General features: G+C 37.9%; 1 protein-coding gene across 2 annotated transcripts; it reads right to left on the minus strand.

Annotated features, from left to right (window-relative positions):
• Positions 1-9,866: 9,866 nt before the first annotated feature.
• Positions 9,867-57,008, minus strand: brinp3a.1 (bone morphogenetic protein/retinoic acid inducible neural-specific 3a, tandem duplicate 1). 2 transcript variants are annotated; one of them, XM_072388965.1, is made up of 8 exons: positions 56,488-57,008; positions 55,864-56,171; positions 39,533-39,723; positions 36,136-36,320; positions 20,817-20,922; positions 20,152-20,388; positions 16,463-16,685; positions 9,867-11,766 (listed from the first exon to the last, which is right to left on the minus strand). In XM_072388965.1, exons 2-8 carry the CDS (start codon positions 56,115-56,117, stop codon positions 10,650-10,652), a joined length of 2,313 nt encoding a protein of 770 aa, XP_072245066.1. In that variant the 5' UTR covers positions 56,118-56,171; positions 56,488-57,008; the 3' UTR covers positions 9,867-10,649. The 2 variants fall into 2 exon arrangements, with proteins under 2 accessions (XP_072245066.1, XP_072245065.1); XM_072388964.1 differs by having other exon boundaries at positions 55,864-56,174.
• Positions 57,009-72,089: the final 15,081 nt, after the last annotated feature.

Raw genomic sequence — 72,089 nt, forward strand, 5'->3', positions numbered from 1 at the left:
CCTTTGCAGCTTAAGACTGCTCAGTGAGGTTTGGTAGTGATTTCTAACAGTCAATTCTGGATATGTGAGAGGGTGTTGAGGTCGGAGAGCAAGCAGGAAACAAATGATAGTGGCTTTGCTAAACAGGTAAGTATTCCTTGGTTCTATCTTAAAACGTCCTGATTTGCTTTCACATTGAAATTATGGAGTCCAGAATAGAACTTTATTGTACAAAATACCAGAATAGCATCTGTCCCGGATGATATCAAACTGAAGTTACTTTTAAATGACAGCTACAAAGTAAGGTCATCCCATTTTGTTAAATGCTGTCACCTTGACATCTCTCTTCTTATGTCTAGCTCTGATTCCTCTGCTCGGATCTGTGTTGGGAGGGACAAGGACCTGAGGAGATGAGTCAAGGAAGAATCTGGGAAATGGAATAAGGGAAAAGAATTGGAAAAATAAAGCAGGAAATAACAACCGGGAAGCACTTCACTTCCTGGGCAGGTGATAGCATCTGTTTAAATGAGCCACTTTTAATAAAGTTTCTAACTTTTAGTAAAAGGAAATATATTTACAGGATTAAACTCGCATATATCATCAATTTGAGTTTAAAACTACATTTGAAAAAGCTAAAATGTTAATTTTGGGTATCTGCTCTTAAAAGCCAAAAACGTCTCACTCTACTCATGTATACTATTTTTTCTCATCCATAAAAGATCTATTTTGTATCTCATTTTCACTTTCTACTTCTAATCTTACATATAGGAAAATTGATTCATTAAAATCCTTTTTTTTCCCAGGATCTCAGAGTTAAACTGTGACCAGGCATCAGCTTTGATTGCTCTTTGGCCTGCAGTGGAACCGCAGAGCCACACACTGGGCAGCAGTGGGCAGGTGCAGGAGAAGGCCTTTTTAATTGGCAGGCTACCGTAGCCAGGCCTCTGGTGGGGCTCGGCTGTGACTCCTGAGGAAAACACGCAAAATGAGCTACTGCATCAAAAATTGAGGTTGGCAACCTCCATGCACGTCTGGGCGATTTTTCAAATGAGCATTTGCAGGCCCAAGAGAAAACGACTGCGCTCACTGCTATCATAAGCAACTGGAATAGAAATGGACAGAAAATTCTTTTTTCCTGGCATGCATAACTAGGTTGGGCAACAGGGCAAACTGTGATGTTCAAAGGGTGGTGGAAAAGAGAACAGGAACAAAAGGAGACATGCAATTTATTTCCTAATAAAATGAGGTGAACTTTTTTTTGCATCTGTTGTTTTCCTTTTAAGGCTCTTTTCCTGTACTTAAAAGAAAAAGAAAAAGATCTGAGAATTCAGCTTTGAGCTCTAACAAGAACTATAAGGGCTGCATAGCACGTTTTTCTGCCATGAACTTGGAAAGCCCAGAGCAGAAATAGCTCAGTTTTCACATCAGAGGTTCTAAACCTCTTTTTAAAGTTTGATTTGATGCTACTCTAGACATCTGTTATTGGCTTTCTTTAATCCAAGGCAGCTGTAACACTACAGTTTGCATTATTTTTCAGTTGCGTATCTAAAAACTGATGACAGTTTAGATTGTATAACATGACACATTTTGGGGATGGAAATCTACATAGATTTCAGTTGGGCTGTCATTAAAGTGTTAAGGGAATTGATATACTCAAAAGTGGGTTAAGTTTGATTATCAAGTCGTCACTTTTACTTAGCATTGAGTCTCTGGAGAGACATAATTTCTCTCTCAACCCACTGACATCTGATGTTCAAATGCCCAATGTAAGAGGATATTTTTGTATATTTCTCTTGTTTTCCTTTTTTTGTGGGGTTGTTTGAAGTATCTGTGAGTAGTCAGTGTCTTACCTGCATAGGACAGCGGTCAGAGAGCTCTCAGCTTGAGGAGTCAGAGGGTTTCTTTATAGGCAAGTTTAGCTAAAAGCTACCCAGGGATGGATCTATGGGAGAGTACATTTTGGTGCTTTTTTGCCACATCTCACAGTGGTTCAAAATAATGCTATAATTTAGATTTTTACACTGGGCCATTGTTGCATGAGACAATGACACAGTTGGTCTACATAACATGCCATGGTTGAGGTAAGGTATTGCAACTCTGAATATCAGAGTTTTTAGTGCTTAATTATAGCAGTGTTCAACAGTCATATCTTTGCACCTAATTTTGTGGAAAGATCATCATCATTAATTAAAAAATGTATCAATAACACAAAAACAAAATAAAATAACAAAACACCCCTATATCTGAAAATGTGACATTCAGTGAGTCTTTCAGATTTTCAGGATGAAGTCATGTCTCTTTAGGAGGTTATTCAGCCTCCGTCGTTCTGCATATCCTGCATATTCTGCGAACCTTGGAAGTGGGAAGTTGGATCTCCTTTTCTATTGTTTTCTTTACTCTTAAAGGGAACTCTAGTATTTTTAAACCTAGACCTTATTTCTGGCATTTGTTATTCTGGCATTATTTCCCATTTGTTATCGAATACGCTCATGAACACAACACTAGCAACAGCTTTATAAAAAACAACCATCAGTTAATTATTGCCCATTCAAGCAACTGTTTTTAATGTTAGCTGCACACGGCGGAGGAATTACAACACAAGCAGCAGTTGCATTCTGTGGTAAGATGGATAACAACTTTGGGCCAGAACAACACATGACATGCAATGAGTTTGTCTCAAAGAAGGATTCAGTAGCCTACTAGCTGTTCATGGTTCAGCTGCAGAGGAGGAGAAATAAGTCATTAAGAGTAACATTTCCTATCAAGAATTCAGATTTAATTTCAGTTTTGTTGTATGGTCTGAGCTCTCATGATATTTACTGTATGCTCCCTCATAACATTGTAACATTCTCCATGAGTTAATAAGTACTATAGATATTGAAAGAGGCAGACCCTCAGGAAGAGAGGGACAAAAGTTTTAGTGCTCTCTGAGTCTTGTGGGTTACTCCAATTATTTGCTTAAATAGAGGTGAAATTCAATGTTTGGAAAATTAGCCACTGTTCTGTATCTATGTTATTTTGACCAAATTATGTCAGACATTTAATTATGATATAAGAAAACTGTGAGGCATAATATGACCCCTTTCAAGCATGGTAAGCATTTACACAAAAACTTCCACTTCTGCCATGGTGAGGCAAAGGGGACCTCTTTAATGCTTATCATTTTATACTTCTGGTGAGCATGACAGAGTAAGAGTAACCAACAAAAACCTGGAGAGTCTCTTAGAGGCATCTATCACTAAAACTTTTGCCCTTGGCATGGCTACTAGCCTGCAGCTTTTTCAAATGGATGGTCTTTGAAGACAGAGTCGCATCAGTGCAAAGGGAAGGACACAAACATAGTTTTACTGGCTCAAACATTAAAGCTAAGTTTGTCTTTTCAGCGTTACTAAGTTCTGCTTAAAAAATAGAGAAAACAGTTAACAATATATATTATGCTTTGTTTAATCTCATTTCATGGTAGTGCATAATATCTGTCATGAATTTATCAGAGTGATAATAGACAAGAGCTTGTGAATTGTAAAGCAAACTGAAAAAAAACAAGAAAACATTCCAGCAAAGGGCCAAAGAAGTTCAACGGAGCTGATAACTAATTGAAAGCTCTAAAGCTTCCACATGGGTGCAGTTGCAAAGGCAAATAATGGGACAGGGTAAACACAAATATTTTCGATCATTTCTCTAAGCTCATGTTTTAAACTTTATATTCTAGTATTTGTTCACTTTTGCAAGACTCTCTCATCTGATGATTTGGGTAAAAGTGTTTGCTTCAAGTCCAGGTTTCACGTCATGCCTGAACAGAACTTGGCAGAGCTGACTGAGCAGCACATTTGCATTTGGCCGACCAAATCAGAATTTTTATAGACCTTTTTTCGCAATTACATATTCTCCGTGTTAATGTAACTTTCAGATAGAATTAGTTCTTTATGTGCTCCGTTGCTTGTAGTCCATTAATTTAGTTTTATTGCTGCTAAATTAGATTCACTTACACCCTCTGGCAAGGAGGCACAATGGGCATAAAAAGTAACTTAAACCGCAAAATATTTGTTCTTAAAATGTTCAGTTATGTAATGTCACATGGATGTTAATAACCTTCAAAACTCCTTCAGCTACCTGACAGTTAAAATGGTATAAACAAATAGAAACACATTTTCTTATTTGACTTTCTCTGAGACGAAGGGGCAGCCTCCACTAGGTTAAGGCATCATGTCTCACCGCCTACATCAACTCTCTGAGGGAATGTTTTCTCTGTGAACCTGGCATTGAGATAATGATAATAACGTCACCTTCACTCACCACATTCAGTGCAGATGGTGCTTTTTTTCTCGTATTCTTTGACCATCATGTTTGAGTGCCACAGTTACAGCATTATAAGGATTGTTTTCCATTTGCAGGAGAAGTTCCCCTAACTCCTGCGGTCACTTTGAGAACGATACCCAATTGCAACCCGTGCACTGAACTATGAGGAACATTTTGCCACACAGATTGCTCTTTAGCTTTAACTAAACTAAGGAGAAATAACATTATGCTGAATAATAAAAGCAAAGCAGCACATACTTATTCCAAAAATAAATTGTGAAGCTATTGGTTGAAGAATCAGAATTTATTTGTTATTTGTTTTTGCTGTGAATAACTTATAATGACTAATAATGTCTGAAATATAATGTTCATCAGGCTTGAATTCTGTGGGATGGATGACTGTAAACCAGAATAACTAACTTTAGTTTTCATGAACTCATAAAGAATAAGGGAAGTAAATCTGGACAACTAGATTATTGAGGATCTTTGGCAGGATGAAGAACACAAATCTTCTTAGGAAATAAGACCTGATCCAACACAAAACGGTACACCTTACAAAGCTCGACCTCTCAGTATCTATAAAAATCTGAACCAAACGTATCATAAGTGTTACCAATCACTAAAGACCTTTGTACTTACGGTCTTATCCTTTTATAATTTTACTGGAGGGAAATCTTTGCTTCACTGTCAAAGGTTGATGGAAAACTTATTGAACTTAATGTTTTGATTGCGTTGTTGGGGGTAACTCCATCCACCTCCCACTTTCATCCGAAAATGGCTTTTAACGCCTTTGTTAGCCTACAAATCAGCAAAAACCTGCAATTTTTCAAGTGAAAATCTCCAGTACCTCCTTGAAATACCCCTATGATTAATGCAAGTCCTTGATTTTGCTCCAATGGAAGCAATTGGGTGCACAAAGAAGGCCCCCCTGAAATATCTGATGTAGTCAGGTAGTGGAGATGGACTTTCCTTATATCCATGATAGACTGATCATGTACACGAGCAACAGGTTGCAAACTAAGTGACGCTTATGTCCATATGTTTTATCTAGTTCTAATGTTGTTTATTTGTGTGTTCTGATATATATTTTTTATAAGTTGCATGCAGTACACATCACACAGATGAATGCTATATGAAAAATGTATTGACATATTATTGCTGACTTAATCAACATTAGATCTGAGTGAAAAGTTATGCCTTCTGACTAAATGGATGTAATTTGTGCGTTCAACTCTTCTGTCTGTTTAGCATAGAAAAAAGAATATATATAAATTAGTCTTCACAGGACTCTTAAAAGTAAGTTCTTGTCTGGATGTCTGAGGGTTTCTTTAGGCTGTTTTCCATACTTTGAAGCCCAGACTGATGCACCTTTGTTGGCATCGGTCACATATATAAGTCTATTCACACACTGGTGCAACTCATGTGTGCAAAAAATACATTTCACATCACTCAGCTGATTCTGTGACTCTTCCTTGATGTGGGAAGGCACACACAGATGCGGTGCTGACCTGCTTCTGTTGTATCTACGAATAATTTTTTTGCATCACAAGGTGCAACAGATATGGAAAAAGCGTTTTTACGACAGGTCAGGCACAATGTTTATAACTAAAACAAAGGCTTAGCCAAACTTTACAGGAAACCATCAACTGGAAGAACTGATAACTATTTCACTTCTCAGCCACTTCGATTCTAAATTAAAAGATCTCCAACATTTGCTAGACACACATTTACTCCTATCCTATGACCCCCTGCCAACAATCAGGATCTGTGAAAAAGATGTGAGGCATGTCTTTCACAGACAGAAGATATGGAAAGCACCTGTCCCAGATGGTGTGTCTGCCTCCTGACTAAAAGCCTGAGATCAACCAACCCCCATCTTTAAAATACGGCATCGGACATGTCAGACAGCTTTTGTTATGAAATCCTTTCAAAGAATTGTGTTGATGCACCTGAAGGCTATCACAGACCCCCTGTTGGATCCCCTGCAGTTTGCCTACTGGCAAAACAGGGTTATGGATGATGCAGTCAACATAAGATTACACTACAACCTCCTTTACCCCAGGCACATGTGCTCAGATCCTGTTTGTGGACTTCACCATTTCACCAAGAACATTACACAACAATTTCACTTAACTCACCCACCCGGCCTCCATCTGTCAGTAGATTACCAACTTTCTGACAGACCAGATGCAGTAGCTGAGGCTTGAAAATATGTATATCTGGCATTTGGACAATCAGCATTGAATCTACAGTCACAAATACCCCTAAAACGAACCTCAACATTGACACTATAACTAAATAGGTTCCTCAGAGGATCTACTACTGCACCAGATGAGGACGTTCCACCTGCTTCATGACCTGCTGATCCTTTTCTATATAGTAATAACACAGTATGTTCTCATGACATCCATCACCATCCTGTTTGGATCGGCCAAAAATTGGGACAGGAACACACTTCAACACACAGTCAGGTCTGTGGAGAAAATCACTGGTGCCTACCTGCCCTCCATTGTGGACACATTTAGAGCCACGATACAAGCAGAGTAAATCTGTGCAGATCCTTCAAACCCTGGGAACCTCTTGTCCCAACTTCTGCCCTCCAGTAGGCGGCACCTAACACTGTATACCAAAACCTCAAAATGAATAAAACAGTCATCACCATGATTAACAATTAATATCAATACATCGTCATACCTTTTATTGACCATTTCTAGAATTTTGATAACCACAGTACACACTGTACATAAACTACAAAATATACTCTTACTGTACATACTATATACTTACTGTAAAAAATATTAATATTGTTTGTATATATTTTGAGAATTTGCCACTTAAATAGCCATTGAATCAATACATTTATTTCTATTTTTCATTTCTATTTAACCTCCACCTCCTACTCTGCTGTCCATGTCCTTATAAACACAATAAGAGAACGTTTGTGCGAGCATATGCGACCAATAAAGTTGATTATGATTCTAAAACGGGAAGAAAGAAAAAGGCTTCACTTCACAGCCATTTTAATGCCAATTTCTTTGCTTTTGTTACCACCTCAATTAAAACCAGACGTATAACATGTTCCATTCATTCAATGAGTTGTGACATTTGCCTGGGCATGAAGAATTTGGATTCATGGTTGCTTCCTTCTTCCCGGCTGGATCTGTGGTTCAGGGAATATTTCACATCTCGACGATAAGCCAAATAAAAGAGTTTGTTTGCTCTGTCTAACAGGGAATAATAGAGCAAAACATCTCACATAGATGCTACTTTTGATTGTTGTAAATGCATGGATAATTTCTGACCAAATCTCCATGAAGAAAAGTAATGACAACAGCACCGAGCCAGACACTCTGGTGCATGATGGTTCATGTGTTGTGTCCTATTAAATGTTGGAAGGGGGGTATTCCATGCTGGTATGGTGTAATTGCAGTATTATGATGTTACTCAGGGTGTCTCAGATAAGAGAAAATAAATAAATGAACCATTCGTGCTTGTGAGACTTGATTTAGCCAGGAAAAAGGTAAGAATTTAATGTTAAAGTATTTTAGTCTTAGCAGAATGAAGCAGTGTTTTTCTACAGTGTCCATCTGTAGGTCGATCACAGCACGCACAACAGTCTGTAACTAAATTAATGTTGTGTTTTTATTACCACTAACTTATCTTTATCTTTTAAGATACCAAACTTGTTAAGAGTATTTCTTTGAGAGTTTTCTCTTTTGGCTGTTGCTGTGTGATCTCTGTTGTTTAACACTGTTGCATAGCTTGTGGTTGAAAATTCTTTCACATTCTACTTGCAATTTCCACTTGATCCTTTCACCATTCTAGCATGAAGAAGTGATTTTCATTTTTTGACAACTCTGACAGGAAAACATCGCTGTCGTATACGTGTGATCAGGCAAACTTTGGGCGATTTCAGTCTCTGAACCTGCATTTCCACACTGACTGCTTTTATCATATGAAATGGTTAAACATCAGAGAGCTTCCAGAGAATGGTTGTGTGAGCTGCATACTACTTGTAGCACAAAGGACCTGGAGGACACAAAGTGCTATGCTTTTATTTCACGGCTTGGAGTAAGACATAAACCCCTGTAAATTACAGCAGACTACAAACCAGTGTGAGAGGCACCTGAGATAAGGGTCTTTGATGCCGTGTCTTCCACGCTGCCCTCAAGCAGCCATCCATCAACAAAAATCTAAAGCTTTGAAGAGATCTAAACCCCAGAAATTATTTTCCCGTTACTACACAGTACTGAGTGCATTGCTTTTATATTCTGTATTGTGCACCAGTTGCAGCTATTAGTAGATCGGACACAAAAGCACATTAAGCATCATATTCTTTGTAAACTGCTATTTCATATAATTAATTGTTCAAAATATATGACAATTTAATATGGCCTTACTTCCTAAAATAATGATGTGCATTAAAAAAACAAGTCTATTGTCTAACTCTATTGACTCCAATGTTTTCCTACCAGTGGATTGAATTAAAACGGGATTCATCAGATTTTTGAACTTTGAATTATGATATCTCCAATATCATAATTCATGATTTGAAGTTGCTGGGCTGCACGGTGGTTAGCACCATCACCTCATAGCAAGAGGGTTCCAGGATCGATATCCACCCAGGGCCTTTCTGTGTGGAGTTTGCATGTTCTCCCCATGTATGCATGGGTTCTCTCCGGGTACTCCAGCTTCCTCCCACCATTTAAAAACATGCATGTTAGGTTAATTAGTGTTAAAAGATCCCTGGGAGTAAGTGTGAGCATACATGGTTGTGTGTCTTTTTGTGGTCATGTGATGGACTGGCGGCCTGTCCAGTGTGTACCCCACCTCTCGACCAGTGACTGCTGAGATAGGCTGCAGCTGATCAGCTATCAGTGCTGAGGATAATGATTTCTACTTTGAATCTGCAGAGCACCAACAACAACAACAGCCTAAGCAAGGTGATGTCAGGAAGCCTGTATGTTACACCTTTAACATTGGAGGAACTAATCCTGACAACTTGCTGGATGTGACTGTACAGGTAATTTGCATACTAATTCCCTGGAAACTAACAAGCTTTGAGGTAAAGTCAGGTGGAGAAACAGAAGCCAAAGAAGAAAGCCGGAGTATTTATGTGTGTTTAATTAACTTGTTTTTATCTGTTAGTAGGATTCTTCTAAAAAAAAAAAAAGGGATATGAATATAACTTTTATATTTAGCTCAAAGATATTCTTTTTCATTTTATTGTTTAATTATCTTCTATTTTTTTTATCCTTGTATTTTGATGATTTAATCTACCTGCATTATTTTCTTAATGTTTTAATTTGTCTTGTTTTTGTCATGTGTATTGTCTAAGCACTGTGAATAATTCTTGTTCTATGTAAATAACATTGAGTAACTGATTCCATTGCTGCTTGAAATGCGTTCATTTGCAGCATTCTTTGCTGTTGTGCTATATTCTTAAATTACATAGAACTAGTAAGAGACTAATGTGAGTGAAGGGGGTGGGGGAGGGGGGTGGGGGGGGGGGGGGGGGGGCAGTCCAGCTGTGAAGCACTTTAAGATCCTGGCTTTCATACACTTTACATGGATATAGACCACACATAAAAATTTATTTTATTTAGTGTAATAACAAATTGTATTATACATTTTATAGACATTATGTTTTTTGTACCATTTGTTTCACAAACTACAGCATTATAAAAATAAAAGGACATGTAACATATATCATGATCATGGTACATTGATTTCCTCAGCAAATTTGCATCATACAGCATTTATTTGTTCACTTTGTTTATGTCACTTTGTCCTTTCTTACAAAAATGTGTTGTACATTTAAAAATTGAGTGAATATCTATGTATGGAGAAAAAAAAGGATGCCCATTATATACCCCCAGGTTCAAAGGGAGGGACATACAATCAAAGCAAGCACTTTTGTTTAATTTTGCACATGAAAATAAATGTGAGGAGAAAAAAAACCCAAACATGCTGGTGTTGACATGTTTGTATTTGTGAGATGATTACATTGCGCAGATTACACTTTCTCAGCAAAAGCTTTTGTTTACGTATGTGAGTGATTTTAATTTGTGCAGTCTACAAACGTTAGCACGTTTTAAATTTATATCATGAACTGTCAAAATTATTCATTTTCTTAGTCAGGAGAGAAAAGCTGTGAGGCAAATATGGTGACGTCCTCCTTAACTCTAAGATGTTGTAAAAATATAAAGAAAAAGCTGACATTGGAATCTCAACCATACTGATGAGACTTATAAACTATTAAAATGTTCCCAAATTGTCCATTGCTCAGCTTCAGAATTGCTCTTAACCATCATCAGGCTTGTGCTGTAGCTGCTCCATTTGTGCATCTGTGCACCTGGCCTCCTGCCCATTTATTAACTACATAATTTGGTTGTTTCATATTCCATGGAGTTGGGCTGTTTGGCACTGAAAGTCTGCAGTGCTGCCTGGATCCTGGCAACGTCTGTGGTGGACAGTTTGAGCCGGTGCCGCAGCAGACAGGAGAAGAGATCCAGAGGCTGAGCTCCAGGTGGGGAAAGTCTGTTGACCCGATCCCGGATCTCCAGCAACTGCAGCAGGGCTGAGTCCTGCGATCCCTGAGTATATGGGTAGTCCAGTTGTAAAATCAAGTCCTGGATCGCTTCCGGGTCAAAGTGCATACTATAGCCATACACCTGGATGCTGTTTATCTTCATGTAGCCTAGATTCTGCCCTGGTTCCAGGTACTCCAAGGGCTCATGATATACAGTTCCATTTCCGTTACTCGAAGGGCCTCTGATTCGGCTCCGTAGGTAAAAGTGGACTGTCTCAAAAAACGTTTTCCACTTGTTGCCTAAAGTCAAAGTCCAGTTATAACAGTCATAGGGAAGGTCTAATTTAGTCCTCTCCCAGTCTGGATAGTTGTTCTGGTCAATGGGCATGATCCAACTCTCTGAATGACTCCCCCCGAATGGATTGATATAGACAGAAAGCATGGGGTCAAGTGTGCTGTTCTTGGTAAGGCAGATCTGTAGAGACATCCCAAGGAGCATGTGGACATGGTTTGATTTGTATTTATTACTTTTCAGTGTCAGCAGCATCCTCTTCCTCCACGATGGGTCAAACCAGTTATTCAGCCTCACATCGTTGCTAACAAAGATCCCATGGATGCTGATGCGGTTGTCACGTCTTTGCAGGAGGTAGCGCAGCTCCACATCCTGCAGGTCAGTCTCAAAGCCGATGTAGTGGTCAGTGGAGTCTGGCACTTCGTTGCGGCACACACCCTGACTTAGCATGTAACCTTGGTTGCAGGTGGCACAGCGGGAGCGGTTCTCATAGGAGCAGGATGCGCATGAGGTGCCCTCCCCCACAGTGCAGGGGATCACACCCTGGCAGGGGGGATGCTCATAGGGGCAGGAACAGCTCCGGGTCTCCTCCAGATAAGAGCCAATGTGATTGTTTTCACTACAGTACATGATGGAAAGGATGTAGTTCAGCCAGTAGCTAAAAGGCCTACAACAGAGAGAGCAGCGGGTGAGATTTATAACACAAATATTCATACTTGTGTTCTTCCATTTTGGACAGAAACAAAATACATTATATAACTTTTTAAATGGCATAGTTAGAGGTAGAACATGTAGAATGAAGATGAACTAATATAGAAGGAGCTATGGAGCTATGGACCAAATTCAAAGTCAGAGAGCCACACTGACAAGGACATTTCAGAGATGAGATATGTGCCTCACCCATTAAGCTACCATGTTGCCCTTATTAAAATTAAAAAAAAGAAAAAGAACCTCTCTTCCTGTAAAATGTGAGCATACTTCCTGCACTCAGAGGCACATGCATAAATCTATCCATCTATCAATCTATCTATGCCTCTCCTCCCCTCCCTTCCACTCCCCGGAGGGTGCTTCTAAAGCTCTGTATCAACTCATATTCTCCACGTCTGCTCATCAAGACTAATTTTAAAAAAAAAAGTACATTTGAGTCCCTGAACAATTCAATCAAATCCATGTAAAAAATGTTTTTTTTTCATTTTTTAATTTTTTTTTATTATCGACGTTAAAAATGATTCAGCTAATATTTACTACCTTAAATATAGTTAGATGTTTCAAAAAAATCTTTTCAGGCATTGTTTCAATCACATTCATGCTTTTTTGGTATTGCTATCCTATATATGTTGAAATGTGTGAGGAACGTTTATATGATAATGCAAAACATTGACAAAATATGGCTTTTCATCTGAAATGTGATTATCCTTAATGAGTAGTTGACGAAGTGGTGCACATTGTTTAATGTCAACTTTTCAGTCTTTTTCCGAAACATCACTCAGTCCAAAGATACAGAATCAATGGCTTGAACCACAGATAAAAGAAACAACTGCAAAATATTTTATGTATTCGAGGCCACGCATTGTAATAGACCCAAATTCCAGAGACTGTGAAGAAAGGAGCAGATGGACTGCATGACAAGAATCTAATGTCCTGAATCAGTCTCTCACTTGCTTTGTTCCATATCTGTCACATTTCTGAATCCACCTTTTATTGTCTTACTAAATAAACTGCTTCCTCTGTTGTCAGAGTTGTGTGCTGCTTCTATGTCTACATGTGCAAAGTTTTACAATTAAAAGCACTAAAAATTTTCATTACATTTTTTTAAAAGTGGACGGTGCATCATGTCAGCATCAAATGAACTATTATTTTTGTCTTTTGATAGAAAGTATCTTTTTTCCTTCACCCGGCTGCCGTAGAGTTTAAACCTTGAGTTGGCTCAGAGGTGCTGAAGATACTCAGATATTGTGCTGTTCTCTGACATGTAAAGTTACATTCTTAGAGCAGCGGCACATTTCACCCCAAATCATGACTTTTAATTGTCCGGCTCGATATTAATAGGGAATTTGACAACATAAATGAGGAGTCCATTTTCATTCCTTTGTTACAAAATGTCTGAAACACTTTATTCCATTCATTATACACTTCATTATACACGCCTAATCAGACTCTGTGATGTGTGGAAGGGAAAAAATATAGCGTATTACCATGGCAACCAGCTTTCTTTTCTTCTTAATGAGAAGCATTTAGATTTTTTTCTCCTCCCTGTTACAAAATATGAAACTCCACCATGAACAAAAAGCTTTAGCTACGGTGGTTGTCAATTTCCAATCTGTTATTTTTCCACAACCACTTTAAACCAGAGAGCCATCTGAGGTTCCATAATCACTCTGAGTAAAGTCAGCACGATGAAGAAAAAAAATCAACGGTGATTTAAATGATCACATTTAAAATCTGGTGACATTTTGTCAGTAGACAGTCAGTGTAACAAGTTAACAGCCTATACAGCATGCTACTTCCCAGAAACTCATCAGTTAGAGTCAGTTGTGCATATCTCACCCTCAGAGTGCAGAATGTGCACAGCAAGAGAGAGGAAGCTGTCTCACTATCATATAGCGCATTGTGTCAGCAGGACATGTAAAGTGTCATGGAGACGCAGCGTGCAGTATGGGCCAAAGAGAAGCTGCGTGTTCACTCTGCAATCTGTTCATTGTCTGTCAGTTCATTTCACACCGATCAATGTCATGCACCAACTTTCTCCTGCCTCAGATTAAATTTACAGCAGCGAACAAAACTTTTTTTTTGTCTGTGTGAAATTCTTTTTATTTTTTTCCCATTAAAAAGCCATATTCATTTACTTGGTGAACCACATAAAAAACAGCACATGTTTTTTTTGTACAGCTCCATCAGGACTGTTCTGAAACCTCCTCCCAGAATGTGCTGTCAAAAACACTGTATTTATCACTAATGCATACAGTGTTTTTCTCTTTGCTTTGTATTCATCTGACAAAGACCATGAAACCTCAGTATGTTGATAATGGAAAAATGCATGCATGAATATGAATATGAATATAAAAAGGGAGAAACAAATCTGCCATAAACTAGGTCATTGTATATAATTTGTCCAATGAAATTTACAGCAGCATGTTGCTAATCTTTTTAAGATAGGATACACATTTTTTCCCATTTTCTTAACTCCTAAAAGTATACTGTACTAATTAAAGATTTAGATTTAGAGAAAAATGTATGAAATGCATTGACTTTGATTGCAATGACTCTTCCTGTTGCACAACATTTGAGAGAGCCAGGTTATATCACAGCAGTCTCCACATATCCAGCTAACATTCACTTTCATCACTCCCGCTTCATCTCATCACTGCAGTTACTGCTCTCCCAAAATTTGCCCTGAATGTGTCCAGCGTAAGAGTTGAGAAATGTTGCACATTGAATTAAATGCCCCCCATGCTACACCTGTAACTTTTATCCTGATAACCTGCAAGTCACTCATGACTTCAGTTTTGTAGAATAGTTTTTAGAGCTAGATGGCTTACATACAGAAAAGAACATTCACTAACCTTGTCATATTTTGCATCTGCGCTTTATTAAAACTATGGCAAAGATCCTCTACAGTGAAGATCTTAGTTTTTATACGACGAAGATCTTCATGCATTGTCATAGTAATAGATCATAGATGATAAATTACAAGCTGCTTCCAGTCTTCTCAGTCCGTGTGGTTTACGTTTTAGTATAAAGCTGGATTGTATGATTTTATCTACGAAGTCTGTGAGCTAATGAGCGAACGTCACAATTTACATACATCTAGATTATATTTGATACATGCAGTCATATTTTTCTTTACTGAAACACATCCACAGCAAGTCGGTAAGACACAGTAAGACATTGTACGAAGTCAATTTTCGACTGATTTGTTCACTTAGGAAAAAATCTAAAGATACAAGGCTTGTGCCAAATGGTGCCAATATTTCCTTTTGAGACTGTGGGGTGAAGGAACTTGTCAGAATATTTGTTCACATTTATTCCTTCCTTCAAGATAAATACACTCAGCACCAGCTACCAGTTTTTTAAAAGGACACATTTTCTGAACAGTCAAATGAACTCACTCCATGTAACTAATATGCAACAAATGGAAGATAAAATCTGATGCTACATTTCAGACACTCAAGTCCAGTGCCATATTATATGATACCCATATCATATTATACATATCACATGAATAATAATAATGATAACAATATTAATAATAATAAATATATATATAAAATGGTAGGCTTATAAAAACAGAAAAGGGAAATTCTGTTGGATTGTTTCTCATTTGATCTAGGTGATGAACTGAGACACCAGCTGAAGCAGATCTGTTGCATCTTTTGCATTTTTCTCTATCACACTGCACCGTATACTTTAGAATTTCAGGTTTTCCCACAACAACGATCAGCTCGCAAATATGAATATCATATACCAGCTACTGGTATTTCAGATCCCTAAAAATGTATTTCAGAAATCACAAATCTAAACATGAATATAGGTCTGACTGAGACCAAACTTGCAGCTCAAACTTTCTGAAAGAAAGAAAGAATGGATGTAGGTTTTCAGCTAGTTAGCATTTGATATTAGAACTCTATTAGAACCAAGAACACCAGAAAGAAGCAGAACAAAGTTAAAAATACACTATATATACGTGTGTATGTTCTAATAAGAATATTTTAGGTCAATAACATAGCCCTGCTCTAAAATTAATAGGAATTATATTCTCGGAAGACTGCAGCTCTTAAAAAAGATTAAAAAAGGAAAGAAAAAAAATATCACAATGCAGTGGATGAATATTTGGTTTCGCTCCTGAAATAACTCCTAAAAATAAAACTGGATGCATCAACTACACTCATATAATCACATTTCTTTTTCATAAGCTTGTCTTGCAGACTATATAAGTGGATTTCTGCATGAATACAGAAAAATAGATGGAATGGTTCAAAAATCCACTGAGAGCTTTTGTATACAATCTCATCGAAGAGTAGTTGACTACAATGGCAAATCTCACGAACTTCGCATAATTCTTTTACACTGTAAACCATAATTTCACACCAGGATAGTTTGTATTTCTGAATGTAAAGGAGACCTCAGATGGGAATGCAGCCAAGTGATGAGGTGTGACTCTGAAGTTGTTTCAGTTGGACCTCAGCTGAATATCAAAGCAGTGATGTATTGTGCAAACTCTTCTAACAGGTGACAAAGCATTATGCACAGTGGGCTGAAAAGAATAAATGAACACTGCCATTCAAACTTGAAAGGACACATTCATATCCATACATTCAAGGAAAAACAAATAAAAAAACACTCAGGTTTTCTCTGTTTCTCACCTCTCTCTCAGCATAATAATTTTAGGCTGAGTTTGACACCTCTTGCTGAGGGTGAAGAGCTTGTTGACGATGCGTCGTGCTTTGTTGAGGAGCTGCTGGGTGCTGAGCTCCAGCTGTTTGTAGCGCTGGTGAATGGACGGCTCAATCTTCCAGAAATACTGGATGGCAGATGTGTTCAGGGCGTAGAATGTGGGTAGTTTTCTAACAAAGTTCTGAAACTCATCTGGAAAGCAGAGGGACATGCAAGATCAGAGAGGGATACGCTCTTTCCTCTCCAACACAGACCGAACTAACTCATACTTTATTTCACAGATTTTGGGCTTCTTTAGTCAAACCACCTTTTAGGAGCCACATGATCTCCAGAGGTGCAGGACAAACTGGATAAGATATTGTTTGGCACATAGCCTAATAGAAAAAGGCAGCGCTAAAGACATGATGTGGCAAGATTTTTCTCTTTCAATGATGAACAGGCCACAGCTTTTTCCAAAGCTTAGTATGGAAAGTCTGTCGGGGAGAAAATAGGAAGCACATGGAGCTCAGAGGATAATATCTGTCAGTTTGTTACATGCACAATACTTAGTAAACAGATTACATTTCCAAGGCATTCTATAACAGTATCATCATAATCAAGATTGGCTGTATGGAAAATCGAAGCATGTGCAAACCTGATTAGAAAATGGCTGTACAAGAGTTTGTAATTAGTTAACGTTATCTTGAAAATTAAGCATCTGATTAGAAAACCAATTTAGAGTCAATGTCTTCCCAAGTCATTATGCAATGTGTGTTACATGCAAATTGTGGTATATGCTGCTCTGAAATTAATAAGTTAATTATATAGGTTGTTATATTATATATGAAAAAGTCGTTTTTGGTGCTGTTCAATGAGAGAATGACACTTTGCAATCTAATAATTTTTTTTCTTCCTTTAATTACACATTCTTGTTCATTTTTTTCATCACTTTTCTTACTTTTACAAAATGTTTTTCAAAGAAAACATATGAAAACACACCATGGCAAATGCCCTCGTCTTCCTCTGAAAATATTCCGTGTTTGTGTTGCAGCACATATCAATATCAGTAGCAGGGCTCATTGATGTGTTTAATTTTTAAACAACAATGGAGCTGTGAGTCACAAAGGGATAAGACATATCAGACTTTGGATATCATACAACATCTAGCTTTCATTATCTTTGTGCGAGTTATTGTGAACACCACTCGCCATGACATGCAATAAAAAATCTCAGTGGAAATTTGTGAGTCTGACAAGACAACAACAAAGAAAGGTTAAAAAAAAAGAATAACTGTTGAATACACCAAGGGTTGTTTTTATTATGAATACATTTAGAAAAATATCAAAATTCTGTTTTAAAGTGGGCTGCACGCTGGTGGAGTTAACACCATCGCCTCACAGCAAGAGGGTTCCAGGTTCAAATCCCAGCAGAGGCCTTTCTGTGTGGAGTTTGCATTTACAGAACCCATGCATACACAGGGACTTCCATGGTGTATGCGTGGGTTCTCTCTGGGTAGACCATCCAAAAACATGCATGTCAGGTTAATTGGTGACTCTATATTGTCACTCAGACTGAGTGTGAGCGTGCATGGTTGTGTGTCTCGTTTGTCTCTGTGTGGCCCTGTGATGGACTGGTGACCTGTCCAGGGTGTACCCCGCCTCTCAACCAATGACAGCTGGGATAGGCTACAGCTCCTCTGCGACCCTAAATTGGATTAAGCGGGTATAGAAAATGGACGGATAGATGTTTTAAAGTATCTTGGGAAAGCTGGAAACTGAAAGTAAAGCCTGAACAAAACCATCATTTTATCACCCAGACAGCATGGCCTCATCCGCAGAATCATGCTATCTAAATACCATTATTATCTTGTCAGCCGCTGAGCCCAGGAAGGTGATAACACCTCCCTTTTGTATAATTTTAAAAATGATACAAGACACAGCCAGGTTTGGGCGCAGCACAAGTATAGACACTGTCTGGGGAGTTATTTCTGTCATTACCCTCCAACCTTCCCATCTTAATTTGATGATTATAAGTGGGCTAATTTTCAGGATATCGAAACATATTTTGACCTAATCTTGGAGGATTTTTCTTGGATATGTATTGTTCCTTCACATATATTTTTCTCTTGAGTCTTTCGGTTGTGTTTTTCCACACTATACAGTTATAAATATATGCATCAGGGAAATAAATCACATCTTCCATTACATACTGAGATACTGATCCAGCTAAAGAATATATGATCTCTTTAATAAAACATATTACACTCAGTGTGAGATCAAAACAAATCACATCCACCATCAGCTGACTGTAGAAACCTCATTTAACAATCTGAGTTATGATTATTAATATCTCTGCTTCCGATGCAAGTTGTTCTCTATAAGATCAACTGTACAAGTAGATCCACAGGGGGTTTATGGGAGCTTATTTTTCCCTTTATTAAATAGAGCGCTATGACAACACTTCTCAGGGCACCTTGCTGCTAAAGTTATTGCCAGCTATGTGCTAATCAAGTTGCTCTTAGTGGTGAAGCATGTAGGTGCATGGAAAACAGCTCAAGGCAGAGCTGGAAATGTCTCAAACAGCGAGATGCGTTTTCAAGCCTGCAACTGCATCCCAGTTTGGGTAATAATACATAGGAACAGAGCTATGTTGGGAGGATACATTCAAATACTATATGCGATGCATACCACAGAGAGGCTGCTGTATTTCAAATAAAGCTCAAAGAATGCACCAGACAGCGGTGGTAGTTTATTACTGAGAATAAACCATAGGAAAAGCTTGATTGAAAGTTTATGCTACGTTGATGTGGTTGTTTTTTCCTTGTTTATCAGCTTATATCAAGTAAGCTTTACGGATGAAATGGCAGCAACTGAGATGTCAAGTATTATATTAGAGGTTACGTCAGATGCTGCTTCTGGATTATAGCAACTGTAGTTTGTTTCTGGGGCATGACAGATCCTCCGCAGGCTACTGGAGGGCCTTTATCTGACTGACTCACTGTTCATCCAGTCACATCATTTTAAATGCCCTCCTTTCTTCTGGACTTTCTGGAATATGAACCATGCTGTCTCTACACACACAGAAGCTCAGTTGGCACCATGAGGTAGTTGTTTGAATGAATGGGGGGGGGGGGTTGTATTTTGACAATCCATACTGTGGGATGTCAGATTTGTATGTACAAGACATTCTGCTATGTTGCTTTGACTGAGTCACCCATCTCTTTGATATGTCTGGCTGCATTACATCACCAAGGGAAAATTATGACAATCAATAAGCAGCACTACTTTATGAAAGAACTGGATTTACAGAATGTTTGGATCATTGTGCTTAAGTGCCTTTACAATCATTTATTGTTTCTAAAACAAGCATCAGAGGTTAATTAGCAAAGATTGAACAATATTAAAATTTCATAATAGAATGATTCAGTCAGAATTTTTAACCTGTGTTCATATGTAACTCTGTGAAAATTCATCAAACCTAGTAACTTTGGTGTATACAGATAGGAGGGGTTTTTGTTTTTTCCACAACTGATGAGTTATTTTGTGAGATATAATAGTCCCTTCTTTCCCCATCCTATATGTATTTTTTTCCCCATCAGCTCCTCTAACAATAGAGTGCAAGTTGCTGTCAGTGAGAGGGTCACCATTGTCGAATGAGAGCAAGAAGGAAAAACACTAACCTGACTCTTCAAAATCTTGGTTGGCCATATTCCATGAATCTCGGATTTGCAGTAAACTAGCTTCCATAGCCCTCAGATCCACCTCAGGGCAATTACACTGTGGGTAGTCGACGGCACAGTGGCACCAGCAGTCATTGTCCCGACACACAAACTGGCCTTCCTCATTACAGCCAATGTAGCTGAGAGCAGCCTGCACAAACCTGGGTCTCAAGTATTCTGGTAGAATGGCCTGGAGGCCTGAGACAAGGACCACAACAGGACAAACATATGGATTAATGAAGAGGAAGCTGTACTGTATTTAACGAATTCATGCAGTGTGTACACATGGCCGATGTATGTAAGGTCTGTAAATTACTTAAAGCTGGAACTTTCTCTGTTCTTTTGCCACAGTTAACATATGCTTGGCATCACATGCAATGTGCTGAGATTCACTTAAAGTTTTATTTTTACTGCACAGTCTTGCTAGTTTTGTTCTAAATCATTACTGCCTGGGATTTACTTCAGAACTCTGCAAGCATGCATTGGAAAAAAGAAAACAAAAATGCAAGAGTGATTGAAGCTAAATTCGTTTTGACACTCTCATGCTGCAGTTATAAGCTTGCCAGAGAACAGACACTGTGACAATTCCATCAGAAATTGGGGGAGTTCAATTATGGATGGCCAACCTTGCAAATGAATCTTGTTTTCAGGGCTTTGAACCAAAACGGAGCTGACAGAGTCGAGGTTGTCATAGTTACTGCATCCAAGAGGGCCCGTCCTTGTTTCGGTCACCTAAAGGGAGGTAAGCAGAACCATATAGTGATACATACTGAGAAAGAAACCGACAAAAAAAAGTGCATAACTGAATGTTATGTAGAACAAGATTTGCGTCCTTTCCGCCTACTACCGTCTCTTCTGAGAAACAAAATATATTGCACATTATTTTGACTATTTTACTTCACGCAAATCACATTAGGGATAATGACTTTGTGAGCCAGTGAGCTGGAAATTGAGTTGTGATAAGTATCCCTGGTGTAAAGTGTAATGAGTAAGTTGTGGTGTCATCTGTCAAATTCATCTCTACATTTTGCTCTCCCATAAGAATGCCCACTGACACTCATAACATGGTGAAATCCATTGTATGCCAGAGTAAGCATGTCCTATTCAATTATTTATGCACCTGAGGATTTACGCAATTGCTTGGTGCAAACTTTTGTGTGAGGTAAGCAATATTGTTATATGACTGCACAGGCGAAAATTTGATTTAAGGATTGACAGCACCCTCATCACAGTAACCTAAGGCAGTGTTTCTCAATCCTTGTCCTCAAGGCACCCCGCCCTGCATGTTTTCCATGTTTCCCTGCTCCAGCACACCTGATTCAAACGATGGGTTGTCCTCAGCCTTCTGCGGAGCTTTAAGACCTGACCCATTCATTTGAATCAAGTTTGCTGGAGCAGGGAAACATGGAAAACATGCAGGGTAGGGTGCTTTGACGACCAGGATTGAGAAACACTGACCTAAAGACCATTTTTTCATAGCAGGTGTGGTCTTATTTTAACAATGACTAATTTAGAGGCTTTGTGAGACAAGTGCAAATCACAATGCTCACAACTGAAACACTATTGTGCAATGCACGCATCATCTTTCATTGTAGCATGTCAATTTATATGAGGGTACTGGATTAAAAAATATATATCTAATTTCTCCTGCAAACAGATATGTATTTAAAGAACTTCAATGTGGACCAGTAAGGTGGAGCAACTGACATTGATATGCCTAATGATATCACACCATGGATTAAACCTTTAGCATATTCCTTTAATATAGAGCACATGAAAGTAAGCACACATTATATCATTCATTTTTCAAATTTTGATAACTTAACCATTAACAACCAATTGTTTCAGGAAAACAAAGTTTTATCATTTATACAAGTAAATGGGGAAAAAAAGGGGGATAAATGTTTCTTTTTGTGAGAACACAGTTTAAACAACAACTGAAAATCAGCTGTATTATCTCCACAATAACAGATCATCGCACAAACTAAAACTAGATCGAAAGAAAAGACAAACACTAGCAAATCAACTCAAGCAGATGAATGTTTTCTGAAATCCAAGAGGTTAAGCCAAAAGCATTCATACCCATGAAAATATCTCATTTACCAAGTTTCCTTCTTCTTCACACAGTTGAGGCATCTGCCTTGATTGTCTCGAAGAATGCTGATCTACCAAGTGTTGTAAATCAGCTTTTGTCCAGCATTTTTTGTGAAACTACTGTATTTTGTACTGGGGACCATTGCAGCCATTACACATGCTGGTGTGAGACTGTTGTTCAGATCATTTTCCTGTTTGTAAGGTCCAAAGAAGCTCAAGGAAAAGATGGAATCTAATGTACTTCTCCTCACAACTGATGCCATTTACTTTGATAATTTTACACAACCTGTTCCTTATAAAAAGTATCCTGATTGCTTTGCCTTTGTTTCAGCAATACTGTGTGTCCAAACGGCTCCATTGTTATCTGACCACAGAAGTAATGACTAAAGTTTTCCTTGTCAGTAACCCATGGAGACCGGCCTCGTCAGTGTCTGATGAGTGTCGTACGTGGAATTATTGGTATATTTTCAGTCCCCTACATAAAAATTGTGAAGCAAAATATCAGGCAGCTTTGCACCTTCCATTGCGACGATATTCTGCGACACAAAGTCAAAGTGGTACAGAAATATTCAACAAAACAATGTATTGACGTATTTGAGTGGTTTTGCTAGAGTCGAGATCTAAATCTGTTGAGGGAACGGAGGACCAGAGTGTTGGCAGGGAAGCCTTCCAACTCCAGTTGTTCATGATTGAACAACACTGGCAAGTGGAGAGGTACAACATCTCAGTGTACACATGCAGAAAAGCTTGATAGCAGTGATAGTGGTTGCTGTGACTTCAAAGACAGGCTTTGCAGTGGACTACTGAGAGAGGGTTTGAATAATTTTATGCAGGATATTTTTTTCTTAACATTATTAATTTCATACACTGTTATTTTTCTATTGAAATAATAAAAAAATATCTAATCATAATTTACACCTTTAACACGTTTTATCCTATTTTGCGACTCATTTAATTTCAGACCAGAAGAAGAAACATATTGGTCAATTTTAAATTCACACTATATAATATTTTAGCATTGGTATGAATAATTTGAGCTAATTAATGTTATGTATGAATAAAACTGGTATGTTCTCTAATATATGTGCTATTTTTTAGAGTTATTGTACAAACGCATCATGTTATCAGTACATACCAGCAGTTTTTAAGCCTCATTGTGGTTATTTATGAGTTACTTATAAGTGACAAAATTTTCAACAACTGTCAGAGATGGGTCATAGATTGGAAAATATGATCGCAATTTCCATTTCTCACAGTAGTTTTTATCCTTTGATGAATCTTCTACGGTATGACACAAAACTTCCTGATCTGAAAAAGATGTATTTGTGAGCTCACATGATGCATAAATTGATCTTTAGAGACTTCCAGTGCCACTGTGGAGGACTTGTAAACAGAACTACAATGAAATTATATCTGACAATTTGGCATCTGAGAAAAGAGAGTGGGGCTGGTTTTGCCACAAACCTTTCCCAGAGGAAACTGATGTGACTGTGTGGGTGGTGTAAAGCCTTCAAGCGAGAATAAATTATTTCTCTGGTAGGTTACTGTTGGATTTATTTTCAGTTTGTAAGGGAGTCTACAATTTAGGTGAGCACAAGTTTCTCTTGTCTAAATCGAACGCTCAGTGACATCACTGGTTCAGTGACATCAAATAAGACACTTAGGCATGGGGCGAGTGGCATTTACTAGTGAGTCTGGAGAGAATGTGGTCATAGCCCATTATCATAGTTTTGCATAAATGACATCAGTTCATGTAAGGATTCATATTTGAGTCACATTACATGATCCTGAAGGGCAAAAACCAATGGAAATATAAGTTTTCTGTATTAGAAGCACCATCTGGATGCAACTGGGTAGACACACCTGTTCTAAAGTACAAAAAAGGTGACAACATGTGAGGCACATGGAAACAATTTAGTCAACTGTCCAGTTCATGATTTTGACAAGTTTGTTTACTTACAGAAACATGTACATACAGAGGCTTGTGGACAGTTAGTCAGTCAGTTGTGTGCTCCAGGGTTGTCCAGATTATTTAGAGAAGCACCGACTTTTTGACGAACAGTCTGTGTAGTAATCAGCACTGTGTCCTTTTGTCTGTGCTGGTGTGTCAATAAAAAAATAAACTCCATCCGATAAACTTATACCACCTGTAATTCGTACTCAGAGCTTTGCACCTTATTTGTGACTCTCTAAATAATAGTACTGAGGGAAATATAACTAGAAACTAAAATAAATAGCAAAGCAGCTTTTGTAACAGATGTGAAATGTATTTAATACTAATGTAACATTTTGAAAAACAAGTACTAAATGACAGCAAATCTAACAGAGCAGAAGATTAGATGACATTTCTTGTGTGGCATGTGTTCCATCTACCTATGAGCTTGTAGACTGTCCTTACCCTGTTATCAATCCTCTCCCGTGTGCCAGGAGGAAATGATTCTTTGGGATAAAGAACCTTTTGAAGCAGTTCAGGCAGATAACTTATCCATGGCTCCTTTCAAGCTGAATGGGTTTATTTCTATTACCAGCTGGGTCATCTATTAGAACTGACTCCACTTTTAAAAAACAAATTTTATATTTACATTTAGTATGGATTAAAATAATGTGAGTTAGCATGTGGGCTGACTAAATATGAGACAGTAAAAGAGACAAAAATTCATGTATTCTTATGAAAACTGCTTCAATTTTCAAGTGCTAAAAAGCCATTCTATGCTGTTGAAATCAAACAGACTCAAGCCTGGAGGTACACTGTAGAAAAATGGGTATCAAACTATTTCGTCCATATCATCACTGCAGGTAAGTATAGCACACTGACAGCAGGTTTAAAATGTTCATGTTCAGAAGGTTCATAAATCTCCTGCCAAAATTACCAAAGTAAATTTCTTTATATTTTTTAATGCTTTTCTCTATGATGCTAATACAGTTTTTTTAAAATAGTAAACAAACGGTTTTAAAATGCAGACCAGGGTTAAAACATCTGCAGTTTGTTTGCAGTTATTGGGTTTCAAAGATGACTTCAAGCAAATAAGAGGCAATGGAAATAAACTTTATCGCACTTGAGCTGATAAACATTAAACAGGTTATCATCACCACAACCTTATGGTAGCCTTAACAAATGTACTATTCCCCCACCGGCCATATGTTGCCAGGTTTATTCACAATTTATTGTTACGACTATTTAAATTATCCATTCAGATTTGCTTCACAGATTAATGGAAATCCAACTACTGTTGTCTTGTGGACACAGTAGCTAGCATTTTTGGCTTGTAAAGTCCCACTGTGCACCACTTCACATCTTCTTGGTTTGACATCAGATTATGGTTCAATATCTTAAGTGTGAAACTCTCCGAAAACACAATCCTGCTTTTTCTTTATGGTGCCACTTTGAAAATTCCTAATTTAAGAAACCTCTCTGATTTTTTCTTGCTGTACTCCAAGGCACAGACATCAGCAAAGCCAAAGTCCACAGTGCCAGTGGTCTCATCATAGTTTGCGGCACCATTGTTTTTTTAAATTTTTTTTTCATAATAATACTTGAAAGAAGAAATTAAAGAAAGAGGGGGAGTGAAGAAAGAGGAAATGAGAGAGCTTGAATAGATATACACCAACAGCCAAAAACTAAGTAACCAACTACTGCTTCTATGGAGCGAAAATAAAGCAACCTGCAGCCATGAACAGGATCGTCAGGAGCACCTGCAGAAACATAAATGGAAAGAAACACACAAAAAAACTAAAAGCAACAGCAATAACACCACCAGCAGCAAATATAAGAAAAGGAAAGTCACTGTAGTTACTGATTATCAATAAAGCCAAAAGCCAAAAGCCAAAAGTGTAACAGTGGCTATAAATTTAAAGGTGCTATTTATTAAAAATATATTTTCTTTCTATATCACAGTTTGATTTTGAGTATCAATTAAATATTATAAAATAAATTAAATCAGAAGGCTGTGGTGCCCATTTCCTTTTAGGGCTGTGAACTTAGTTAGGAATTTCAAATGACAAACAACAATGAACAATACACATGAACAAATTCAGTTTGCACAACAGTTGATGCAAAAGAAGACAAAGTAATCACAATGCACACATCCACAGAGGCAAACCAAACTTATAAAAGAGGAAATTGAAAAAAATGAATAAATAAAATGTCCTTAATGCTTGTGAAGTTGGCCTCAAATCCCCTGGACAGTAAAAACCTCGGTTGCGAGACAACTTCAGTAAAAACAGAAAAAAACTTTTCAGATAGACACAAAGAAGATCTCACAATTTGTGCTGCAAGTCTTTAAAGACGCTACTACTGTAAGCTCCAAAGACAATAACAGGTTTGTGATGATAAAAACACAGGGAAAAAAAAGCTGAACAAAAACACTGTAGAATCTCTCCTTTCCTTTGAGTTTATAGCTAGATTGTTCACAATTTCAGCTCAATCATCCTTGACAAAAGCTTGATTTAGAGTAGATGCAGGCTCCACAGGCAGCGAAGATAAACTGCAATCCTGAAGGGAAATCCATCTCCTTCGCTGTCACTGGCGAATTATTGCCAAACACCATGACAGTGTCTGCTTTTAATAATTTTCCCAAAGGTCAATAAATTGTAACCCCATCTCCTCGCTAGATTAATGACAACAGCCATGGGGCCAGGAGCAATGGAAGACTTTTGCCGCTGCGGGCATAAAAGTTGCCTTTTGTTGACATCTACTTTTGACAGCTAAGGTCAACAAGGATCATACGGAGAAGTGAGGAGGGCTAGAAGCTTCGGCTCTGTATATACACTGTGGTATATGTCTTTATCCATCTGCCATGGGAAACAAAATCCTTAACCGGACATCTGTTATTCAACTTACTGCAGCGGAAAAATAGTCTTTTAGATACATTTCAGTGTTAGATAAAGTGTCCAACAGAGAGAAACTGACTTCCATTTTTCTTTTTTTTTATTATTGATACGTTAACAAAATTAATTAAAATCCAAGCAGTCCCCATAGGGACCCACGGATTACATTCTACCACAGACAGATGTCCAACATAAATGGAAAAATTGACCCAATGCAAATCTAGAGATGGCTCTTCTATGCATAGCAATGAGACCATCTGCAAAAAGAACTCAGCGGAGCAGAGCATGACTGCACAGTCAGCCTCCTCAATTTGAAACTAACCCCGGAAGAAGAAAAAAAAATCTTCTTGTTCATATTTGTATATCTTATTACTTTCAAAACCTCTGAGTTTTTTTTTTCTGCTAAAGGGGAAAAACATCAAAGTTATTCTACAATATATGATATGTAAATGACATGGATCAGCTGTCAGAGGATTTATTAATGTGCCATAACTGAATACAAGATAATTGTGCTGACTGTGTTGGAATAACTAACAGCTGCATTTAATTGCACTTAAAGGCTTTCCTAGAATAAGCAGTTTGTGATGCTCAAACACGCTGTGGACGTGACTTGTTTATCCTACACAATGATGCTCTCCAGGCCTAACTTTTGATGTCTTCTCACTCTTTAAATGCTACTTTAGAAATTGAGCCTAAAAACATTCTCTGTGTAAATAGTTTTTTTTTCCCCCTAAATCTTTATATTTGTGGGTGCCTTTAGGGATGACTGGAAGCAAAGATTATTATCACAGTATGAGAATTTAAAAATTTCTATGAAGTTTCATGTTAGAAAGAATAAATCAATACACGTTTTCAGGTTTTCTAGGCTAGACACCAAGAGTGCAGGAAAAACAATAGTGGCATCAATTTCTACAAACTCAGGCTCATATTATTGCAGCTAAGTGTGCTCACACCAATATTAATGCTTGTCTCAATATGTCAGTAAGTTGTGAATATGACCTTTTCGGTAATTTCCTCCTGTGCTGTACCTATCCGTTTCCCACTAATTGCAGCTTTGTTCAGAATCAGGCTTAAAAAATATTCATCAGATCATTAAAAGTTACAGTTTTTACAAGTTACACATAGACCTTTAGAGGGAATAAAGGTAATGAGCAGAAAACTAACTAAACTATTTTTTTGACAAATTAGATTATTTGGACAAACACAAGCTGCTACAACTTTAGGTTTCCTTGTGAATTCTACTTGAATGCAATTATTCCCAAATGCATTCTCTTTTTTTGTGTGTCTAAAATTCATCATCAGAAACCATGAATAAAGATCTATACATGATTCCAATAATGTTTAACATTTAGTGAGCTTTTATACCCTATATGGGTTAATTTATTTATATATTTCCTTTATTTTTCTTAACTCCTTTATTCATGCATTTCCTTTGATTTGTCTTCATATTTATGCAAGCAAGAATTCCCAAGCGAGCCCCGCAGGCATCTTTCTTCCTTACTGAACTCGCCTTTTGTGAAAATGTTGCCATGTCTGCTCCCACACACACTAGTCAAGGGAAACATTGCAGTCTGTAAAGTTGATATAGTTCCCCTCTGAGATAGCAGTGCAGCCCAGCGAAGAGCAAGCAATGTCAACGTTTGGCACATGTGAAAGCCAGCATTTGGCAAGATAACAGGACTGAACACTGCACAGCTGCTATCTTTCCTTAATTTTGTAGCTGATGGAGATACAAGACAGACTTTAGTAAAGCGCAATTTTCTTACTAGAAGGTTATCCGTACACAGAAAGGAATGCCTAAATTTTTCCTTAGAGTTTAAGCATGTTTTATTGGTTACAACACTGAGTAAGATGCAATAAAGCTCTGCGTGATGTCACAATCAGAAAAGTGGGATAATGACAAACTAAATGCTTATTATGCAGCGTTTTAGACAAAAATACCATCTCTCTCTGAAAAATGATGTTACCAGAACACTGATAGTTTTACCTGATTTGACTTAAATGCTTAAACTGAACATGTACAGGTAAAAACTGAATAAACTCATAGAAGTTAGCCATAAAAATACCTACATAATCTAAATCATATCATGTCATATCTTGTATGGAATCCACAGTGGATAGATGATAGCTTAATAGTGTGGAGCCTTGGCAGGGCAACACATCACTTAGCCTGTTAACTTGTTCTTCTAATACAGATGGCTCTGAGGCACATCTATTATTTAAAAACCTAAGGCCTTAATATTATTGTACGACCAGTTAGTCTAGCATTTTATTGATTAGGATTTATCATTACTGGAAATCTCTCATAAGAATAATCACGTAAAACAGTATGAAATGTTACTTAGTGAGCTTGTGTTATCAAATGTTTGAGCAACAATGGACTTTAAATTGCTGCATTTTCTGCTTGCTGGAGAGAAAAATAAGCACAAGACAGCATTAATGTTTCATGAAAATCATCGCTCATCTCAAAATTGCCTAATTCGCTGCACCTTCAAGAATTGTTGTTCGCTTAATCACCAGAGCATAGGAGATGGGTAAATCCACATTTGCATCTGAGATACGTTTCCGCCTGTTTATTCAGTCTTTGAGGATTTCGATGCATGTTTTAAGACCACTTTGTTGCAGTGGCTTACACTCTAATGTCGAGCTGAGAGGGATAAGCTTAAACTATAAGCACGGAAAAGAGGAAGAGGAAAAAAATAGCATCAGAATGAGATTATCATGTGCATTCAGAAAAAAAGGCACTAAGAGCCATGGGAGAGCAGAGGAGGACCTCTGATCGCAGAGAGAGCAATTTAATACTGTGTGCATTGTTATGTTCACAGAGGGAAACTATGCTATTTCACCGGAAGTTAGAGTCACTTGAAGTAAGGCCAAGGGAGCAAATCTGTCTGTATGTTTTGTTGTTGCTCCCCAGGCTTCACTTCTTTTCAGCGGCTACAGATTAAAAAGTAAAAAACGGAAGAAATTAGATTCTTTAAAATCCTAACATTGAATGTTACATTTCTGAGGAATGCGAAGAGATATTGTGCCGTTGTTCATCCCACACCACTATCAGAGTCTGCCTCATTAACAGCATCGTGGATAGAAAAATAAATGCAGCCTGGTTGAATACGCAGGAAAAAGGCATTTATTTTCCTTTCTGAATAATGAACATACAAAAAAAGACGAGAAAGAAAATCTACCCGCGATGAATTATTCATCCAAAGTTAGAAAAACGGAGGACAGAGTGAGGTGTTATTTTAAGTTGTCTTGTTTATCCTGTCATTAAAACTGCAGCAAACTTTGGGAGCCATGTTTCCTGCAGCTACTGCTCCGCAGTTATCTAATTTTTGTGATGCCTTTGTTTTACTTTGACTTGGACAAATGAAGTGGGACACCGCATGACTGAACACTCAAGGCTGGCACAGCAAATTAGGTCAGACATTCCTTGTTTTATTCTCTATTTGTAATTTTCTCCACTAAACTTTAGTGCAATCCCTCTTTGCTTATTGTATATGTAAAGAACACTTCTGTGTTACAATGTTCCTGCATACCTTCTGCCGCCACAAACTAGCGATGAAAGGTCTTCTACGCGTACATACGGCCTTCTTCGGTCTTTATCTCATTTCTTTTGTTCAGTTGTATCGTACAACTTAACAATCGTACCTTAACTCATACCACGAATGTTTGCTAAATGACGGATGCTCTCAAAGGAAATTATTGGTATAGAAGGGCTAATTCATTGCACCATGTAACAGCAGAGCCATTTTTAGCACTCTTATCTCATTGTTCCCCATCTTTGATTATTTTCCATTGCTGCTGTGCTCATTCCTACAAGCCAGGCATCTTTTAGAATTTAAATGTGTTATCTCTTAAAACCAGCGGACCAACGCTCTCCTTAAAGGCAGCTTTACTTTGGCATCCGTCTTCATCGGGGTGCGGTAAAAACCCATGTTCAAAATTAGAGGCTGCTGATGGTGTGAATATTTTACATCAGTCAACTAAAAATGCCTCACAAACAAATGTACCACAGAGGGCTTTTTCTCAATTCATCTTAATCAGAGGGGTTTTTAGCTGCACTCTGGTTCAGTGGTGGCAGCCAAATCAGCTCACCATCCTCTTGCCAATTCACTTTAGAGAAAGTGCAGTTTATCTCTGATGGCCTGTATAGTAGGGCATCAATAAGGATAAGTTGATGAAAAATAGGCCGCATCTCAGAAAAAGGCAGGCAATTTAGTTTTTCAAGCCACTGCAACAAAGCCAAAACGAGAGCAACAGAGTCATATCTCTGTTTTTATAATAGGGACGCTTACAGCTCCGGGTGTGTGTTTACTGTATGAAATAATACCCCAATCAGAATATAACTGTGACAGATAGAAAATGCTGAATGAATGAATGAGAGAAAATGTAATAACAGTTCAGCGTCTTGCCCAAGAATACTTCGACAAGTGGCCTGCAGAAGCCTGGAGTCGAACGCGACTACTCTTCTTTCTGAGCTACAGACATTTCTTTAATGTGTAACAAAGTATAAAAGTAACAGCTTGAAGGAAGTCAACATTAAGACAGAAACAGGAAGTGAAAAATCTAAATCTAAATGTTGAGTCCCCACCCCTAAAGATGTTGTTATGCAGTCCTTCTTGCATGTTAATTAGCACTATAATTAGTGTCAATAGTACTATTGGTGTTGGCATTGCACCACATACAGCCACAGTAGAACAACTGACAATATACAGCTGTAAAACAGTTCCTTAAGCTTCATAAAGTGATGGTAAAGGGGTACCATGTGCTTTGAAAAATTATGCAAATGGACGTTGCATCATGTGATTATGTGACTGGTTGGGAATGGGAATGTGTTGCACATGTCTTGAAAATATGAGAGTTCTCAAACATAAAGTACCAATTTAACCCAGTGTGTCACTTCAAATCTATACAAAAAGTCAGGCAATAAATGTGGATCCATCAATCAGGTCACAGGGGTCCACCTGTGGGGCATCCAGCCTAAAAACTATCACTGAAGAGGCGGGTGCAGACACATAACAAACAGGCTGGAGATTGTTTACATTGTTTACATTTAGCAGACACTTTTATCCAAAGCGACTTACAGGTAGGCAGGTAGGGTAAGGGGGCCTAGCCTAAGGACCCCTACTGGAGGCAGTACCTTTCATGCAGGGGATTTGAACCCAGGTCTCCCACATGGAAGGTGGCAATCTTACCACTACACTATCCAGCCCCAGAAGCAGACAGCAGACAGTGTCACGGATTTTTGGAAGTTGTTGTTATTACTTTCATTTTGTTGTGCTAATCTGTTGTATACCACAAGCTATTGTAAGAACAATAAAGCCGCATGAGGAAACTATTTCCTTAGAAAACCGAGAAAACGTCAGTGTGAAGGACAAACTCAGCTTTTTCAAGTCATTTTCCCTGATAACAACTGACAGAGTGATGGATGAACACACCCTGAAGGTATTAAGCAGTAAAAGATGCACAGTGATATTCACATCATACACACATCTTGATATGCACAGCATGTTCTTCCATATATGAGCTTAAAAGAGGAGCAAGGGAAATAAACCAGAGTTCTTGCTTCATCTCTTCTCTTGGTTGGACTGTCTCATGCTCACTGAGTGTACATGCTTACTCAGATGCCACATCAGAGCACCATAAAATGCACGCAATGCTATGATAGCAAAGAGACATGCATGAGCTACTTTTAATCAACCAGATAAATAATATCAATTGGATCATTCGTTTTATCGGCAATATAACATGTTTTGTTTGTTTTTTTAACTTAGTTTAATCAATTTCAATTAATTGTGGGCCTTATTTAGTTTAACTGGAGTTAAATCAAAAGAAAATTATTCTATTTCTTAATTTATTCAGATTGAGAATACTGATAGGCACAACAATCTTTGCTACTGGGCCAAAATGAAGGAAAACGGCATGAGTAGGAACTGCTACACAGGTACGGCATGTACACAGCTGACAGGTTTGGATTGCTATTAGAAACATCTGTGTACATTATGGAGAGGACCTCTCCTGAAATTTGACGGAAAAAAAGTCTTGTGATAACGGAGTTGTTACAGATCGACAATAGGCTACTCTACATGTGAGTGAAAGCATTCGGCTGTCCTGGGAAACTTAGATGTTACATATTTTGGATTGTAAATGCGTAGCTTTCTAAAAAAACATGTCTGGATTGCACATTTCCAAATTGTGGCAACAAAGTGCCAGTACACACTTGACAAACCCATCAGAAACTACCTTTGAGGGAATGGAACACAATGAAGTTGTGAACACATGGATGTAAACGCACCTGTCAGTACATTGCAACAACAAATCACCTTCTGAAGAAAAATCATGTTCCAAGAAGGGCAAAAAGGGCTGTTGCTGAGCGAGTGGAGAGCCCGGAAAACATGTAATAGAAATGCATGTCCACATCTCCAAAACATTTCACAATCTATGCTTAGAAATTGATGATAGATAGATTGTTCAATGGTTAAATGGTATTCCCAGTTAGTTGTTTTGTGTAAGGCAGGGTCCACGTGCAACAAGCAGTCAATATGAAACAGCCACATAAGTTGTTTGTCATACACCTAATTCAGCTCATAACGGCTTTCTGTAATGTACTGCCCCTCCAAGCAGAAAAAGGAAAATACAACTCAATTGATGTCATTCTTATTACTCTGAATCGAAAGTCTGAATCGAAAGCATTCTTCGTACATCACAACATCATCATGAGCACCATTTTTTACCATTCACAAGCAGTTTCTCTTCCATGTACAAGAGGTCATATATTGTTTGAATTTTATTATTGGGCATGTTTTGGGGAAAAAAGGCACTCCCCATTTTCCTAATGGCCGTCACGTGTTTTTCAGATTTGTGAAAGTAAGAACGTCTAAGCCCTAACTTTTTATATTTTCCAGGCAAAAACATTCCATGTAAACCTAACCATGTAGCTTACTGTAATTCTACCCTGGACAATGATTTTTCAACTCCTAACTCTAATGATTTGAAAGCAAGCGATGAAGAAAAGCCAGGAAATTAGACTGGGAGGAAAGCAGTGTAAGGACCGAGGAAAACCCTGTGTGGAGTGGGCATCGAAAGTGTGGTTTCTCGAATGGAAGTTTGCAGACCAGTAGCTCCAACCATTCCTTCCTTCTACATTAAAAGTGTTTGTGGGGAACAGTTTACGTTGTCATGGTAACGAGACATTAAAAACCGACAGGAACATTTAGGGTTGAGCAGCGTCTCTGTGTGGAACTGAAAAAAGGATTACACAGTTATTGTACATTTTTTTAACCTTTTTGTGAAACATACTCTGTACTCTGGCCCAACATAGTCTTTTCACCTTTGTGGGATCACATTTATATGTATATGGAAGCATACATGTAAAAAAGTTATCTTCTTACTGCTTTTACTTCCTATCCTTCTCCTCATATTCTGTCTTTTGTAGTAATGACTTGGAAACAACTTTGGTATAATACTTGGGCTAATATTTATGTGAAAAAAAAAACGTTTTCCAGGTTAGCTTTTTGTAACAAAGTCACTCATGAGAGTGAACCTAACCGAGTCATATATACAGTATGTTATGAGCCATAACATACTGTATATATGATGGAAGTCACTGAGAAACAATGATGTTGTGCTGACATGGAGCAGAAAGACTACAAAAATGTCTCTCCTGAAGAAATAAGCAAGCAACATAGTTATGTTTCAATTTAAATTAATAATAATAAATTCATTTTTAGGCAAAGCTCTATCCAAAAAGAAATTATTCAATAATTTAAGCAACTTAGAGATAAATTGGTAAATGAAAATTCCAGTGGGACTAGAATATTTATAATACACCTATCCAATAAGAATATTTCCACTCTCATCTGTAAATATGAAACTTAATGACCATAATGAACTTATGAAACTTTTCTTGGCATAGAGTGGAAGCAGGTAAAATAAATCAGGTGATATTAACAAATTTGACAACCACTGCTGTAGGACACATTCAGCCCAACATTTGATACATCTGTAAAATAAATCTATTAGGTAATAAAGAAACTGCCTCATTAAGGTTGCATCTTATGATAATTTTGGCTAGAGCATTTGGTGAGGTCTTAAAGTGCATACATTCTTAATGGTTCATTGATTAAAAATTGTAAAAAAAAAAGTAGCTGACATTTATTAGTCCATGCAGAGGTTATAGTTTTAAAATATCTCCAATTCTCTCACCCAAGTATTTCAAAATATGTTTTAATGGTGATATTCAACTTTTAAAGCAGGCCAAAGTTGCCCATTGAGGGTTTTTTCACGGACTGGAAACTGCTGGCAGTAATTGATAGTAAGTGGATTGCGCTTGGCAAGTACTAACGATTGTAGAGTTTGGTTTTCTTAATTTGTTCCAATCCTTATCCCCAGGGGAGGAAGACCAATTGAAATTACCATCTCAAAAACATCAGCACAGAAACAGCTGTTAGTCAGAGTCAATGACTCATACTCTGTTAAATAGGAAGCAAAAAGTAAAAGAGGGAACATAGGGAATCTGTTTTGTGTTTTCTGCTATTAGCACAATAAATAAGCATTTAACAGGGCATCCGAACTCAATCAAACCATTAACACTAATGTCATCTCCTGCTCACATACGAATGTGTTTAATACACACAACTGTATTTTTCTTTTATTATCTGCATATCTAGTCTTGGCTCTAAATTCACAACAACATAGGAAATCATATTGTTCCTGACCATCTGGCAGAACAGTTCAACTTGTTAGAATTAACAAAATCTTTTGATAGTGAGTTCCTGTTTCTCCCCCAACCCCCCACGTAGACTAAGATTTATTTAGCTCCTTACTTAAGGAGCTATTCAAGAGCACTTGTTGTGTTTTGAAAAATACAATTGTAACACTGAAACTAAATCTACTTGTAACAGTAACTTCATTAAATGGCTGCAATCGTATGTGGAAAAATCCAACAACGAGTGCAATCTAAAGCCAAATAACCTTATTGTGTTGTCGTGTTTGACAGATGCCCAGTGAGAAGCTGGCTCTTACCTTTATGGCAGTGGAGGCAATCTGGATGTGATGCAGCTTGTGCAAGGTGCTCTCTCTGTCAATAAAGTAGGAGGCAGCCAGCTGGTGCAGAGCTTCCAGCGTCACAGCTGTGCCATTGGATTCACTCCCTTCAGATGTCCGACTCAACTTCCGCTTGTCCACAAAAATCATTAATGACTCTTCCCCTGTGAATACAAACACGGTGACACATGCACAAGCTTCATTATAAATGACTCATCGCCAGCGAATGTGCATATATCCCTCACTCTCACTGAGAAAGTGGAAAATGGTGACCTATAAGCATCTACCGTACCAGAGCTCATTTCATCATCACTTACAGTAATCAAAGAAACCATCTGAGAAGTCAAACAAATGCAAATCTTATACATTCAAGGTTTAGGATAAATTTTCAGCCATAGTGTACAGACTGAGAGGTTTCATATAACAAGTCAATCAATAAAAATGAGCTGAAGCTTTCATAGGATGATGTATTGACAGATGGTGGAAGGAGTGAAAAATCGATTGAAAAGTCCTTTCTAATGGGATTAGGTTCTATGAACAAAGTGGTTTTAATTAGGATAGACACTTGAAAACACAAGCACTACTTACTACTGTGGATAGATAAAGATTAATACCTCTCATTCAAAATTGTTCTTAATTCTAACATGTATAATGCTAAACTGAATTCTGGGAATTCTCTTAGGAAATGCTGATAAAATTACAACTTCAAGCAATGGTTGGCTTGAAATTACGTGTAGTCAAACTAAGGGTGTGATTCCACAATCCAGGAAATCTGTCTCCTTAGGGTTCTCTGCCCAGTCTTTGGCCATGCATTGTTTTTAAACTCTCATTCCACAAATCTGGTACAAAAGTGGTTCAAAAGTGGTTCAAAAGTGGTTCAAAAGGGAATATTTGAAAATGAAGAATGCTGGGGTCAAAGCCTTAGATTTGCTATGATTATCCATGCTTTAATTGAATCTGCTTTCAGTTACTGCAACACATTTTTTGTCATAACAAAAAAAGACCTTGATCATATTCAGACTGAACAAAACACGACAGCAAGGTTTTTATCTGGAACAAATGACTGCTGTTTCATCACCTCTTCATTGGTCAACAGTTAAGAATTCAAACTCTTGCATGGAGGAGCCCCTCTGTACATTTCAGACTTTTTATCACCCAATTCCTGGGATCATCCAGCCGGAGGTTTGCCAGCAGTTTCATACACCTGATTTAAAACTGGATGGGGTCACTCCTTTCAAGAAATCGCACCTCAGTTGTGGAATGTGCCTCTCTTGATTTTATATTTCATCGATTGTGTTGACTCCTGTAAAAAGCAGGTGAAGACTTTAATTCAGTTACTTTGGCCTTTGTGACTTTGGTCTTTTATGAGTTTTTGATTTTCTATTTTTTGTCTTTTCTATAAAATCTTTCATCTGTTCTCAGCATTTCAGTGATTTTTGATTATATTACACTGAGAATTACTTTGTGATCTTTATCTGAGAAAGGTGCTGAACACATTTATTTAAACATAAAGAAACACAAGGAAGTGGGTGGTCTTGTAAGTCACAACACCACCAACTTCGCTCTTTCTTATGACTTATATGGGTAACATAAAATACAACCTTTTGTTCCATCTTATACTCTGAGAATACCCTTAAGATTGCTTTTCAGAGTTAAAATGAGACACAAAGGGGCTCTGACCAAACATTTGCATGTTACTAATTGTGATTGAGACAGAACCCCAATATTCATTAAGTATTAGTTTTGCAAATATTTAAAGAGGAATGCATTCAACATCTTATCGGTTACAAGCATGCAGACATTGCTTTTTGGCAAGTGCCTCAGAAACTAAAACTCTACTGGGCACAAGTAAAGCTGGCTATAATACTGCTGGTTGTGTGGCATGCTGCAGAGGCTGTATTTTTGTCTCTTTGTTCACAGCAGATGATGCACAAGATTGTCATTCAAATCTTTTCAAACACTGTTGTTATTCATCATTTGAGAGTTTATGCACAAGAGACAGAAGATGAAAAGAGCTGGCAAAAGAGCAGAGGGGAGGAGATTGTGCCCCGGATAACCATAGGAGCTTTGGTGCACATACCAGTACTCTGGCTAACTTAGACCTATTGTTCTGGAAACAGAGGCTCCACTGACACTTTCGTCAAAAGGCTACAAAGATAGATTTTTGCATGTTGAGTCAGAGAATAAGTTTAAATAACCACAAAATGTTATTTTCACAGATGAGACGATATTACGTAAAATATTTAGCTGTGTGAGTGCAATGTAAGAAACAAAGCATCGAATACACTCTGTTTATCTGACAAAATTGATGCTCTAAAGCTACCAGGATGGGTTGCATACTGCACTGTAAGTAAATTGGTCTTTTAAAAAAAAAAAAGTATTGGAAGAGGATCCAAACAAAAATATGAAGCTATACATATAAAAATGTCCGGGATAAATGTCTGGGAATGCATTTCTGTTTTATAACTGTGGCATTTGGATTTACCTTGAACAGCAGATATTCAGAGGTGAAAAGGCTGCGACTGTTTGTTATTACTAAACTTATCATAAAAAAAAATAACTGGACTTCCCAAAAAGAGCATTAAACATCTGCAGCTCATCCATAACGCTGCTGCTCAAGTTTTAACCAGGACAAAGAGATCTGAACACATCACACCAGTTTTAAAATCTTTACACTGGCTTCCAGTCAGTCACAGAATAGATTTTAAAAGCCTACTGATGATTTACAAATCCCAGAACGATTTAGGCCCAAAATAGATCTGTGACATGTTCAGAGAATATAAACCCAGCAGAGCTCTTAGATCTAAGGACTCAGGTCAGCTGGTCCAGTCCAGAGTCCAGACTAAACACGGAGAAGCAGCATTTAGCTGTTATGCTGCAAACAAGTGGAACAAACTGCACCAAATGTAGACATTTTTAAATCCAGGTTAAAAACATTTCTTTTCTCATGTGTCTATGCATGAAATCTGCACGATATCTTTTGTCGAGACTGTTGCTTGTTTTTACTCATTTTAATTAATTTTAATTATTTTATTTCTTTCTCTTTATATTCTTTTACATATTTTTAATGCTTCTTCCACTACTCGCTGCAAAACTTTTATTTTATGTAAAGCACTTTGAATAGTTTTGTACATGAAATGTGCTATACAATTTGACTTGACTTATTATTATTCATTATCAACTTTTATTTTGGGAAAGTTTCTAAGGTCACAAAATGGTTTCTGGAATATTTCCAGTATGTTAAAGAGCTGCAGGTTCTTTCAGTCTCCAGACCACAAACAATCCCAAATCGCTGTCTTTTATCACTCTGTTTCGTCCAGGTGCTTGAGTGAGTCAATAAAATCAAAGTAAACCACAGCCAATCTACTTTATTTACCTCCCAGCGTAGCAGAGAGCAGGAAGTGGGTTCCGTATTTCCTGATGATGTTGTCAGTGATGGCACTAAGACTGGGCCTCCTGCCCAGCTGCCTAATGGTCTGAAGGAACTCAGGGTCCAGCGGTAAAGAAAAGCCATTGTTCTCTTGTCTCTCCAGGGCCAAGCTGTTCACCTTCCAACGGCCAAACTCTCTGCAATATCACACAAACACATGCTCTGTTTGAGCAAAAGATGTACAACACATAAATGACATGTATGCGAAATGCAGGCTCATTGGAGAGAGATCCAAATCAAGTAAAATGTTAAACAGACTCCTACACAATATGGTTTTCATTTAAAAAAAATCTTCCGGGATAGATGAGCTGTTTAAAACATTTCCATTAAAGTCACATTGCAGATGCTAATTATATTACATTGTTCTAAAGATTATTTTTGTTTCAGTGAAGAAGGAAAGTATGACTTTACTGTATGTTTAAAGTGGGTGGAAAATGTTTTACCCCTCAAATTAAGCTACGAGTCAGAACTGACGTGAAGACGTAGAACATGATGTATGCAAGACCTGTAGTGATTCCTGTGTGCCACCTCTTCAAAAGATTAATGTTTCCATGCCATTTCTACCTCCAGAAAGAAGACTGCATTTCACCATGGTGAAAAACCTTGTGCTCCTCCACTGATATTAAATAATAGCAGAAAAATCTTTTCTCATATCAGTCAGTTTTTGAGGCACTGTGGTCGGACGGGCTGCAATCATGGATGGCGTCTTGTTGCTTTCAGGGCCACTTTTGGATGGAATAGGCTTCATCTGGAGTCGTTTGATATTCAGGCTGGCCTTGGAGCATGCCAGCTGCCTTTATCTACCAAGTGCAGACTGAGTGCTGCTGCTTGATGCGTAGATTAGCGCCATACAAATACAGCTGGTAATATACACGGTTCTTTCCCAACCTTTCAGGAGGGGGTTGCCAGACATTTCATTTGCTTTTGAGTAGCCGACTTGTGTAAAAAGACATGTATTTGAAGGAGTTATTTCTTTTCAAGGCTACTTTAAATAATTTTTTGTAACAGAAACCCTGTTATCAGTGTCTGAGAATCTTCATCAACATACAACACAAAATATTCACACACACTCATACGAAATACAAAGTTACTGAATCAATATGGGATGAGTTATCTTTTTCCTCTCTATTGGTTATGTATGTATCTGATTGCAAATTGAACACCATGGAAAAGGTGATTAGAAAGGCTGTATGAACAGAGAGGGAAATGAGCAGTTCGGATATACATAATGTTTCCATTTCACACACAAACCCATAACACCTGAAACATCCTGATGATAAAACATTACTTAAGTTTAATTTGAACATAGCTACTATGGAGACAGTATCCAACAAATTAATCAATAGGGAATCTCAATTTAAGCTTTTTCTGTCACCCTTTGTTAATCATGAAACAATGCTCTCAGGAAGATGCTGAACCTTGCTCATATTGCTTTTTGTAATCAATAAATTATTCATCAACTAAAACAGACAATATTAGCCTCAACGTTTGCTTTTAAAGGTTTGTAGATGAAACAAGGCTGACAAGTAATGACCATAATCATCAGTGTGAGTGGTTTGGTGTGCCTTCAGCAGACCTTTGCCATATGGTATTTTTCATCTTTGACCTAATTTTCTGTCATCTGTGTACTTTTGTTTTTTAAATAATTAGACAAATAATCCAGCATGCATGTTAGAGTAAAAAAGAAAAACTAATAAATAGAATAATAGAATGAAAAAATATAATTAAATTCTCAAATACTATAAATAATAGTTGATGTCTTCAGGTTATGGTTTCATCATGATCTCTCAAAAGGTGTCACAGAATGAAAGATTAGGAGAGGTTAGGCAGTCACAAAAATGTCAACAAATGTCAATGATAATGTTAAATTATGAAAAATTTTGATATTATATCATCTCCAGTATAGAATACCTTCAAAACATTAAGAAAATCTAGAGACATCTTTGTGCACAAGGGTCACGGCCGTAATTAATACTGGATGATCTTCAGGCCCTCAGGCGACACTGCATTAAAAGCAGACATGATTCTGTCATGGAAATGCGTGTGGGCTCAGGAACACTCCCAGAAATCATGGTCTGTGAACACAGTTCACCGTGCCATCAACTTCTTTGCACGACAGAGCTTTAACCAGCTCTGTCGTGCAAAGAAGAAACCATATGTGAAAATGGTCCAGAAATTAAACCAACCTCATCCACAATGGACAGAGGCAAAGGGGAAAACTGTTTTGTAATTCTGAGAATAACTTGAAATTATGTGTAGAAGATGTGGGTGCAGGTTTTAGAGCAACATATGCTCCCATCCAGATAAGACCTTTTTTAGAGAAGGCCTTGCATATTTCAGCAACACGATGCCAAACCACATACCGCATCCATGACAACAGCATGGCTTTGTAGTAGAAGAGCTGGACTGAGCTGTCGACAGTCCAGACCTTTCACCAACAGAAAACATTTGGTGCATCATGAAATGCAAAATGTGACAAACAGAACCCAGGACTGTTGAGCAGCTAGAATCCAGCTACTGGTTTCATCAGTTCCCAAATGCTGCACAGTGGTAAACATACCCACACACACTTTTTTAGAGGCATCTGGCATCGAATACAAGATGAGCTAATAATGAGCTTTTCATAATACAATAATAATATCTTGTTTAACAATTGATGTGCCTGATGTACATAAGAAGGCTGCTGCAGTTGGAGTCACGGCTCAGGGCTCATCGCTGCCCTTATTTCCTGTCGAACAACTTTCCAATCATAATAAAAGAAAGAAAGAAAAGAAGGCTGATGAAGGCAAACTTTTCTTTGGTTTTTCAGTTGCTGTTATATTATTTTTGTGTGCTGTTTGGTTAGGTGAAATCATCTAAAACTCCTGGTTAGATTTGGCTTTTGTTGGTATAGTAAGGAAAGAAAATCATGAGTTGTGGTAAAATATGCCCTCTCAAAGCAAACTGCATGTGGTAGATGTTCGTATGCCGGGTGAAGAGTTCCAGCCCATCTGCAAAACTGCAAATGTGGTACATATATGAAAGAGTTATCCAACTGAAATACACTACTTTGAAAGTTTGTTCAGACTTGTCATCAACTAATTTGCCATCAACACAAATACTGTGATCTTTGTTGTGTTCCTGTTTTACTTTCTATCAGGAGATCGGGTTGAGTGATACTGTAACTTCCACTCTCTTTGTACAGAACAGTGCTGACAACCACACCGTGCCTGGAATAACAGCTCATGTGGTTTCTAAGAAGTACAATTGCTCAAACTTTCAAAAGAAGTTAAACAGTTTTCTGTTAACATTGTTCACTGTTGGAATTGTTTTCAAAAAAGAAACGTATGGGAACTGTGAGTTGTGATGTCTCTGCTTCTCTCTCTTCACTAGACAGACACTGACAACCTCACTCGTGCAAATATTCATGTCCATGCACATGCATCCACACACCCTGCAGCTGCAAACATCTAAACAAAGCAACCCTTGCTGCAACAAATGTGTAATTTCCCAGAATATCACATAGCCCCGTGGGGACAGGCCTGCTGTCAATCAATTTCCCACCAATAACAATGATCCTCGAGAAAATTCAAAAAGAAAACAGCTCATTAAGGCCTGTTTCAAGTTGGTGCTTCTCTTTAACGAGTAGCCATTAGTGTTTCTGTCCATCCACTGGGGACAGCTGAAAAGAGGAGCAGTGAATGGATAAAGAAAGAGAGCTGACCTGTGCTGCACTTTATTGTTGATGGAAATTTATGAGCGTTGTAACAGGTAAGCTGCATCATACAGCACACACCCTATACAAAGACCTTAATACAACTTCACTCTTTGCATGAACAGAACTTGTGTTTAATGGGAGACTTCAAGATTATTTCACCCTTAGCTGTTTTCAGTGAGATGTTGAGTGACTGTAATATGCTTTCACACACATGCACACATGCAGTGTTATTTCACCCGCAGCTCTCTGCAACAGGGGGGCTCCTACATATCTACCTGTCAGCACCCCTCTGAGCAAGCCAGTGCACCAATAGATGATGAGCTGCCGGAGCTTCAGGGGCTACGATCAGAGCAGAGGAGTTGCACTCTGCTACCTGTCCATCATAGCACAGCTGTCTCAGATCCATCACTGAGCACAGACTGCCTGAGGGCTCTTCTTAGTGCCCAACATAACAAATCAGGGAATCAACAAAGTGAATAACCCGCTGATGTGACTGAAACATGGCACTGAGCACAGCAATGGAGGCTACACTCAGTATGACAATAAGAAGGCAAAGGGGGTGTTTGCTTCCAATAATATCTCCATGATGAAATGGAAAGTGATTAAAACAAAAAGTGGCTCGATGTTTTTTTTTTTAATGTAGCAAAATCTGAAGCCACATCGTGGTATTTACAGCGAGCTACAATACATTTTCATTTGATCCAACCTTATGAATATCACAAAGAGGGGAAAAAAAAAAAAGTTAAAATTACTTGACTTGCCTTTGCAGGTGTTCTGACTATTTGCATTCACACACTTCTCCAACAGTGAGCTGATTACCGTCAGAGGTTTTTCTTCCATTACGCATTTCTTCGCTGTTTCACATAGATAGCAGATAATGAGTTTACGGTAGTTAGGTCCAGATCATTGCTCTACATATCAAAACTCTCATTCAAGCTGTGATTCATGAATAAATAAGGCTATGTTTACTCACAGGAGAAACTCTGCATAGCAACCCAGCAAACCACACATGTCCCCCTGAATTATTGCAGTAATTTAAGCAATAATTAGCTATATTATTACAGTGTTTTATGTTGTTTTTTGTTTTGGGAATATACTGCTCATTGGCAATAATATTTCAAATGAAAAGTGCTATACATCATAGAACTGAAGACCAGCAATTATGCTTCTTTTGCTTTTGTGTTTGGACAGTAAAAGCTTTTTGGCTTTGGGAAATACAACCATGATAAGTTACCGTTTCTAATATTTAATTCTGCTGTTCACTATTCCTCTACATGGCCACATAGAATAGCCAAACACAGTTCAGTTTCAAATAGCAAATCCCTCAAATATGGGAAGTAGGTTTTGATAGTGGAAACAATAAATTGTTTCTCTTATTATATAAGAGAAATAATTTATTTAGAAACAACAATTTAGAGGTTTCTTTCATTAATATGTTTTGTAAGGTAAATATGAGCTTTTATTTTTAAGAATATCATTACAAGATCAACATTTTCAATAGATCAGAAAACAAGATAACACTTCTAGTCATTATTTGCAATTATGAAATGGCATTTAAGGAGATGGGGCTGACCTTGAAAATCAATAACTGACCACAACAACAAAAAAAAACATTTTGAGAGATCTGTTATCTGTTAAATCAAAAGAAAATAGTGTAAGAGGCAGAAGAGTCCTTAGTTTAGTTTTTTCTTTCTTGATACAGAGCAAAAAAATCAACTTTACAGTAACACAAATATTGGCTTCTTATCAATAAAGGGTAATTTAGAGCACACTGTTGTGTTTAGTAGCTGGGTTACCCCAGATACCAAAATAACCCACCGTGCAAAACAGTTGGTTAATGTGGACTGAAAGTTATTTCAAGGACCTCCCCAAAGAGAATAGTGCAAAATGAGAGAAAAGTCCTTCATGCTTCATTCAATAAGAAAACCAAATAGCATTTATTTGGAGGACATTGTGAGCAAACAGCAATCATTCAGCTGTTTTTAACTCCAAAGATTTTTCATTGCGCAGTTTGCTTTCTTCCCCCTCTTCATTTAATCTGATGTGACATTGATCCTTCTCAATATGCATGAATCATTAGTAACCAAGAAGTGATTTCAGAAATTAAGAATTGCAAACAGAAAAGCTTTTCTTCTCAATGACATCAAAAGAAAATCTGCAAATGCCACCTGCATGGCTAACATTTTCTGAAAGGCACTTTCATAGTAGCATCCATTAACTTCTTTAATTGGGCTACTTAACAAGAGAGTTGGGTAGAGTAGGAGTAAGATGGGAGATAAGAAGACTTTCTGTCTGTCTTTCAGTCATCGACCCACCACAGAGCCAAACTACAGTAGTTAGGAAAGCAAGAGCAAGACTGAGGAAGAAAGTGTAATGATGCAGTTGATAGCTGTGAATGCTTCATTGAACTGCCACCAACAGTTTATCAAACAACATCAAAGAAACATTTGTGAAACTCCTCCTTTACCCGCTGATAACCCTGAAAAAGAGGCGATATACTGATTCCCGATTATTTAGATTTTTTAAACCTTTGACAGTATTCCCATATATATTTCAAAATCTTGACCACAGCAAAGAGGCTAACCATTGTCTCATAAACATGCATGTAGTGGATTAGGATGAATTGGATTACCGATGCAAATTTATATGAAACAAAACAATCCCCTTTAGGTCAAATTTATGAAGCTGAAAAGGACTCTAAGTTGGGCTACTTTGCATTTCACTAACAAATGAATGTGATGTCCCGTTTTACATACATTTCACTTGACTAACTAGATTTTCTTAAAATGAACACAATGAGAAATAGAGAAGAGGACTGAAAATCTTGATTTACTGTATATTTTAAAGTATTCATTTTTGAAGTTACACATTTAAAAACCCAAGTAACATAATTACTATTTTTTGTGCATACTTGAAATCTTGTAATTAATATAGCAACCTAAATATCACCAAACTAAATCTAACAACTGTTATCACTCTGTGGCTTGAGGTTAGTCTGATGATAAATAAATCCGCCAAGAATCAAGCATGGTTTTCTGCTTTTTAATACCAAACTTCCTGGAAACAGACCACCAATTCAGTATAAATTTGTATAATAATGGAGACGGTTGTCAATCAATCAACCTACTACACTCATGGTGTCACTGAGTGGAAGTTGTGGGGCCTGTTTGTCAGGGATGTAAATTCCCAAAAAACGTAGAACTGCTGTAAAATATGTCATTGTATTGTTTGCTAGGATCTCTTCAGTGCTTCCATTCAAATTGAAATACAGACAGAAGAGATAGATAGATAGATGAAGAGACAAAAATTATACAGTTGCAGATACATACCACAGCCAATTGGAAATAGGGAAACTGGGTGTGTTAGATGTGATAGTCTGGGCCTGGTGATCAGGGAACAAGATAGGTGACCAGGTGGGTGTGAAAGTCAGGTGACCCAAACCGGAAAGAAAGTCATAGCTGATCCGGCTTTTTGACGTTTGTGTCATAGATTAGATCTGTGGTTCCAGTCGTCTTGTTGTTAAGCTTATCAGTTGTTGTCAACATCTTCTTGTTTAAATCTCTGCCAGAAGATGAATAAACCTATTTAGACATCACTGAAGAATTGGTTGCCACTTCTGAGATTTTTGCTTGACCTTTTTCCTGCAGCCATGTTCATTTGTTTGACTGTTTCTTTGGTTTGGTTTTTGCAGGTGAAATGCAGCTCGATTGGGATAAGATCAAGTGATTGATGAGGCTGATTATAGAATATTCTCCTTCTTAGTACGTTTTTAACTTTAATCAATTTAGTTTAACTTTAATCAACCATGGCGACAGAGCTTCCAGGTACCCTTTAACATCCAATATTTGTTACCGGCATTCACGGCGACCTTTGCAACCTGACACTTCACACTAGTTACTGACACATTGAGGCGAATTTGCTGCTGCAGCCGCCTCCACCCCCTTAACTTTCTCCATTTAAGTCATGCTTTTGTTATTACTAAGTGAGCACATTGAGAGGAACAATCCCCCCATTTTCCCCTTAAGCAAAGCTTCAAAATGTTTTTTTTGTTTTTTTTTTTCTCAGATGAAAAGGAACTCCTATCCTATTTTAGCAAATTGAGGCAATTCAAATGCAGGCCAATGCAACATGTCTAGATGCAGAAGTGTGGGGAAAGAGAGATAAATAGGTGAAACGTCGCAGGGGGGGGTGCTTTGTTATAAAAGCAGTTATGTTATTGATCTGCGACTTCGGTGAATATCACTCTGATAACAGAAAACAAGGGCAACTCAGAGATGGTAAGATCACGATTAGCTGACATGTAAACTGCTTATCCCTTTTGTACTGTAATTGGTCATAACATTGTTGACAAGAGACTGATCCTCACACACAAAACGAGAAATGCCTGGAATCACATTGTCTACATAATGTGCCATGCGTGAATTGTTAATACACATTTAACCCCACAAACACACATACGATAATGACTGAAGCCGATCATAGAAGAGCCATCAACAACAGTAAATCCTTCTCCATGTGACTTCATGATTGTTTCTGTCAACAACGGTTTGCATTTTAGTTGCACCACAAAAAACCAAACAGTTTGTTTCAAACTGAGGATCACGGCAAACATGCCCCTAAATGCATGTAAAAAGGGCACTTTTACTTTTAGCATTCTTTTTTGTTTTCTCTGCCAAGCTGATCCAGTAAAGCTGTTATTTATGACCTTTTTTTTACAGGAGTTGTTGGGCAAAATACAATTATACCATAACACGAGAAAATCCTAATGGTGCGTGTTGGGATTCACAGGGCAGTTTCACGCTGTGGTGGCTCACATCAGTGAAAGCAAATTATTGTTTCACTTGATTGAAGCACTTTCCTTAATCATGCTACTCTTAACAGAACCATAAATTAACTCTGATTTGCCCACACTTTCTTTAACACATCTACGTATTACCCAGTCATGACACCTTTTTTCACATTTAGCCAAGTAAGTTATATTCTTAGCATTTACAAGAGTGGTTAGCTGGATGTTGGTTGGATACATTTTTAAAATGTATAGTGGGTTGTACGATATTGCAAACATTTGGTATGGTAGCCCAGCTACAGTTTGCTGCATATTAAGAAACATCTTCTTGAATTTGACAACTCGTGCACTGAAACAATACAGAACACTTGCATACTAATTATTGGGCTACAACGACTCATAACACATGTAAATAAAGAGGACTGCAGAAAATAGTACAGACAACAACTGGAAACCATCCCATAGACACTGAAGGACCAGCCTGAAACTCATTTGTTTTTGAAAAAGTGTTATGTTTCTTTCTGTGAAAGGCTGACTTCCCATTTGAGACCAGGAAGAATGAGCAAAAATATATATCTTGGTTTAGTTTTAACGTTTAACATAAGATGATATTTGTCATCCTCGCCTCAGTCTTTTGATTATTAACTGCCAATTTAAATAATCAGCTGTAATTGTCCATGTATTAAGTATTATTCATCTGCATATAAGGAATTACTTCCTATCTAGTAGGTATTTCTTTGCCCAAATGGTCTGTCTATTTTACCCAGAAACACCTAATAATTTGCACTATAATCTTGATAGAATATAAACAATAAAAAACATAATTTAATTAATCAAATGAACAATAAATTGATGCCCCTCGGGAAACAAATGAGTATCTGTTGACATTGGAATCCATTGTTCATAGCATGCCATCCGTTCTATATTCACTCACAGAGACTCTCTCTTTCATAAAAGCTGCCTCCACGGACCTCTGGCCCTGATAACTCACCCGTCACACACTTGTCAGAAGCCATAAGCTCTGCACTGGATAAAATCCTCGTCACTGCCATTGCTGCTGGGAATGAAGAGGAGGAAAAGGCTGCTCTGCCTTTGTCCTGAAGACACTTTCAACCTCTAACTGGAAATTATTAGATGGGCTTGTGTCCAGGTCTGCTCTGACTGAACGGGCGGCTTAGACATTCATACGTGGTAAAGAAAACATTCATGGACGTGCTCTCTCTGGATGTGTCCTATGGTGCGTTTGTGAAAAAGCTTCGGCACCGTCATTTCCACACACTAATATATTGATTACAAACAAACAAGACCATTGTACTGAGGGTCAACACCCAATGCCTGCAAATGCAGTTTGAAGCATCGGGATGTGTTCTGAATTTAAAGGAATAATGCCAAATGAAGTGTGAAATGAACTAACTGCTTCCAAACATCTGTTTTTCTGTTTTTCAACTTTCATTTTCTCAAATTGTTCGAGAGGATCTGTATTTGTGGTTTGCTGAATGGTAACCTTCTCACTGTGCTGACGATAATATGGTAATGTGATGTTATACCCCCAAAACATTTCACATCAAACCCAAAGAATACCGTTCACGCCACATTTCCTACCAACAACGTTGGTTTCATTATAGCACCTTAAGCCCAAGGCTATTTTTTTTACTTCCACCTGAAAAATCTCTTCAAATTCAGGCTGTAACAGCTACACAAATGGTCAAACTAAACAACCTGCGGTTATGTTGATGACAAATACTCAACACGAGAATTCTGAAAATTATCTTGATCTGTATCTTTAAATCAGAGTGAGAGTTTTTGAATATTTTGATGGTCATTTTCATTTTTGTAAAATCAGAACCAAATAACAACTGGCTTGTGTTTCTGAATCTGTAACTCAGTGCTACCAAATCCATTGCAAAAGGCAGTATTGCATATATTTTTGGGTGCACTTCAACTAGAAGCAACCAGAAATAAAATGTGCTGCGGTACTTTTTTCCAATTAACATTGAGATTTCAGGCTTTGGTCCTCAAGCTTCCCCAAGGTTTCAGGTAAAGGGTAGATTAGGCAAATTAAATCTCGTCTCATTTCTCCTCAACAACTGTACAAGGTTGTGGACGTTTTTTACTTGCATCTTAGAACATAACTGCCGTGAGCCAGAGATGAATATCTTATGGTTCAGATTCAAGCATGTCAGTACCCTCAGCTGGTTGAAGCGGGCTTGACTGTCTCAGTTTAATATTTAAAGTATTTATTGAGAAAAATGTTAATTAAAAAAATTAAAAAATCTGAAATGTACAAATCTGCAAATAGAGGCAAAAAGGGGGACTCCTAATGCACCCATTAGCCTACTAGTCATGCCTTATAGGCAAAACAAAAGAAAATTCACACATACTTAACAGGGGTGGCTTAGCCCTACACTGCCATGTCCTTACACATAAATTTGTTGTGGTGCAGAATCAGCTGAGTGATGACAGCAACATTGATCGCACTGGTGAGTTCCGCAGTACCAGTTTCATGTATGCAAAAATAAAAGGCAGCCCTGTATTGCTAAAAATACAGTAGGACCCAATACAGGGCCTCCAGAGAAGAAGAGGATAAAAGTTTCAGGCAAATTTCTAAAATTTGGTTGTCTCTAAATGTCAGAACAGGCTTTGTATCATTGCCTTTAAAAATAAAATAACCTTATCTGACACCCCGTTTTTTAAAATGAATCATTTGATCATTTTCTGCAAACAATAATAAAAAATGTTCCTGGTTTTCGAATAAGAAGCATTTAAACTAATTAAGTAAATATTGTGACCATGATTAAAACAAAATATTAATGGAAAATGGAAAAGTGATCAGTCTTTCTGCCACGACCTCTGCGTCATGATTTTGCAGTTTGCATGCATACGGGTGCTTGAGGAAAAGAAAGAGAAATAAAGTTTTTTACCTTTAATTATTGCCATATGCAACAAACTCAATACCATGGGCAATAAATTAATATATGTCGCTATTCTGCTGTAGCTTGGTGAGTTCTCGGTCTCTAAACTGCTCCTCGGGGAGTGGTTGACAGATTGCTCAGTCAATACAGACCCCAGCTGCTAAAAGGTAATAAGCAGATTCACAGACACACAGGTTTAGGCATTCAGTGTCCACCAGTCTGATGATATATATTTTTAAAAAATTTTGAAAAACACACAAAAAAAAAATCTATTGCCTTTAGCAGATCAAGTATTGTGCATTTATATCAAGTGTGGAGTTCATCTACTCGATAGCATTAATCTGTAATTTCAGAAATATTCAATAAACATATACGTGCACAGATCAATGTAGAATACAAATAATGATGATTAATTTCAAACCCCAACATTTTTATTGTCACTATATGAATGACATATAAACAAAAGCCTGAACATTCATAACTGTTAATAAATTCAAGCTTGTTTTGTTCTTTAAGTATTAGAATTAGAATGAATGTGAATGGCACACCTATCCAAACTGCCTTTAATGGGGAAGCAGTCAGATTGTAGATCGATATGGGATCATTGGCTCCTGTTCCTGCCTAAAAATAACACTCGTATGCAAAGATGATTTGAGAATTATCTTTCACTATTGAGCATTCCATCAGGAAATCTCTTTTCCTAGTGTGTGAAAAAAATTAAAAAACATCCATTTAAAAAGTATGTTTTTGAAAATTTTGAAATATTCATGTCATGTGCATCCATCTTTTCTGTGGTTTGCTGCGTTGCATTGCAGTGCATTGTAGTATTTCGTCCTTAATTTCCCCTCTATTCTTTTTTCTGCTGTTCTCTTCTCTTCATTGCTTTTTTTCATTGCAGTTGTGTGCCCATTTATTCCATCTCATTTCATAATCTCTATTAAATTTGAGTTTCCATCTTGAGCATTCACTACACAATGACAAAGTCATAAATACGAGGCAGACACAGCACAATGGGATAAATGACAGGTATTATGAAATCATGCCTCTACAGCCCCTCCTCTCCACAAACATGTGTGCATATAATTTAAACACTAATCACTTCCTAATTACAAGAGATGACTTCTTACATCAAATGAAGTCAATGTAATAGCCAGTGGGCTGACGGGAGAAAAAAAGAAAGGGAAAATACAGGAGATGAGGCGTGTTGTAAAAGTTATGGCCCATGAAGAAGAAGAAGGGAGGTGGTGACATTTTGACTAATATGCTACTTTCTTTCGATATGGCTCGACTACACACACGAAATCATGTGGCCAGAGCTTCTCACATTGGCAAAGATGATTTCACAACACCACAAGCTTCTAAATGATTCAATGAAACAATGCTTTTGTTCATTTTACACCCTTTCCCAGCTGTGATGCAAGTGTTGGCATCAAGTCTGCAAAAATATCTCCTATCCAGTGTTATCAACATGAATAAAAAAACTGCTATGCATAGCTTTAGCTGTGTCTTTTTTAAATGTAGCATGGTCCAACTCCTGGACAAGGGCACGTGGAAAACGCTGACCACTTTTAGTATGAAATAAAAGCCACAAAGCTATTGTGAAATCCGCGACCTTTGCCGAAAGAAGAGGAAGAATAAGTGAATGAATAGATGTTTTAAAACCATCATTATGCCAGGTGCATTTGTCTGCAATCATAGTGGAAGTAATATTGTTAAGTGCCCCTGTGTCTGTTTTTCACTGCTTCTGAATTCACTTAATCCATTAATCTATCACTGTTATTATTGCATTTGATCAGACCTTGAAAAGAAAAAAATCCTTTCACAAAAAAAAAAATAATAATTCTGAGAATCTTTTACATCACACTGCTGCAACAGTGACTCATAAATCTTGAAGCTTTTTAATCTGCCTATAACACCGTGAAGAAAAAGATGAAAAATTGTCAGAATAAAAAACTGACACTTTACAACTTCTACTCTGAAAAATACTCCATTAAGATTGATACTTTTGAAAATGTATTAAAACTTAAAATGTTCACAGGCTGTTCCAGTTCAGTGACTGACAGGTAGGGGGCGATAAAGCTGAGGCACCTTTCTGGTCTCTCCTTTTGTACTTCAACTCTTACAGCTCTCTCCCACATCCCTCGACTCCCTCTCCCCTGCCCCCCTGACGGGAAAGGCCAACTGAGCTCTGGAGAATATTTATGAGCAGGAGAGAGCAATTGCTTTGAGATGATTCGAAAAGGGAGGGAGAGAGGGAGAGGGGGAGCAGGAGAAAAGAGTGAAGATGTGAGATGGACATGGAGATAAAGGCAGATATGGTTTAGATTCAAATGTTTTTATTTAACCTCTTATTAACCTGGTGGATAATTAACACTAATTTCTGATTTCTATTTCTCCTTGCGCTAGTAGATTTCTATTGTAAGGAGAAGCAAAATCTGCCTGTGGGAGCACCGTGGGAAGCAGTCCTGATTGGAAGAATTTAGATTATTCCTTGGGTTCATGTAAGGCCGGTTTTAGTTTAACACTTTGATTCAAGAAGCAATAACAGTTCTTTGATTGTCTCATAAAAGGGTTGCAAAGTGTCTGTAACAAGCAGACCAGTCTCAGTGATCAATACAAATAACTCAGACAGTTCTCAACCTTTTCTTTAAGAAATCAGTCTGTTTTGGGCTTTTTTTTTCCCCCAAGTCACCTCTGATCTGTTCACTTTTCAGTATCCAAGACTGTTCTGTGATGGATGGCAGTGCTAGAAGAGCGAGATATTTAAAGCCTAAAAAGGAAACTTGTTTTTAAAGGAGTGGAGCGCAAATAACAATGCAGGAACATTGTCTCACATTCTGAAATTATGGTATTTCACCCTTTTGCAAAAATTAGTCAGGATTTCTTTCTTTTTTTCATAGGAAACTGAAAAGGCCAATGTAACCCAAGGGGAAAGAATGGTTATAGACATCTTAAGTTTGCATTTCCAGATATATTGCTGAGAGGGGTCAAACATTATACTGTAGGTTACAGAATTCTGCAGAGGGTTTAGAAGTGGGTTTTTGTAAACCAGAAAGAGCTTCAGCTTTTCAGCTATGTAAAACTGTTAATCCCATGCATGCGTTAATCTAACGTATGCTAATATCTATCAGAATCTTATGCCTTGGGTGGGTGCAGAATGAGCAGGGGGAAAAGAAAAGAAGAAAGAAGGTATGAAGTCATCCTGGTGAATAAAAAAAGGACGACAATAGGGCGAGAGGGAGGAAATGATGAAAGGAAGGAAGCAAACAGCGCTACATTCTCTATCTTTGCCTGGCATTGTCACCCCTGTCAGCTGTTAAATGCCAGTGTCAGTCAACCCTCTGTTCAGCTGGCAACGGCCCCTCACCGCACAGTGGCGGACACTCCGACATCGCTCTTGTCACAGGTATCAAAACACTTACCTTGCACATATAGTCACAAATAGACACATAAATAGGCACACTTAGTCATGATCGAACAACACAGTAACCTCTAAAAAAGCTTATTGTCAGCTCACAACAGCAACCCATAAATCAGAAAATAAGCTTTTGATTTAAGTTAATCAAAATAAAAAAAGTGTTTTCAGGGTGCAGGACTTCAGTTCGACAGAAGAATTCCCCACCCTCAAGAGGAACTGACAATTTGAGGTCAAAATGGGGAAGTACATAAAAATACACTTACTGTGTATATTTCTAAATTAAAAATGTTTGTACAGTACAAGATGATATTCATCACGCAACATACATACTCGTATGTACAATAAATATGTATGTATAATACTTTGCCCTTTCAGGTACAGTATACAATGTGTGTAGGTCACACTGCTTTACACAGATTTGTGCATAACCAACACCTGAAAGGATTTCATCAGTGCAAGTTTCAGTGTGGAGTTCTGATGTTTTTTTTCTATCTTGAAGAGTTGCTGCATAAACACAGACACATACACACTAGCTTTGACAAAAAATAATTTAAGCCTTATACACACGTTTGAAGTTTGTCATATGCTGCAGCTGAATTTTTTCCCCATAATCCAGCCGTCAAGTTTATGATTACTTTGGCAGAATGTGCAAAATGTCCAAAAAAATCCTCCTTTTGATAAAGAGGCAAGCTTTGGAATTGAAATTGTTTGTGAAAATACTGCTTCAAAACCATATTTTTGAGTTTTGTATAATTTTGTATCATCTATCCAAACAGAAAAAAATAACTACACTAAAGCTACGTAAAAGTTTGCACCTTAAACTTGCTTTGTCTTTAATGCCACTCTTGTCTCATTAAACAGAGAAATGACATTGCACATCACAAAAAGCTTTAAAAACAAAACCCTGCTGTTTCTATACACACACCCACCATACTTCACATCACACACATTTAAAGCCCCTCTTTCTACCCACTGTCACACATCAACAGGCTCAGTGAGATATCTGTAGTGTCCCACTGCTTTTCTCAAGCCCTCCTGTGGTATCTCCACTTTGAGTTTCCACTGATATACACCATTCTGAGCTTGTATCATATTCCACCCATATGTCTCTGCTATATGTACAAAAAGAGGAGGCAAGCAGTTGCACCCAAAGCATCTTGGATCCATGTGGATTCCATGCAAAGCTTTCATTTGTATGCAAAACTTCACTAAGTAATCTCCTCTGTGCTTCATGCCACGGTTTGCCACTTACTTAAACTTTATTTAAATGTGTAAAGAAAAGTATAATGTGTTATCTTGCGTTGCTCCCTTAACATTTTTTTTCCCTCAAGGTTACGTGAATGGGAGTCTATTAGCTGCAAATGCTCTCTGCATTTGCTCAATTTGGAACTCAGAAGCAGATTTCTCCAACTTCCCTTATACCCACCTTACCCAACATTCAGTCATTGCTGACACTGCTCTCACCTGTAAATCTTGTACTTGGTAGTGAATCCTTGCTGGTAGCGCTCTGTAAAATCAACAAACTCCTGAGAGTTGTGGAAAGGACCCTTTTCCGATAGCAGCCAGCCCAGGGGCCCACTCGAGCCACTGAAGCCAGTGCCAGCGGAGTCCGCCGCACTGGCTCCTACTGACAACCAGCTCTGGAGCAGGCTTAGGGTTAACCAATTCCATAGAAACATTAAGGCCGTCAGTCTAATCAAGATGCACGGGCCACTCATGCTGCTTCCCCCGGCCCCGGTGACTCCTCATTCTCCCTGCACTCCCGATGAGTCCTGCTGGAAGGGGGAGGGAAAGAGTGAGTGGAACTGAGGCATGGTGGACAATATAGAGCAATAAATCAGCTTTGTTGAAGACCTGATAATTATAAAGATGAAGTGAAAGGACTTCATTTGTCCATTATATCTGGGTCAAAAATCTTGGCAAATAGCCACTATTATTGGAGACTGATGTCAACAGTCCTCTTCTTGTTGCCCACGGCTATGTACATAAAAAATACCTTAAATGTATATTTCCTCTGAAAACTGGACGAGATTTAAGATCCTCTTATATTATCACTTTTGTTATACTTTTTACCGCCGCGCCTTTTACCTTATTCGGCAAGTCTTGTTGTCCGTGACTGGTCGAAATAAATCTCCGCAAAATCCCCAGATAGGACCGTGAAGGTGGGTTCGGCTGGGCGCATAGACTTTACGGCATGGAAAGAGACTTTCTTCTCTCTTTTCGGGAGGGAAGCAAACAATGACTGCACAAGTTGAACTACACAGAAGAAGACATCCGACCTCCGTAGAGCGAGCTCCTCTTTGTCATTGTGGTATATTTCCAGTGGAGAGCGTCCTACTACGCGCTGTAGGAAGGCTACTGTAGGTCCACTCCAAATGACTCGCAGCGGACGCGACGGTTCGAGTGGCTCAAATCTGCCCGGTAGATTGATTTTTTTAAAAGACCTTCTGGTTCACTGAATGCGCAGAGATCACCAGCACACGAGAGGAGAGACAAGCTGCTGTTCTCTAACTCATCCTGGCTCTTGACTGGAGAGACGCGCTCGGGGCGCACGCGGGACGGGAGGAGAGCAGCTGACTACTGATGGTGACTGGACTCCCAGCGCACGGAATGTGTGAATGGCATTCTGTGCGCTCTCTCCCTCCCTCCTGTACCATACAGAGTCTATTTAATTTATTCCAGCAGCGAGAACACTCCCGGTTGGCTGAGACAATCTAGAGGAAGTGAGAGTAGGAGGTGTACAGATGAGGGTGGGGTGGAGGATGGTGTATTGGATGCCTCATTTTAGGAAACCAATGAAGGGACCTGCACATGATACTAATACAGATTAAAAGCAGTATGACAAGAAGGAGCAAAACAGGAATTTAGAGATATATTGTAATTTTTTATACTAAATGTGTGCTCTGCTCTCGTCTTTACGTCTTATTATCAGTATTAAATACTTCTGAAAATTGATAAATGGGAAAATTCTGTGTATGGCAGAAATTAAGCAATGCATTCAGATATATTCAAGAATTTTGAAATGTGACAAGATTTTAAGAAAATTGTTTGGTTGGATTTAAAACAAACATTTTTGGACCACAACAGGTATATCTTGCTGATAGTTAGAACTGCGATTATCTTAGTTTAGATTAATCGCAAATAAATTTGAGTTATATGAACAACGATTTTAACGATGGTTGTAACGCGACGATGACCATCTTCATGAGTAGGACAATGGGAGAGAGGCGGAGGAATGGGTGCATTTTGCCCCCCTGTAGATACTCTCGTTATCTCCTTTGCCCTATTCCTCCCTCTCCCCTTTCCTACAGAATAATCATCACTTTCACCATCAGCGAACTTAATTAGATCTGCTCTATCCAAGCGCTTGTGCCTCGGACACAGTGCGGATCAGAGAGGCAGAGAGGAGACGAAGGGAAGGAGGGTTTTGTGCTGCTTTTCAGCTTTTCTGTAGACGCTCAAAGAGAGGTTTTATACGGGGATTGGATTAGAGAAATGAACACCATTGAGTCTGGAGATTCACTAGCTCCCAAACTCAAAGAGAAGCAGAAATCCCGTGGCACAGCGACTTGCCGAATCCGAAGAGAAAGAATGAGTTGATTTGTCACAGTTTCATCATCATGTCTTGGGAATGGGTGCTTTTTTCTTCTGACCCTGCCTTCCAGCGATGAGGACTTGTGAAGGACAACTACCTAATAGGAACAGACAGTCTTTGGTCTGTAGTTTTGTTTCTGGATTGAAGGGTTTTTCTTCTTTCCTGTTTTTAAGCTGCGTTGTGATTTGTAGAGAAACTTTAAGTGGTCAGCAACAAATTTTTATTTTCAAAGTTTTGAATAAGATATGAAAGTGGAGAGAATGTGATGGCTCATTACTTCCATGGGTTCACATAACATTGTATGCAGTTTTTAGAACACTGTTTTCAGGTTTCAGAGCCCCAAAACTCCAGAAGGAAGTGGAAGTCTGTCCACACAGCTTATATTTACAATTCCACATAAATCATTCATCAATTTGAGTGTGTTTGTGTACAAGAGTAGATTATGTTCCGAAAGGAACTGAAGCTCGTTTATTTGTTTTTGGGAGATAGGCAAGGCAGCAGAATTGATTGTCAATTGATGGAACATAAAGTTGTCAGTGTGGACGTAAACCAGACACAAAGAGGAAAAAAGATAAAAGACAATGTCACAGCAAAGTGCTCATTAAAGCTCCAGGACGTGGGTGGGCTGTGCAGGTCACAGTGTCTGAGCAGTGAACTGTAAAAAGGAGTCATTCTTGTGCTCGTTGAGGTCCGAGTCACCAAAGATTGAATGAGCAGGACCTTGGTAATTCAATTCAGTCATCTTGCTCAGATTTAGACATTTTTAAACTGTGAAGAAATGTTTCTTGGAATTTTCCAGTATGTGCTGAATGCAAAAGCTGCAATATAGTTTTTGACACTATTTATCCCTGTATTGTTTAAAAGAATTTCCTTTCAGACAGGAGTAGTGCAAGTTAACTGCATATCAATAACAACCATACAGACAAATCACTAAACCCAACTCTATGTAGCATTTTGACATCTTACAGCTAGATAAGGCTTTATGGCCGACAACTTCATAGAGATCCCTCCTGTCAGTGTCTGGTAGAGACCTTTGATAAAGGGGATTGAATATTGGATTTATGCTTTCTGCATGGCCAGAAAGCGAACTCCATGTTAAATCTTAATGTTAGTATGTAGATGAGGACACAAAGTTTTAGAAACTACCACAACTTCATTTTAAAGTTTAGATTAATTTTCTTAATTTGCATTTAAAATTCAACAGCTGAATGAACAGTTTCGATTAAAAAGTGGCACTGGGCCACATTCTTCGCCCCGTCTCAGCCGCCATGTTGCATCATTATCCTACTTCAAGAGCTCAGTTGGGACCAGTTCAATACAGGCTCTATGGACATCCCTTTTCTGTAGCGTCCATAGTTTGGGGGCAAGGAGGAGGGGGTTGTAATCAGTTGGTTATCATTTGCAATTTGAGTCGATGGATTTCAACAACCTATACACTGAACCATTAAAAGGTTTTACATTGAGATTTTCTCAAGCCAGCTAAGAGAGAAGATGAAAACTAAGGGGGGAAAAAATCTAAATGCATGGAGTGGTCACTGGTTAACCACCCCATTTCCTTATTGTTGGGGTGCATGGCCTATCTCACGATGCAATAGGGCAGCCCATTGTTCCATCACAAAGCAAACACAAACATTTGATGACAAAAAGACATTTATTCACTTTTATATTCTAATGGTGGCAGCTCAGAATCTTCCATTCACAAATACATTTTTTTAAGAAGCAGACAAAACTAACAAGGAGCTCCAAGCAAGCAGAAGAGAGATTAGGACACTACCTCGTATCCACCCTTGTGTTAACCACCTTAATGCGTTATTGAGTTGCCCTGCTGCTCAACAATCATTACCCACAGCAAAAGTAATGACAACCTGCAAATAGTTTTTTGTCTATAAACAGCTGGCACACAGACTTCTTGCTGAGGTCTTGTCTCTGCACGAGTCTGTGTAACCTCAACAAGTTTTGCAAAGGACCGTGGCACTTGCATTTACTCACACAGACAGATAGTCATTAGGGGAGGTAAACATTCACTTAAATCAGAGCGTGCTCATTGATGCCACTCAAGGGTCTTTGTGAGGAGTGATCAGGGAACAGAATGAGGCAGAGGTTTTAATTAGCTTGAGAACTTGACAGCCTTTGACAGTGCTTTGTCACAACACTCTTGGCTTTAACTCTGTTCTTACGGTGAACTATATAGAATGGCTAAAACAGTGCATCGTCTGATTCTTGCAGATACTCTTCTATGAAGCAGATTGGATTATGTTCAAAAGGCATGCAGCTCCAAAGTTATCTCTGCTAATGAGATCTGATGATTCAGACAATGCATCTTCTTTGTTGGGATAATTAGCAATAAATGACACATTATGCCAGTTAAATGCTTATTTGTATTTAGAAGTAATTGCTTCCAGACACTTATAAATATAGATAACTAACTGGGGTCAAAAGCACACATAACATGATAAAAGAAGTGTAAAACTTGACTAAACGTTAATAAGAATATTGATTACTTGTTGCTCATTTGATTCTCCAGACTAGCCATTAATCAACTCGTTCCTCTTGCCTGGTCCTTTTGACTGGATCATGGCCATTCTTGCTTTGCTCTATAGTTGCACAAACAGGCCTGCATTTCTTCCTCCCCTTCTTTTTATACACTTATTTATGCAATAATTTTTTGTTTAACAAAGTGATTGATCTTTTTCTGTTCTGACTGACTGAGACACATTGTACAGTATAAAGAAATGGCATTGGCTGGAGACCTGAGCTAGTGCATTAATGAATTAATTCATATTTTGTCCCTGTAATATTTATATTTGAAATTATTTTGACTGTTAATCATTTTACAGAATGTTGTATTTCATATATAAAAGATCATAGTAATCATTTGTTCTCATTACCATAATTCTTCTTTTGTATTGGGTGTAATCTCTTCTTTACACAGTATTTTCACCAGGCTAACGCACATGTGCACTTCCTCTAGCAGTTCATTATTCAAGTCTTTCCATATCAACTCACAGACATTCATGATTCACATCAAGAATTTTTTTGAAATAATTCATGTGAAAACTTCTATTAAGTTCATGGAACCTTGGAAAATCATGCAGAGCTATGCTACCATTTGTAAATTATGAATTTAAGTAGTTTGGTCATCAGAGACAACTTTCACTATGTTTGTGATTCTTTTTATGTTTCAATGTCATCATCCACAGAAAGTGAAAATTTGCAATTAAATGATTTTGCTGAATGTTTTGTTGTGAACTGACAAATGCAAAAGTATATTTTCGACATTAATCAAGAATCTAATTTTAAAAGTTTACAAAAATCCATTAGTTTCCACTTCATAGCAACCGAATGTTGACTCTTTTTTGTGCATCCATGTTGTAGATAGTTTGTTTTTTAATTCAAAACATTAAATTAAAAAGCAACAATCAGCTCATTTGTATTTTACAAATATTGTTAAGTATATATGGGCAAAATATTAATCTTGCTTTAATCTCTTAGTATACATGTCTCATCTTGCAATTTCAAAGTGAGCTACAGCCGGTAAAGCTGTCAAGTGCAGTGTTTATGGACAAGACACATAAGAACAAAATGCCTTGAGTGAATGTGTGTGATAGAGCCAATGCCTGCAATAATGTACAGACAAAGAAGTGCTGTATGGGTATGTTTGTGTGTGCGTGAATGGGAGAATGTGGCTTGTGGTAAAAAGTTCTTTGAGTGGTCAACTAAACTAAAAAAAGCGATATTCAATATAAATACAGTCAATTCAACCTTTACTACTGGAAAACAAGAAACACCCACATTTTAGAGAAAACGCTTGCCATGAAGATTTTTAAGGAAATTGTGTGTCTGAATAATACAAAAATAAACTGTAAGCACTGTAATTCTAAATTGTAATATAAGTAACATAAGTTTGCATTGAGTTTTTGTGTGTGTAGAATTTCACACACTGCAAGGATCGTGCCCCTCCATGCAGACTCCCCAGATGCTCGGCATCTCCTTATCGTTGCCTCACCCGTTGAATGATTCTGACAATCATGTATTCAGTCATGACAGCCAGCGTGTTTACGTGTGCTTCTGTGTGTGTGCATTTGATATGATAAAGAGCCTGTGTGAAATCATTCCCCCTGTCAAGGCTGGTAGACTTTTCACCTCATCAGGGAGTTGAGTTCATTTGCAGGAGCAAAATTGTTATTTGCAAGTGAGGCCACTTCAGTTGAGAAACCATTAACTCCAGAGATTGAAATATATACAGTGTTGCATAGTAAAGAGTAAATATTATTGCATTTTTATTGAGTGGGGAAACACAGACCTAACAAGCAGATGGCAAGCGCCACTATATCTAACTTTTAAGGTGTTGAAATACAGCATACTATGTTCCTGTTTTCTTGTCAGTGATGTCGGGTGTAATATAGATACATGTATTCACACAGTCTATGGATTTGTGAAATCATGTCGCGCAACCATCGCATTTACATAGGGAGGGTGTACAGGACAAAAAATTTATAGATTTATAATCATGGATGTCAGCTCTGGGCTGTTAAAAATATTTGAAACACATGCAAAAATAGAAAATACCAGCATTTTTGGTATGCTAAGTAAATGCAAGCATTTCACATAAAGCCACACAAATCGATGTACACCTAATGACAGCGTTTTTGTTAAAAAATTTAAAAATTAATCCTCTATAAAATGATTGTCCTTCAATGCACAGTGTGTGAGATGAAGCCTTGCTTTGAAAATGTGTCCGTATCATGAAACTTTGTCATGCATCTGTTTAATGACTGTGAAGAATTAGTGATCATGTAATTATTGCCATGGGAATTTCAAATCTTTAGAACTCACAAATGTCCACTTATCCATGGATTCTAGTACGATGTCTCAATTTTTAAGCCTAGCTATGGTTTCATTTGTTGTGCAGCTGGGTTGAATGTGGTTAAGCATGCCTATCTGACCGAGCACAATGCCTGGCTGTATTTACCTATTGTATATACCTTGTTAGCATTATGTTTTCCTTTTCTGCTTTTCTTTAGAGTTACACCTGCTTAATGCTGGTTGGATTTTGCTGTGGGGCCAAGGACAATTTTATTCTCCCCAGAGATAGAAAGGCAAACAATTCACCAATGATAAAGAGACTTTTTGCAGACTAAAAAACAGTGGCACAACGACATTGTCTCGGTTTATAGAAAACATAGGTCAGGGATAGAAAATGTTCAGCCTCTTCCTGTGGCGGCTGGCTGCTGATAAATTACCTTAGCCCTCCAGCTGCAATGTCCAGCCAAAATACCCAAGAGCTTGGCTATAATAACCTACATGAGGCGTGCGTATTGTATACAAGCTTGATTGGTGACCCACTGCGAGCAAAAAAGTTACCCAAATGTTTTAGCATCACTGTGTTGTGACACTTAGAAGAGCTCAGGAGTGACTTTGTGTTGGATTCAAACTTAGTTATCTGGGGCTTCAACGTTAATGTGCTGACATTTTCAAATCATCTGTCAAAAATCTAAAAGTACTGAGAACATGACCTGGGTCAAAGATGCGCCCTTATTTTGTAAATTTTCAGGAAAGCCGCCCATACTTAAATCGAATGACTTCTACTTTTTTAGGTTAATGAAACTTGACCAAAGAGATTTTTCATAATCTTCTGACAGACAAACAAACAGCTCTGAATGTGGGCCTTGATGGAGGACCAATAAATCATAAATAACAGTGTACAGCAGCTGCAAGCCCAGTCTTATCAGAAACTGCGCAGTGTCACGATCCCTAATTGTTTATAATGAGAATGCAATGCATCCCCAGACTGTTTTCTGCTGGTCTGTGTTCACATGGAATCATGAAAGTTGTGAAGTATAAAAATTAAATTGAGTAAGCCATAACTATGTTGATTTTTGTAAGTGTTCAACCATATTTTGTAACATGTAGACCATGTGCTATGTAGACTATGTGCATTGTTTCTAACGTGAACAATCCACTTTTAAAGCCTCACCATTTTTGCACGTGACAGTACAGTACGAAACTAAGGAAACTTGAGTAGAAAAGTTACATGAATGTTGAAAAGGTTTAAACGGATGAGTCTTGAATCAGTGATCTCTCACATGACAGCTTTCAGTGATAAGTTATCAAGGTCCATGGATTAGAGCTTCACAACCATCACTTCCAACCTGAATACAATCATTGTGGCTATGGAAACACTACTGAGACATGGAAAATTGGAATGTAGGAATACAGATGGAGATGTTAGATGTCTATGTACTAGTAAATAAAATCAACGAGCTGACAAATTTGATTTCCGACAGATATGTTGGGAACAGACAATGGATATCCCAATTTTTACTTCTCAGTCATTACTTAGACTGAAAAGCTGAGAGGGCAATTCTTACTAATCTGGTCAATGTTCAGACCATGCCATCTTGTAACCAGATGTTGGGGATGTTAAACACTGTATTTGGTGACAAATCCTCATATGAAGGAAGTTAGGTTGGTTGGAGACGTTATTCTCCCAACTCCGACTGCTAATTTGAGACCCATTCCACACATTGTTTCTGCCTGTCTTTTCACTTTTCTACTTCACATTCACTTGTGCTTCCTCACTTTGCTACACTCTGGCATGGCATCTGTACGGATGTGGTAACTTTAACACTACATAACATATTTTGCCGTATTTCCACCCGATCACAAAGAAAAGTGGTTGAGTGATTGTTTTGCATTGTATCTTGGTGAAAGTTTACGCTTTTATTTAGCACTGATCATTTATCATTTGAAGATGCATTCTAAAAGCAAATATAAAGAAGTTGATAGTCTTGTTAACATAAAAGACAGACAATTTGAATAAAGTTTTAGTCAAACTAATTGAATTATTTGAAAATTTAACCATAATAATTGGAGCATCATATGGATTATACAAAGTCAATATTTTGTCTTATTATTGTACAACTGTAGAAAAAAGCAATTTTGCCTCACTTGATTGTTGCTACAATCAGTATCAAAACAGCAGCTACTGTCTCCTGAGTTTTATCATTTCTCTTAATGTATTTAGCATATTTTGCTTTAAAATGTAGAATATAATGCCTTTATTTATAATTAAATTTTATAATTATATGACATCACTAAGGTCTCTTGATGTGCTGCTGGGCCATGACAGCACTCTGTATGGAGAAAATCCACAATATAATGAGGTAAATATTGGACTTTTGAATAGTTGGATTGTGCTGCACAAGATATTTGCAGTAATTTTACAGTCATTGTTTGCCCACATTATAAATAACCTTGTTAAGGTCACCATTGTTTTGGGGAGAAGCTGCATTTGCTAACTCATTATGTTATAATGACATGCAAACTTCATCTGAGTAGATTGCTTTGAATCTTCTCTTCTCAAATTCACACAGTCAACTCATTACCTTAACAAAGCAAAGTATTTTCACTGGCTTCAGGCTGAATTTGAGAAAATATGGTGGCCAAAGCTCAAAATATATTAAAACTTCAGCCAAAATCTGAGTGTAGATTCAGAAGCTGTGAGACGTCTTTTTTACTCTAGTCTGTCTAACACAAACCTTACAGTGTACAATGCTGTGTGTGACACTGTTTTCATACGGTATGCATTTGTTTTGAGGGACACATTCCTCACAAGGATATTTATAAAATAGAAACATGCTTCTCATATTGTACCACATCATTTTTATCAGCGACCACATGTCCATACAATAACAAAATCACATAGCAGAGGGATTTCCAACAGCAGACAACAGACTGCAACGGAATGGAATGGCTGCAGATGGACAAATACTTAGCGCTAATGCAGCAGTGAGATGGACAGAACTGGTTAAATTTAGTTTACACAGTGTGTGTATGTGTGAGTGTGTGCCTGGTTGTTTGTGCAACAGACTGTGTGTATGTCTGGCTGTGACGCATGGTCAGATGCTGTTTTGGGACATGATCTCATGAGAATAAAAGGCTTGGCTTGCTAAGACCTCATCAGCTGCCATCAACATTGGGACAGTGGAGAGAAAACCAAATTACATGTGATCACAAACACTTAGCGAATAAATGGAATGTTGTGATCTGAGGGTGTAGCTAGAAATGACTGACGTGGCAGAGAGGCTGCAGGGACCTAAGCTGTCAGGCCAGACAGAGGTATAAAAAAAAGAAGAAGAAAGAATCATAAAGCTACAAATGTGGGGAATGGTTAGAACATTTTTTGAGTCATTGCTGGGCTACATAGATGGTCCGTAATTTATAAGTATAGCTATGTTTATTACTGTATTTTATAAATTTGTTCACCTTTCCCTTTCATGGGAATGACTTAAACTTCTGGTTTTATTCTCAGTTATAATCCAAAAAGAGCACTTTAGGCAAGCATCAAGATTAAGGATTCGGCTCTCATTAATTTTCCTCAAGGAGGTAAAATGGTTTGGCCAGCGAGCTGCTGAAAATATTAATGTTCAAAATGGAAAAAAATAAACCATCAGCACCACAAGGAGTGCTTAAGTAACATTTTTCTATGTTTTTGGATCATTACTGGATGCAGCTCTGCAGTATGACCAACAGATGTTTTGACATCCTTCCAGCTCCTTCCGCTGCCTTGATATTCTCACAAGGGTCCTCTCCTGGTTTTATTTTTAACTGTCATGAATAAATTAATCACTTGAGAAGGACCAACAAACTAAGCTTCACTGCAAAAATAATGGCATTACACTCACCATACTACTTTACCCCAGTGCAGCACTTTGAAGACCACATACACACAAACACACACACATGCACCTGCTCATAAATCTCTTTCCCAGAGGGACCAACTGTTTCTAATTGCGGTCATGTAACTTGTGTGTAGCTATGTTGTATACCCTGAAAAAGATCAGTACATAATATGCAACAATGTCACCGGCATTGCTTCCTCATTTATTTCCTACTGCACTGACTATAAAATGGGCATGTTGGTCTAAGGGCTAATGCATTTGTTACAGTAGAATCTGCCGCCTCAGTACCTGTGAGCTAAAACTCAGCTTCCTTGCCTGCATCCAATATTAAAGAATGTTTGCCTATTTATTGAAATAATTTGTAGGGTAAATTGTGTAATGCATTTTGATAATTTCATACTGAAGACACAATAGTACAGGTCCCCATATATTTTGTATTAGTTTGCCTCTAGTAACCCAAGTTGAGAAAAGGTTTATGCATACAAAACATGTTACTACACTGGGGGAAAAAAAAGATATTGTCCTTCCCCAAACATAACCTTGTGAAATGTGTGAAAAAGTATTGTACGACCTCAAGTGGTCATGAGAGCAACAATATAAAATGGGCAAAAATACAGTTTCTAGCCCTAACTTTAACTTTTTTTTAATCCTGCCCAAGCAGTTTTGATTTCTAACCTGAATCACGGGGTGAAACTCCTTAAACCCAACCTGGAAGTTTATGAAGTTTTGACATAACATATTGTGTTTACTAATCATGACAATCAGTAAAATTACATCCTTAACTGTCACATTGCAAATAAAAGTTTAGCCACAAGCATAATTATTGTCTAACCTTGCCCAGCTACAGTAATAAGTGAGAAAAGCGTTAGAAATGAGTTGTATTATTGATAAAAGGTATGTTGATTTCAATCTCATAAAACACAAAGGCCCATGGTTAAAACTGTTGTGCTTAATTGCACCATCGACAACTCATCATTTGTCCTCATGAGGACAGTGTGGTTTCTCCAACAAAATACTTAAGAATGACCATTACTTTCATGTGCAAACATTCATGAACCATATTTCACTTCTGCTGCATGCAGGGGTAGTATTTCACGTTAGGCTATTAAGAGCCTTGAGTGACATGAACAAATGACCGACATGACCATTTCCATTGGCGGACATTTAGGGAGAAACATACAAACTAGTTATCAGAATACGACCGGGAGGAGAAGGAGAAGAAAATGAGAAGGAAGAACATTCCTTGTAGTTTGACTCTAAAAGCTTATAGATTTTTTCTGCTGTATCTCTCTACCTCTATTTTCTAACTTATGGGTAATTTTTCAAATGGTCTTTGATCTGAGATTCAGTTAGTGATTCTCATTGATCCCTGGAATTACCTTTCTGTGGTTGATGTTTCTCACCATTTTCCCTTTAGTTTATTCAAATAATATTTAGACTTCCCGTCGGTCTGTACAGCTTCTGTTCTGCATTAGAAGTCCTCCACTTTTTAATTGTTTTATACATGACACCCACAGAGGATAGAATAATTCAGGGACAATTTTGTACATTTTGTACAAAAATATACATGTGTGACAGACATAAATTGTTCACGTAATTCTGTTGCAGAAATGGGTGGTGATTCTCTATAAACTGAGAATGTAAAATGTTGATTGCACTAGTGTTTGTGGGTACTGTGTAATTAATCTCTAAAGTTAAACCAAATTATTACCCAGCTTGCCTTTGTTCTTAGTCTCATTTAAACACACACAGTCCAACAGCTGCCATGTTTATCTATTGCCTGATCAGTTAAACCACTGAAAGTTCACTGTAGGTGAGAAAGCATTGATCAGACTGGTTACGACTGAGAAGAAGTAAACCTTTTGCTACTCAGAAAAGCAGTGCGTTCATGTTCTTGTGTTAGGCTTATTGAAAAGATTGGTGTGGTGAGGTGTGAGAACACCGACTGGCTTGCAAGGGAGCCAGTTTGAAGCTCAGAGATGAAGCTTGTGATCTCCACCAACTAGCCAACACATAACAATTTCAGAAAACACATTCTGGATTAATTCATCTTCTACCACCTGCAGGCACTCAATCAGCCTTGACATATCTTCCAAGAAACAATCTGTTCACTGAAGGATTGCTCAGTAGATTAACGCAATCCCCCACTGCAGAAGTGTCAGGTAACGATTTCTCTAATTACACTTTAATTTAATTTTGTACCATATTGACACCCTTCAGTGAATCTCTGACGCTTAGCCATTCTCCCGGCATTACTTTCCTATCCCTAAAGAGGAAGGAAGAAGCTCAGCACTGATGTTTTCCCTTCATGCTTGGTTTGTGACTGCTACAGTGTGCTTCTGTTTTGAAAGTGGTCTCTCTTAAATGAATTGAACAAGGTTTTGGAGCATTGTTGGATTGTAAATGTGTGAGCTTCTGCCACGTTGTACTTTGATTTGTTACTTTAGTGCTCTACCTTAACACCGTAAAGCATTTTATTACTACAAGTTATACCTTTGGGTCATTCCAATGGCTTGTATGGTTTTTATAGCTCATAAATGCACCCCCCTTCCTTTTTTTTCATTATAATTTGAGGTCACCGATTGAGTTATGATAGAAACTCAGCATTTGTTGCCACTAACATCCACACGGTGTAAAAATAGTGTCAGTATTTTCAGTTGGGATCTAGAGAGGTATACATTTACATTTTTGACACTTTCCTACTTATTTCTTTAAAGGATTTTTGTTGGCACTGGTGGCCTTGGTTGGAAAGTTGCTTGACATGAAATGGAGCAGACAGCAAGAGAGAGGGGAAGGACATGCATCAAGGGCCCATAACCGTTACTTGAACTGGGGATGTCTACGTCAAGTTGCTTCAGCCTCTGTATATTGGATGCCTGCTCAAGTCATTGAGTTTACCGGCACCCTTACTCTCCTACTAATTTTTGCTGAATACTAAATCCAGCAAAATGTCCTAATAGCAGACAACACCACATATATTGTTGCTGATAGACTGATGCTGTGTTGGTATTAGCATGTTGCAACAGGTTCTTGATGAAGCATACTAAGAGGTGAAAGTGACGGAGTCTTTTAAGGAAGACCCGTGATGTGATCAAAGGAAGTACCTAATGTGTATATACTCTGAAAATACTGCTCAAAATCCTCTACTATTTAAGTGTTTTACTTAAGTCATCAAATTACAACCTTGTGGTAAAATATTTAAGAGCAGAAAAATTTAAATTGTTGCACCCAGGGGGCTTAGACACCCAATCCAAAGAGTGACTGACACCATATAAAATAAAAAAGAAAAATGTATTGTGTTGGATGAATTTCAGGTTTCCTGCATGATAGTTTTGTGAACCCCCCCCCCCCCCCCCACACACACACCTTCAACCCCCTGAATATGAATATTTTCAATGCAATCTCACGGCAGATTAAGAAATAAATTTGTCCATGTAAAAATGTGTAGCCGTTTCACAATATATACTGAAAACTATACAATGCCTACATTTTGCTTCCACTGTTCTCTTCTGCGATGCAGCTCCTGTCACTTCTGATGACGTTTATACACGTTCACAATGTAATGTTGATACCATGTAACTTTCCTCTTACTGTAGTTATTTTAATGTCCACAATCTGAGGAATGCTTTATCATTATATCACACAAGGATCAGACTTTTTTTTCAACACCTCCCTTGAAAAGCAAAATTTGCATATCCAAATACAGTAGCACTGAAGTTAGTGTGATGACACGCTTTAGTCCTTCTGGCATATCTTACTTCAGATGTTCAACTTAAAGTGGCTTTCAGTAGATAGTTTTCAAAACAACAGGTTTCCAAAAGTTTAACTTTGTCAACAGAAATATTCCACTAACTTTATTTTTCCACATTTTTTTTCCCTCACAAATCTCAGAAGAAGGGGTGTTGAGAGCATAATATCTGGCATTGGAGCCTTGATGGTCCTGTAAAGCTGCATCATATGAGCCTTGATAGACTCAAGCTTTGCTGAGCTCTGAGTAGTATACAGAACACATTTACATACAAAGTAGGGAGAAGAGGAGCACATTCATAACATCCACACGGTACACAGATTTCCCTCATAACAGGCAATGCATTTTCCTCACCCCCAGTTGTCAGGTAAATCAGCATAAGTTCCACAATAAGTTTCCAGTAGGTTTTCCTGAGACACAAATAGGCAGAAAGAGGAAACAAAAATACTGTGAAATAAGAAAAGACGCATGTTGGGCAGATACATGGGTGGAACAGGTGCAAATATTGCAGACAAAGAGGCCAAACAGAGAAGCCTGTGTCAAGCGCATGGAGGCGTTTGTGCGAGAGCAAAAATGTTTAGAAGGCTAAAAAGAGTGGTGGCACTTAGACTCCACATCCATCACAAAGGAGACTGCTGTGTTTGTCCAAAGGAGAGAGGGCTGTGTGGGTGTGAGCAGACTGCAAAGTTAGCTAGTTAGGTCACTTGCCAAGATACAAAAATCTTGTGGATTCAAAACACACACACACACATACACTCAGCTTTCCAAAATTGAGTAGATTAAAACTGTTGTTCAGTAAGGCAGCCAGAAATGACAAAAACTATGACAATTTAATGCATTTCCAACAAATTAGAACACAGGCTGAACACACAACAACCAAATATCTGTAAACTAAGGCAGCGATCTTTAACAGTCCCGTGGACACAAAATTTACATTCTTCACATTATAAACAACATTTACCACAAAAAATACTTTTTGTCGCGCTGACAAATGTTTGTACTGTATACCCTCAGAGTCACTTTGTTCAGTTTGTCTCCTCAAAGCGTGCAGATGTGTCACCTTAAGCAGGATTGCATTCTTTTCATGGCCCAGTTTGAGTCTTTGTTTGAAAAATGTTTAAAACATTTTTCTACTTTGATGCACTTTTATCATCAAGCGTTAAAATGTTCTTAAAAGACAATGATAATAAAAGTGTTTACAGTTTATAACACATTGGCCTACAGTGTGGCCACGCTTATGATCACTTCAGTTGTGATCTTCACAGTTCCTTTAGTATTAATACAGGCTCCATCCATGTATATCCTTTCATATAGTCACTACATTCTTTGTTTTACAATCTATGTGACTGACTGAGATATAAAGTATTTCTATCATCCTTTGCAGGATTGTACTATACACATTTTGAGGTCATGATAGAGCTATAAATGAATTCTATTTTACGTCTGGGCTCAATCTGTTGATTCAGTTTCCAGAAGGTCTCTGAAATGTCACTGCTTTCTGTGTTGAATGGCTGGGCTCTGACTGGTGCCATTACAAGATCATTTGTTAAGCCACACAAACTCAGTGCCTGTAAAGGTTTCTGCTTCCCTGGATCTTTTCCAAAGTTACTGCTGCTGCTTATATACAGAGCCAAAAGGTTTTCCACTTGTAGGCTAGCAACCA

Source organism: Leuresthes tenuis, unplaced genomic scaffold, assembly GCF_036924035.1.
Source record: "Leuresthes tenuis unplaced genomic scaffold, fLeuTen1.0.hap1 SCAF_7, whole genome shotgun sequence".
NCBI lineage: Eukaryota > Metazoa > Chordata > Actinopteri > Atheriniformes > Atherinopsidae > Leuresthes > Leuresthes tenuis.

What these genes read in the sequence shown, in the direction of transcription:
- brinp3a.1 (XM_072388965.1), bottom strand. Translation starts at nt 56,117, where the DNA reads ATGAGTGGCCCGTGCATCTTGATTAGACTGACGGCCTTAATGTTTCTA. An exon ending in ACCAAGTACAAGATTTACAG is followed by an intron (nt 39,724 to 55,863) that starts GTGAGAGCAGTG and finishes GTGATATTGCAG; the next exon opens with AGAGTTTGGCCGTTGGAAGG. An exon ending in ATTATTATGCTGAGAGAGAG is followed by an intron (nt 11,767 to 16,462) that starts GTGAGAAACAGA and finishes TCTCTGTTGTAG; the next exon opens with GCCTTTTAGCTACTGGCTGA.